Source organism: Ascidiella aspersa, chromosome 1 (assembly GCF_963924565.1).
Source record: "Ascidiella aspersa chromosome 1, kaAscAspe10.2, whole genome shotgun sequence".
Classification (NCBI taxonomy): Eukaryota; Metazoa; Chordata; class Ascidiacea; order Phlebobranchia; family Ascidiidae; genus Ascidiella; species Ascidiella aspersa.
Window position 1 is genome coordinate 21298792 of NC_139447.1, and position 72089 is coordinate 21370880.

Sequence of the window (72089 nt, forward strand, 5' to 3'; positions counted from 1 at the left end):
TGGGAGTGCAGCCTCATAAACTTTTACAAAGCACCTACATACCACTCTACGCCATGTCTGAAAATTTGAAGGTTCTACGATGTCTACTTTTTCTATAAAGCTTCGGACAAAACTCGGTCTGAAACATACCATAGGAAACCAAAAAAGACTAGACGGGGGTGCGGTTGTTGTATATTTTGTCAGGGGATATATTTTCAGGGCTTAGTGTTTATTTTCAATTTTTACTTTATTTTAATTTTTTTTTTTTTAATTTTTTTTTTAATATTTTGTATTGTGTACTTTATATTATATATTTTGTTTTTCATTTTCCTTAACTTGTTTCTGCAAGCAAAAACAGATATGGGCCGAAAACTTCCCCACTTAAAATATGCCTTTGATGCGAAAGGGGTTCAAATATGGCGTAGAATTTGGGGAATGATCGAAACATATATTTGATAAATAGAATTTACTTAGATAATGCATATGGCTACTTTATTAAATTTTGACCAGCTTACGTGTTTGAAAATCAAATATTATCATTCTCTTAAAGACTAAAAATGTTTTAACGCCTATGGTTTGCTATACTTTTGCAAACATTCACTAGGTAATTTTTTACCATAGCTTGGTCCGAGCAATCACTGTTAAAACAGGCTTTAAATCTGTCGTTTCAAACAATATGAAAAACACTATTACGTGCCTAATACGCAAACTATTAAATCGAAAGTTTTGCTAGATAAGTTTAGGCCTGATGTTGGTATGCTGGTTGGAGCAAGATGCACAACAGGTGCTAACAGAGAGGCGTAAACTGCCTTAAAATTTCGCATTTAAACTTGCGGCGGTAAATACACCCTATTGACACTTAATTATTAGGCGAAGCTTATCGCGAAGTAATTGGTCGCCCCAAAAAATGCTGACGCCGCATTTAAAGCAAGCATTATAAATGTGTCGCCGATATTCTGCCTTGAACATCCCTACTCGAAATGCTTCCCTCCGTTAATTGTACGGTGGGTGAAACTTTATTCACGGCCTTACCTCTTTGTGTATTACCGCGACAATACGATGAAATACGATTTGGAGAATATTGGAAACATCGTATTTGGAGAATATTTGCTATTTGCACCTGTTCTGTATGTTACTCCAATCCAACATATCTACACACAATTATAAGTTGTGTATAATAATATAATAACTTATGGCTTTGAAGCGAAGGGGGTTCAAATATGGCGTAGATTTTGGCAAATGATCGAAACATACATTTGATCAATAAAAATTTACGTAGATAATGCTTACGGCCATGTTATTACATTTTGGTCTCTCTAAATGATTTAACGTCTATGGTTTGCTATACTTTTTCCAACTTTTACTGTGTAAATTTTTACCATGCCTTGGTCTGAGCAATCACTGTTGAAACAGAGTTTAAATCTGTAGTTTTGAGCAATATGCAAACTAGTTTATGTGCCTAATAAGCCACGTTTTATATTGAAAGTTTTGCCAATTTAAATCCAATAAACGCAAGATTTATTTATTTATGACGCCATGTTATGACGTAGCTTTGTAACGTCGTCGTTAAGAATGCGTTAAACTTAAGCTTTTTGTTGTTGCGGCCCTTGTATAATTATATTTGCTTAGACCTGGTGTTGATATGTTTGAATGGTGCAACAATTACAACATGTGCTAACAGAGATGTGTACACTGCCTGTAGGATTCGCATTTAAATTTGCGGTGGTAAAATATTTTGTGTTGTAAGAGCAATAGGTTTTTTACTTAGAGAGGCCTCTTTATGAAAGGCAAGTCGCATGTGCATAGTTTTACTAGGCAAGCCACTTCCAACACAAATGTTGCACGCGCGGGACAATAGGGCGCAGCAGGGATGCCAGCAGCCGCCTCGTCGCGACGCGAGCTGGACAAAGCAAGCGAATATGAACGAATTCTGTATGAAAGTTTTTCTGCTGCTAGATGGCTGTCGTTAGCTACAAAGTGCTAAAACGCAATATTTCAGGTTTTTACCCCCCAAGCAAAGGCCCCTGGGAGTGCAGCCTCATAAACTTTTACAAAGCACCTACATACCACTCTACGCCATGTCTGAAAATTTGAAGGTTCTACGATGTCTACTTTTTCTATAAAGCTTCGGACAAAACTCGGTCTGAAACAAACCATAGGAAACCATAGGAAACCAAAAAAGAATAACGGCAAAAACAAGATATGTCCCGAAAATAAATTTTCGGCCCATATAACTAGACGGGGGTGTGGTTGTTGTATCGTTTGTCAGGGGGTATATTTTCAGGGCTTAGGGTTTATTTTCAATTTTTACTTTATATTAATTTTTTTTTTTTTAATTTTTTTTTTAATATTTTGTATTGTGTACTTTATATTATATATTTTGTTTTTCATTTTCCTTAACTTGTTTCTGCAAGCAAAAACAGATATGGGCCGAAAACTTCCCCACTTAAAATATGCCTTTGATGCGAAAGGGGTTCAAATATGGCGTAGAATTTGGGGAATGATCGAAACATATATTTGATAAATAGAATTTACTTAGATAATGCATATGGCTATTTTATTAAATTTTGACCAGCTTACGTGTTTGAAAATCAAATATTATCATTCTCTTAAAGACTAAAAATGGTTTAACGCCTATGGTTTGCTATACTTTTGCAAACTTTCACTAGGTAATTTTTTACCATAGCTTGGTCCGAGCAATCACTGTTAAAACAGGCTTTAAATCTGTCGTTTCAAACAATATGAAAAACACTATTACGTGCCTAATACGCAAACTATTAAATCGAAAGTTTTGCTAGATAAGTTTAGGCCTGATGTTGGTATGCTGGTTGGAGCAAGATGCACAACAGGTGCTAACAGAGAGGCGTAGACTGCCTTAAGATTTCGCATTTAAACTTGCGGCGGTAAATACACCCTATTGACACTTAATTATTAGGCGAAGCTTATCGCGAAGTAATTGGTCGCCCCAAAAAATGCTGACGCCGCATTTAAAGCAAGCATTATAAATGTGTCGCCGATATTCTGCCTTGAACATCCCTACTCGAAATGCTTCCCTCCGTTAATTGTACGGTGGGTGAAACTTTATTCACGGCCTTACCTCTTTGTGTATTACCGCGACAATACGATGAAATTCGATTTGGAGAATATTGGAAACATCGTATTTGGAGAATATTTGCTATTTGCACCTGTTCTGTATGTTACTCCAATCCAACATATCTACACACAATTATAAGTTGTGTATAATAATATAATAACTTATGGCTTTGAAGCGAAGGGGGTTCAAATATGGCGTAGATTTTGGCAAATGATCGAAACATACATTTGATCAATAAAAATTTACGTAGATAATGCTTACGGCCATGTTATTACATTTTGGTCAGCTAGCATGTTTAAAAAGTCAATATTTTCATTCTCTCTAAATGATTTCACGTCTATGGTTTGCTATACTTTTTCCAACTTTTACTGTGTAAATTTTTACCATGCCTTGGTCTGAGCAATCACTGTTGAAACAGAGTTTAAATCTGTAGTTTTGAGCAATATGCAAACACGTTTATGTGCCTAATAAGCCACGTTTTATTTTGAAAGTTTTGCCAATTTAAATCCAATAAACGCAAGATTTATTTATTTATGACGCCATGTTATGACGTAGCTTTGTAACGTCGTCGTTAAGAATGCGTTAAACTTAAGCTTTTTGTTGTTGCGGCCCTTGTATAATTATATTTACTTAGACCTGGTGTTGATATGTTTGAATGGTGCAACAATTACAACATGTGCTAACAGAGATGTGTACACTGCCTGTAGGATTCGCATTTAAATTTGCGGTGGTAAAATATTTTGTGTTGTAAGAGCAATAGGTTTTTTTACTTAGAGAGGCCTCTTTATGAAAGGCAAGTCGCATGTGCATAGTTTTACTAGGCAAGCCACTTCCAACACAAATGTTGCACGCGCGGGACAATAGGGCGCAGCAGGGATGCCAGCAGCCGCCTCGTCGCGACGCGAGCTGGACAAAGCAAGCGAATGTGAACGAATTCTGTATGAAAGATTTTCTGTTGCTAGATGGCAGTCGTTAGCTAGAAAGAGCTAAAACGCAATATTTCAGGTATTTGCCCCCCAAGCAAAGGCCCCTGGGGGTGAAGCCTCATAAACTTCTACAAAGCACCTACATACCACTCTACGCCATGTCTGAAAATTTGAAGGTTCTACGATGTCTACTTTTTCTATAAAGCTTCGGACAAAAATCGGTCTGAAACATACCATAGGAAACCAAAAAAGAATAGCGGCAAAAACAAGATATGTCCCGAAAATAAATTTTCGGCCCATATAATAACGGCAAAAACAAGATATGTCCCGAAAATAAATTTTCGGCCCATATAATAACGGCAAAAACAAGATATGTCCCGAAAATAAATTTTCGGCCCATATAATTACAGAGAGACTTGTCAGTGCGAAACCGCATGTGACACTCCTTTAGTACACTGTTTTGCCGCTCAACGCCATTGTTGGTACAGATTAAAACTTGTAGGCTTCCTGCTCTGTACAACCACACCCATCTCTACGAACAATAAAATAAAAAAGTTAAATTTGCGCTATAGATAGATAGATATGTTTATTGTTAGGGAAGTAGATTCCCAGGGAGCAGCGAAAGACCGTTAGGTCCTCAAAGTCAGCCGCTCCCTGACCGCAATATAATCAGAATACATGTACAGGTATACGGCAAATTAAATCATTAAAAAACAAATTTAAATACAATGAAACAACATAATTTTGGCCACATTAGTGGCTGCTATAACAGTGAACATCCTTTGTAGAAAAACAAAACAAAAAGAGGTACAAACAAACAGCAAAATCAAAAGGGCAACGATGCAAAATAAGCGACAGAAGGGGCACAATTTGTGAATGGCACCTTTGCCATACAATACAATAATTACAATGATAACTAAATACAATACAATGATAACAATACAATAAAACACGAACAAGGGTATAACAAACAGAAACAAAAATATAACAATGCAACGGAATGGAGCGGGGACGATACAACAGCCAAAAAACTAAATAAACAACTAATACAGGCACGATAGAGAAGGTTCCGTAAGCGACTAAGCGTGACGGTTGCTAGACTGCGTTTACCATGTTTTTTGGACCACGTGGTTTTGGTTTGTTGCGATCACACGAGGTAGGATTCAAAGTAAGCTTGTTTTATCAATCGTACGAAAGATTTAAAGGGCAGTGATTTAACATTAAAACAAAAACCTATTCTATTCCTTTACTTACTTTTTTCTCTGTCAGCCAAACATTAGTAAAGTACTTTTGAAATTTAATATTATTTTTCCAAATTTCGCTGTTTTGTAGATTATTTAAGGCTGCAGTAAAGGATTATTCACTGGCAGCCTTTGCGACTTCCCTCATGAGAGCAAGGGCTTCGGAACGATGGTCAGCAATACCATTGTCCGATTTCTTAGACCAACGTTCCCATGCTTGTTCGCGATGAAAGTCGCAAATCAAAACATGACAATCTGTGATTAAAATTCAAGTAAAACAATTTTATATTTTTTGATAGTTTTGTGTTTTTTATAACTTTACTATTTGACAATTCACATTGATAATTAATCCAACAAACTCTTAACTTACTTGGAAAAACCTGCTCAATTGCATTAATTTCCGCATCGCTTTTGTCGGTCATGAAAAGTGTGGGGTTCTAACTCTTTGACCATTTTTTGAGGATGGTAAGAGCCTCTTCGATGTCGGATGCCGTTTCATTTTGTAAAATGAAACTGCCAACAACACTTTAGCCAACATTTGTCTTGACGCAAAGGAAAAACAAAGGCAGAGCGTACTTTGTTGTCTTATATGTTGCGGCAAGCAAACATATATTTTCGCCATAGCGCTGGAGAAGCCTCCTCTGCCAAGCAAACTGATGAACAAACAAAAGAGTTTGCTCACAGTTGATGACAGGGGCATTGTTGTCGTCCACTTCATCTTCACCTCCATGAACAAACTGACCAACGCCTGTTGTTGTAAGTTTTCTATTTATTTTTGTCATGCCATTAACTTTTTTTAATTATAAAGTTAGGAAACTATATTTTAAGTTTTCTCCATTTTAGTGTCTTGTTTTATACTAAAGATATATTGTTTTTTATTAGGATTGTTAACATTTTTTTGATTTCCATTCGTTCACATTGAGGACATTTTTGTCTATAAAATAATCACTGTTGTTTATTAACACACAGATTCAGTTAATTTATAATATAAGTTTTTATTAGTGGAAACTTTTTTACCTGCAACATACGGTCGAAAAAATATTTCGTCACCAGGAGCAGAAGTTGATTTCCAACTTACAATTATTTCATTTAGGTTGGATTGATCAATGCGGGCAAGTTTGCGCTTGGCATAAGCCTGGTAATGGTGGTTGCGAATGTCCCACTTTGTAGGAAAGAAACGCCTGTTTTCATGAGTTGGGGCAAAGAGATTATAACCATGAGGACAAACTGTGACGTAGCCCATTGTTCTACTTTCGACAGCGTTCCGCTCTAGTGCATAATAGTAAAACGTAAACAACTGGGCTTGACTTGTATGTTGGTGAGCTAAAATTTTGGAGCAATTTCTGACAGGTTAAAAGTTATGTTTGAATTAGGTGTCAAACTTTCTTTGCCGAGTTTCGTGTAAACACACTTAAAAATGCCTGTAGGGCATACAATATCAGTTGACCATAAGCACCATATAATATGGTTAACACACTCGTTGGCGCGCCAACGTCGTCCAGTTCACCCCATCCGTCAGAAATCAGTGCAGTTCTAAGCAAAAAGGTCTACGACAATCAGTGCACTCAAAGGATCAAAAACTCCGACTTTTAGACTTTGAGGTCTTGGACAATGCACTAATTTGCATTAACAAATGTGCATAAGAAGATTAAATTTAACAATACTTGACCCAACCAAACCCAAACGCTAACCAGCGCCCTAACCCAAATAATGTGCGATAATTTAATAATTATAACGCTTCAGGCCCCAATACCTCAATTTGTGACGTATTAATCTTAAATACAATGGACGAGAAACCATCTTATGCCCATCCGAGTTTTGGCTTTTTTCCCCAGCATTTAAAGAATTATTAAAATAACGCACGTTATTTGGGTTAGGATTCGGGTTAGCGTTAGGGTTTAGGTGGGTCAAGTGTTATTAATCCTATCTCATACTTTTTGTTATCTTTTCTGAACTTTTAATGAATATTTTTAATTTTTCTACGCCGGGAGTTTACCTAAAGGTCCAAATCAGTGCATTGCCAGGACCTCAAGGTCTAAAAGTCTAGACTTTTCTGCCATTGGATGCCCTGATTGTCGTAGACCTTTTTGCTTAGAAATGCACTGATTTCTAACGGATCGGGTGTTCAGTTAATGACTGCGGAAGCGTACAACGCGTTGCTGTAGAGTAGACCAGTGGTTCCAAACCGGGGTACCGGAGAGGAATTTACATTTTTTATTATTACTAGTAAGCCTTTTGGTACAACTTTTTGTGCTTGCTTATATAGCACAATAAACAAAATATTACAATATTGTTTAAAGTTATTTTTATTGCCCCAGTTTCGTTTATTTTAGCATTACAGTAAAAAACTTAAAGAAAATTAGAGTAGGGATCTTGTAATATATTCAATTATTTTTATTTTTGGTGTTAAGGAATATTACCATTACACATTTTGGTACTGGATAGGGTTCGGTGAACACAAACTTAGTGTGTAATATTGTTCATTGAAAAAGGAAAGCACCAGATTATGCAGCTTTGTAATCTGTTGAAATTAAATGTAACAATAACCTTTATTCCTTTACTACCAGTTATCCAATCAAGTTTAAACTGAATAAAGATATATATATATTTAATTTACAAGATGTCACCTACTTCTATACATGGGCTTTGATATTCATTCAACTACATCCTCCAGCAGTTAAGCTCCAAACTTTTGTTGTCAGCTATTAGGGAGAAAAGAGATGAGAAGCACTCAAGGTAAAAAATACTTTTCGCAAACTTACATTGAAAATGACAAAAAATATCTATTTCAAACAGGGCTGCGGAGTCCGTTAAAAATAACCCGAGTCCGACTCCGGTTAATTGTGGCATTTCATTGAGTCCCGAGTCTGGCCCTGACTAAACAGCCTGTTTAACAATGGATATTCAGCTATACACTTATAGGGGTGTCATATAATTCATTCACTCATAATACATGGTTGGAAATATTCCACCACATGCTATATTCCACCTTTACAATTTTCAGTTGGCGATCATATCAGTTTACTGCGCATGTCAGACTTGGGAGTCGGGTAGTTTTACATGGTCTTACTCGAGTCCCGAGCCTGACTCCAGCAAAACAAACCGACTCCTCGAGGCAGACTCCGCAGTCCTGATTTCAAACCTGTACAATATGCTACCTAGTTCTGTGTGGATTTTTTTATTTACTCTAAATTAAGCCACTATACTTTTACAGTCTATAATTTATTTTATGAAATTTATTCAGAATAAGTAATAACTTAAACTCTTCTGACGACAAAGTAAAAATTTATAAATATTTTATTCATATAAAACAAAACGTTTACTATGTAATACACACTTGGAAATATAAATATAATAAATCAGTGCAAAGAGAGATAATTTAATAAAATTATAAAAAAACATTTGTAATATATTGGTTGATAAATTGTGTTCTTACAGACGCTGTTGACCAGGTACTACACAAAAGAGTACAATACTGAAATGGCCTCTGGAATCTGGTGTCAATAAAGAACTTTATTCATTCCTTAAATTGATTGATTCCTGCCATGTTTAACCAAATAAATTTTAAATAAACATTATTTTGTTTTGCTTGCCTGAGTTTGCATATTAGGTATACCAAGAAGTAGGAAAATAATGACACTTTTAACAAGAATTGATTATTTAAGACAGGGTGGTCCAAAACCCAGGCCCGACATCATTGTTTGTGGCCCGCGAAGCACTGTTGAATTATTGTAATGCGTACAGGGTTTATTTTAAAGAAATATAAGTGACCAACAATCAGTGAGCATACTGCAATGGTTTGGTTAGGGTTACATTTTTCCGATTACACTATTAAATAAACCAGTTTACTATAACTTGGCAAAAAAAGCCTAATTTTTTGTATGTGTCAGACAGGTTTGAAAGTCGCAGTGCGTCCTATATGGAACTTTCTAAAATGGCTGTTTTGCAATGCAAGTTATATTTGTGTTCACTTATAAATGCAGTCTTTTTCGAAATTAAGTGTTGTCAAATATGCAATTTTGCGTGTTTGGAGCGCACCATTCTGCCAGTCTGATTATTATCGCTCGATTTTATTTGTGCACAATTTGGTGATAGCAGAAAGTTTGTGCAGTTTATATATCTTTCAACAGTTGCTTTTTGACAATGCTTTGTGCCGTCATCTGTAAACCCCTTCATGCTCCGACCTAACGAAAATCGTTTATCCGCTCCTGGCATGCATGTAGCCTGCTTTGTGGCCCGTAAAGAATATGTAAGGAAAATTGTGCAACCTTGGACCACCCTGACTTAAGAAATCAAAATCAAAAGCCCAAAACAATTGCCAGTAGGAATTTGTGTAAAGCAGTGTCATATGTTATCCACAAGAGAATAAAGTTTCACATTAATTAATAGGCTTCTTGCAGCACAACAAATGGTAAAAGGGGGGGAAATTTGAAGGAATTTATTGTGTTTTACTCTTTAAATAATCTGCTCATTCTGTGACCAGAACTTTTTAAGTGGAGGTTCCCAATCAGTTTTCCAACCTGTATAATAAGAAAAATAGTGTAACATACTAAAATAAAAAAAGATTTTAAATAAATAAATACTTAAAATAGGCCAGTAAGTCACAAACAAAAGTCAAAACATTGGTAAAAGTACTCGGAAGTTTTGTATAACTAGACCAGGGCTTTCCAAACTGGGGGTTGCTCATGGAGTTAAATTTTAGACAAAGTGCAAAATTTATAAAATTGTTATTTTTTTGTTTGGTATGTTAATGGCAAATTATGTAATGTACATTACTTCAATAAATACATGCCAAAGCAGACATCAAGAAATGTTATGTTTGAAAATGTTAAACCTAGTGGGTCAAAAAGTTTAATACAATAAAAGCAGTCACAGACTGAAAAGTTTGGGTAGCCCTAAACTAGATAGGCCTAAACTTTACCCATGGACAGATGGCAGTTTAAAGTTTTGTTTATAAGTAAAATAAATACTCTATAATGGTTTGCATTACACTATGATCTCATTGTCACAATAATCTTACCAGAGGTTTGTTGTATCTTTGAGGAATAGACTGACTATTTTTTTATTTTCCCAGTGTACTGCTGATATGTCTTTAAGCAATGTCCAACATAATCCTAGAATGGCTGAATCACAGTTATAGACGAATATGTGTTCTTATTATAGTTTAACTAGTAAATACGAGCAAGTTCTATAAAAATAAACCAAGTGGAGAAGTTTAACATTATAATAACATACTCCAATACTGAGCAATCAAATATAATATAATTTGCAAAATTATTAACTGAATTCAGTGACATTTGGTAACTACTGATTTCAAATGTAACTACCTTTTTTAAATGTAACTACAAATGCTAATTGCTTGCTTCACTCGCACAAACAGCACACCACCAATAATATTTGCTAGTTAAATATTACACACAGCAAACTGAGGTGCAAAAACTTTTTGTTTGAACGATGTTTTCAAAGACATTGGTATTAATTTTCAGTTTATGGTATCAATTTCAATGTGTCTTAATTTGTAACACTGGAACAAGTATACTATTTAGAGCAGCAGTACAGCATAACTTTATTTTGCGCACTGAACACTGGCATAGTAAAGAAAAATTACTGTATGGAAAGTATTCTTTAGGATAAGGATATATTTGCGTAAAGAACATTTCCTAAATGAGCAATGGCTGTTACCATTTACCAAGCACAGCAAATTTTGTTATTTAAATTAAATTGGTATACAACCAAATATTACTCCAACTTACTTTATGTAAGAAAAGCTGGAATTACCACCAAGGGGCAGACAAAATTTGCACTTCAAAAAATTGTTCGCAAGCTGCATAGCACTACTGCGTCCCACCGCTAAATTTGGGATCCTAAACAGTAGTATAGAAATAGATACATTTGTATTTCAATAGTAATGTAAGGCAGTGGTTCGCAAACTTTTTTTGTGACGCCCTCAAAAAAGAATTTTGATTTGCGGCACACTTATCAAATTTGGAATTCTACAATTTTTACTAAAATTTGTACACCAAAGCCAATTCATTTATGGGTTTGGTTTACCAAAAGTTTCTTTTTCTGTAATACGCTCTGTAGTGTACAGTGTACAATGCAAAATACCTATATCATTTACATTAAGAAGCTAACAATTAACACCGCCATACAGTTAAGTTTAATAAGTTCGGCACCTTGAGATTAACAACAAACTAAGTGATATTAATTTAATTTATACGCCAATTCCTCACATAAATCTTAACGTAGAAGAGCATTATTATTAATAATAAAATAATGATGTGCGTTGCGTTATGCGGCATTTGTAGACCGTTTTTTGCGTTACTTTCTACGTACCAAATGGAAAGAGCCCCGAAATCAACGAGAGGGGTTGGTAGCCGAGGTCGCATATACGGGCGTTTATGTCGCATATACGGGCGGTTGTTGGTCGCATATACGGGCGGAGATGTCGCATATACGGGCGTTCGCATAATGTCGCATATACGGGCGAATTTCTCTACCGAACATACTGTGTGGTGTAAGGCGTCGGAATGGCGTTCTATCAGATTTTAGTAGGCCATTATGAAGTGTTTGTGTTGCCTGACAGTTATGACGTCATATCATGTCTTCATCGTAACGTCACTCTCATGAAGTTCTGTAGTAAATAGCTCATATTTGGCTAGGTCGCATATACGGGCGTTCGCATAATGTCGCATATACGGGCGAATTTCTCTACCGAACATACTGTGTGGTTTAAGGCGTCAAAACGGCGTTCGAATAATTTTTTTAACTTAAAATTAAATAAATTCATTTTTTATGTTCCTAATCCTTCTTGTCACTTCAGTCGCGGTCCTCAGTAGAAACACTGTGTTTAATGAAAAAATCTAGTTTGATATATACTACGCCTGTTATTTATTTTTCATTTACTTATCTGTTGTTTTAAACATACAAATAGCCTCCCGCAAGTGAGTATATACTATTATTATTGCAATATCGTTGCGTTCTTTTTTGGATTTCGCGGTATTTTATTTTACGTTTTACAGTATTTGTTTGGTAATTGTTTTCTTTAAATAAAAGATTATACGATTTTGCTGCCAAATTTTGGATTGGCTCGCTGTATATCGAAATTTACCATGGAGACAAAGCCATATTTTATGACGGTCAGCTAACCGACAAGAAATCAAGCAAAATGTGAAATACATTACCAGAACAAAAATCGAATGTATGATGTAACAAAATAACCTTATATAAACCGTTTGCTAATTTATAGTCTTGTTTTATAGTTTTGTTTATATTTTTTATTTATCCAATACAAATGTATTTTGAGTGTGTTAATTGGCAGCTGCTGTATTTTGTTAGCAAGAATCGTTAGGACCGTCAGTATTACAGTATGGTAATTTACTACACCACTAGATTAGTGTGGCGTAATTATGAAGACATAATATGACGTTATAACTGTCAGGCAACACAAACATTTTATAATGGTCAACTAAAATTCATTCGAACGCCGTTTTGACGCCTTAAATCACACAGTATGTTCAGTAGAGAAATTCGCCCGTATATGCGACATTATGCGAACGCCCGTATATGCGACCTAGCCAAATATGAGCTATTTACTACAGCACTTGATGAGTGTGACGTCACGATGAAGACATGATATGACGTCATAACTGTCAGGCAACACAAACACTTCATAATGGCCTACTAAAATCTGATAGAACGCCATTCCGACGCCTTACACCACACAGTATGTTCGGTAGAGAAATTCGCCCGTATATGCGACATTATGCGAACGCCCGTATATGCGACATCTCCGCCCGTATATGCGACCTACAAGCGCCCGTATATGCGACATAAACGCCCGTATATGCGACCTCGGCTACCAACCCTGATGAAATCAACGACATAGCTCAATCGCGTACATTTTAACAGTAACACGCCTTTCACAAAAGTACAGTAGGGTCCTAAGAAAGTGTCACGCAACTTGTGATAACCTTGCCTGTCCTACCAAGTCAATTTTGTAAACAGAAAACGGTTTAAATTAGGACTAGGGGTCATTAAACAACAAATTACGCCAAAAGCGTACATTTTTATAACAGGCTTAAATGGGAAAGATGATGTTTTTCTTATTGTGAATCAGACCGTAACGGCTGTCGAAAGTAGAATGTATTGCTTAAAGGCAAAAGAAAAAAGGCAAAAGTGAGAGTTTGTCCTCATGGTTATAATCTCTTTGGTTGGGGGGATCTGATTTTAAACAACTCGTGTATAACAAATGATGCCAATCCGCGCTTTATTTCCGGAATTCGGCAAATCCCATCCCCAACCATTTCGTTAATTTTCTAACTAAACGACTGTCAATTGGCTGAAGCAATCCAGCAGACTGCAGAAAAAGTTCGAAAATGTATCTTACTTGTTAAACCTATTGTAGCAATAAATTGTAAAAATGTGTGTAGTTTAATTTTTACCTCTCCAATGACACGTCCTGAATGATATTTTTCGCTTGGAAATGCCACACCACATGCAAATAATTTATTAAAATCTGGATCTTCACTGTTTAAATGTTTTTGAATTTGTGCACTTACTAAAGCTTTGATTTTGACATTAACAGTTGTTATCTGCACAAGTAAAAACAACAACATTTTTTCACTTTAAAACCTCAAATGCTTAAGTCAAGACTACTTTGTACTCACTTTGTGTTCTGGAAATTTACGTACTTCACATAATTTAATGGTTGCCGGGCAGCCCACTTTTTTGGACCCTTAAACCATCAGTTTTTTCAGGCTAACATCGTGTTCTAACATCTTAAGGTGAATAGGACATAAATGTGTTTGAAACAGTGAAGTATAAAGGCCCTACACAAACGAATCTATGCAAAAGTACTCACATGTTTAGGGGTTTTCTGTTGTGCCCGTTTCATGTTGTAATGCTTATTTCGATATTTTCCTTGGTGACATTCCAATTTTGTTGTTTTACAAATTATGTAAGGCGTATTCGTTTCATCCCATCGAATCCTGTTTTTTTTTAAATCTGAGAAACAATAATTTACTATAACTTTTGTGTTTTCTCTGTCATTTAAACTTAAAACTATTTAAAGGACTGAACTATTCTTAATCTAGAAACTGAATTCTTTGATTTGTTCTTCTGCAGAACAATAACTCAAGCTTGATTTATGTTTTCAATCAAAAACCAAGATTGGTACTGCTGTGTGTATTATGTGTGCTTTTGAAATTAAATCTTTCACAGTTAAAATTGACTCTAGTAATCTCTGGTTAACCTGTTAAATCTGCTTTGAAATCAAACTTTATATTTTCTATTATTTTTCTTCGATTAAAACTTGTTCTATGCTATAAATCCTACCAAAGCTGTTGCTGTATTGCTGAATGAACTTTGTCAGCGTTGTAGTTTCAAACACCTGTATTACTACTTTAGCATGGTGAACAGATGAAAACCACTGAAATTACATTAAACACATCTAACTGTTGAACAACCATGTAAACAATAACCTGTAGCGAACCTACCGATGTGCATCCACGTTCATCGAAGCGTGCAGATCGCCTTTTTCGTATTTCGCAATTGTACATTTATAAACGCGTGTTTGTGCATTTGCTACCTCTTTACCTTAACTTAACCATGTCGCAGCTACGCAGTAAAGCACCAACCGCTTTACTGGTGACCCCGTGTCTTCAAAACGTTTTTTTGAAGGTCAAAAGAAGAAATTGAACAACTGGAGTCTAAGCAAAGTTAGTTGAATGACTATCGCCTGTTCTACAAAGCTTCCCACGTTCTGGGAAACACAGCTAGGATTTTGGCTACTTGGCTCGACACAATGCAATCGAAGAGCGCTTGCTTTCGGCATCTGCGCTTTCCTGATAGGAACGCGCAACGCAGCAGCTAATCAGCATGCCTTCACTTTGGGACAACCAAGACGCAATGCTTTTCGCTTTAGTTGTTTATTCTTTCCCGGCAGGAGCGGCAGCGCAATTATTCAACTTCACTAACTGGACAATCAAGAGGCAGCGTTCATTTCTTCCATTTTCCACCCGTTCCCGGTAGGAACTTAAAGCGCGACTTTTTTGTTTATAAACACGTTTTCTCGGGCGAACAGAAACACCTGTTTCACGAGAGTAGATGCCCGCTCTACTCGAGACGTTTTCTCGTTGGCACACTCGTCCCTGGTGGCTACAACACATGCCAGAGGATATTCGGTTGGCAAGGCCGTTGAAGAAAGCTGCTGCTTTCACGCTCGTCTTGAACGTCGCACCAATCCACAGGGTTCCGTTCTTAAGACCGCTTATGGAAGCTAGCCTACCTGCGTTTGGTACTAGCTCTTCCTCGCTCGTCTCGAACGACGCACAAACCCTTCAAAGGATCCGTTCCCAAAACCGCTTATGCAAGCTCGCCAACTATTTTCGCCGTCGATGCAACCCGCAATATTCACTACGTCACCGACGTGGCGTACTTGAGAGCGAATTGAACTCGCCCACATGCATGTAGTCGCTTGACCATGGCCACTGTTCTCAAAAGTGACTAACGAAGCAACCCGACGAACTTCCCTGCAACCTACGCAACTTCACACATGCCCGCTTCTGGAGAGGGGTTCTGTAGCGAACCTACCGATGTGCATCCACGTTCATCGAAGCGTGCAGATCGCCTTTTTCCTATTTCGCAATTGTACATTTAGAAACGCGTGTTTGTGCTTTTGCTATCTCTTTACCTTAACTTAACTATGTCGCAGCTACGCAATAAAGCACCAACCGCTTTAAACCACCATTTAAACATTAACTAACTATTTCTTACTTTTACTGCAGAGAAACTGTTTGATAGAGAATCAGTTTCAGGGGTCAAATTTATTGAACTCATCTAAAGTGTAATGAATATTTAATAGTTGTTATTTTTAAGTGCAAATTGATGTTCAAATCTACTACCTCATTCCGATTTTCAAGTTCTACGGTCACAGAGCACTTCTACAAATGGTTATTATATATATATTAATATGTTGTAGAATATAGACCTAAAAAATAGCATTTGTAATTTTGCCTTGTTGACTTTAGGAAATTGTACAAAGCACCCTGTAACCTTTTGAAAGATTTTATCCTCCACTTTAAAAATACCATGAATTTTTTTTTTTTTTTTTTTTTTAATTTTTTTTTTGCTCGTGCATGGATGCATTAGCAGACCCCTATTAACAAGATTTACAATACTAAAAGTTCCTTGAAGTTATGTAATTTATTTGTCACTGAAATGTTGGCAAAACATGAATATTTTGTGGGCCTGTCAAAAATAATACTTTAAGAGTATAATCTGTGTTAATGCTTAAAGCTTACCTTCAACTTTGGTAACAAAACAACTTTATGGAGAGTCAGCCTGGCCAATTCACCAATATTTTTCTGTTGATTTTTAACCATCTTTAAAGATTAATAAAGATAACTTTAATCTAATATTAAGACAACAAATACATATCATAAAATAATTAGGAACCTTTTGCAACATTTGTTTTGTATGTAGAATTTTGAATGGTGTTCCAGTGGTATTCCAATAAATGTTACTCTTAGTGAGATCTAAAAAAGGTATGAAATTTAACAATATTATTATTATTAAACATAAAACTAAAAAAGGGTTTTAAAAAACACTCTTGTTAAAAATGTATTTTTTAAGTTATAAAGTTTTTGAAGACATGTTGACATATTTGGCTGCACAAAAAGTTATTTGTATGGTAATTAACTGTTACCACTAGGTATGCGTAAGATCAAAAACGTAAAAATTACCAAACGTCTTGCTATAACTGATTTTCTAAGGCTTTTACTGCCACCAAGCCTTCTTCAACAGAAGAAAACCACTGAATATAAAAGGAATATTAGTTTTACTACCTGAAGAAACACATTTGTTGCACAAAATTCAAATAACTTACCTTGGGAGGCACAGTCTCGGTATTATTCTCAACCAGATTTTTCCTCTGGGTTAAGCAGGAAGATTCGTGAATGTAACAAGAAATTTTGCAAGCAAGGTTTTCAAGAGGAACTCAAGAATAGTTACCTGTGTTTCTGTAGTAAAAATTGCTTCATGTACTTCACTAATTAAATGTTTTAAATCAATTTTTTATTGCGAACAGATCTTTTTTATGTTAAGTCACCAGTTATTTGTTATAAAACCATGCAATAATAATGTGTTCAGGTCTTCAATATCAATTTATTAATATGATATCTCAATTCTAATGTAGTATTTATCGTGCAAATAAGTTTAATTAATTTCAATCTTTAAGAATACCGTACCGTAAAAATGTTTTCTTTTTGTGTTTGACATTCGTTATTCACCAAATATAATGTTTTGCTTTTGTATATTGTTATAAAATAGACAGTCGTTTTTTAACATTTTTGTGACAGTAGGCAAATTAATGTAAATATGTTCATCATATATGTTTATCAATAATGGTAATATTTTGGCGAGTAGATAAGTTGTTTGAAAATGGTGAAGTGAATCTGATTTACGTAGTTCTAACAGGTTTCTAAACCGGGTTCTCTTTCAATTTGGTACGCACAAAGTAAGGCAAACAAAAAACAAACCGTCTAGAAATACCGCAATATATTTATTATTAATAATATTGCTTGACCCACCCTAACCAAAATAATGTGCTTTGCGGTAACCAGTGACCAACGAACCTGCACGTTAGGCAAGATAGTGTGTCCTATTTAAAAATAATGTTATGAATAAAAAACTGTTCGAATGCCAATTGCCAACCGTCTGACATAGTTGCCATTTTTTTCTCACAGTAATCATCTAGATTTACCAAAAAAAGAATCTAAAAACATCTAGATTTTTGAAAATATTCAATACTTTTGGACAAAATATCAACATTAAAAGCTTAATGCCGTATAAAGTTGCATAAAGGGACTTGCTTGATGTTTTAGATTCAAGATTTCTATTCGGTTCAGTTCCGGTTCGGCTCCTTAAAATCTTATAAAAACCGGTTCAGGTTCGGGAAAAATTGACTCAAAACCGGTTCATAAAGTTCCGGTTCGGTTACGGTTCGACCATAGAATACTATTTCATTCTGTTCCTACAGCTTCGTTCTTTTCATTCCGACAGTTAATTCCGTTCCGACCATTCATCAAATTAGTTTCGGCCCTATTCATTCCATTCCGACAATTCCGTAAATTAGTGAGCGTTCCGACCATTCATCATTCCGTAAATTAGTATTACCCCACTTACAGGGATTGCAGTTACATTTTTGCCAAGGTGCATACTTTGCCTGTCGCATCCCAGTTGAGTATTATAGACCTTAAGTTTCAATGGGACAAGGCTATTGCTCAATGTGCTACATACACTTCCATAAAAGAACTTGAAATACCTGCTTCAGTAGTCCTTTCAAGGTCATGCATGGCTGCATTACCTAAAACCAGCTGATTTTTTGCGCGCGTAATGAAATAAGGTTGGAAGATCGAAGCAAACGACCAATTTTTTTATTGATAGGTGTCTTTTTGAAAACCAAAAGCAATTCAACGATGTCTGACGTCGAATTATGGATTAATGATGATCTGGACGAAGCCATGGAACAGATTTTGGTTGAAATTGAAACTGGTACGTCCTCTCTGGCCTTTCAGCATGTGTGTAACATTTGCTTGAAAAGCTACGCCACTTACAGGGGATTGCAGTTACATTTTACCAAGGTGCACACTTTGCCTGTCGCATCCCAGTTGAGTATAATAGACCTTAAGTTTCAATGGGACAAGGCTATTGCTCAATGTGCTACATACACTTCCATAAAATAACTTGAAATACCTGCTTCTTTGGCTGACATTTTGTTGCACGCTTTCAACCATAATGTGTGTAACGTTAATTTTACGCGTGAATATTTAAAAATCATGCATACAGTTAACGCAGGTATTGAAATGAAAACTGCACTGGTCGAATTGTTGCCACATTTACAACATTTTAAGGTTTTCTTATCTTCCAAGTTATCCACTTCCCCTGCAATTGCTCTTACACACGATGAAAGAGATATATGTTTTTACATTGGAGGAAGAGTTCTTCGCAGTATTTATTACAAAACTGGAGATTCAGTGCTTCTAACATTAAAAGAAGATGTTAGTCCAGTTGAGTATAAGAATTGCTTGGGTATAAATGAAATAGCTAAACCTATTTTCCTTCCTTGTGAACAAGAGGTTAAGGCAGATTTACATGCTTGTGAGGAACTGGACCCAAGTTACATTGCTGAAAAGGTGTTACAAAATGTCCATTTATTGCTTAATTCATGGTCCACTGCTGTTGGTGAAACATCTGAAGACGCTTCAAAACTTGTATCGATACTTTTAAAAAAATATGTTCGCACACGTGGTCATTCTTATGCCAAACGACTGACCAACCTGTATCAAACAAAAAAAAGATTGATACAAACAAAACACAACGGGGCAACTTTAGGTAAACAGGCTTCATTTCGCCAAGATTTGCTATCAAGTTCATCCTCCGTTTAGTAGGATCCACTTTTTACAAAATGCCCAAGGCCAACAGTTCTTTTCCTTGTACAATGATCAATGCCTACCTGTACAAGAGTTTCTACTGTTTAAAAGAAATTCCTCTGCAAGTCATTGGTGCACAGGCTTTAAAACAAACATCAGCCGGCATTTTTTTAATTGAAAAAATTTAAGCAGTGATACATGGGAAATAAAGAAACCTAACTAATTTTTATACAAAACATTTTGCTTTAAAATAACCTGCTACAAAAACATTGCAGATGTATTGTCCATTGGAACAGAAAAGAACAAACAACAAAAATAAGTTATGGGTCAGACCTGTATTGCAGTGCTTACTTTGCTACTGTCTCTAGAATATTAACAATTGTGCCAATGTTCTACATTAATGTTGAACATATGAACTTTTTTACAGGTCTTGTCTGTATTGTCTGGCCTAAATAGATCTTTTCAGGTTCTGCAACTCAGCTGAAATAATCAGTTTCTCCTTTAGCTGTTCTAGCTTATTAAGTGAGCAGATACAGTCTCTAAAAATACTCTTAATATAATAACAAAATTACAAATTTTCATGTAAGTAATTAAGTAATTAGGCTACTTAATTTAACCCACAAAGTATACATTGCTTAAAATGCTGGGATTGATAATAATAACATAAAGATTTTAATATTATATAGTAGCTGTTTTTCTTTGCACAATATTTATTTACTACTGAGTAAGCATGTATTTAACTGTTACCTGATTGTTCCTGATCACCTGACCAGATAAGTGATTGCCTGTTAAATTAATCTGGATAAAGACAAATCGCTGTACATATTTTATGTCATAAAACCTGAAACGGATTACAGTTTTATTCAATCATGACAAAGATGGCAAGTTTTTCAGCCAGTCAGCCTCCATTAAAGTAAAGGTTGCAGTGCAAGAGACCATTTAACAAACGAGGTACCATTGTTGTCTTTATAATGTTGTTTTTTTGTAATGATTTTTGACGCGTTAAAAATGCCCGACATCTCACAATCCTTTTTAGGAAACTCCACATTATAAGGCACGGATCTAAGGATTTTTCAGGGGGCAATATAAATTTTAAGTTAAGACATGATTTACAAGTAAACCAAACGCAACTTCTTAACATAAGATTGTTAAACAACCCTGCTTTGTCTAGCTTAGCTATGTGTGCCAAGCGCAACCAGATTTGATTTTAATTTGAAAAACTTTTCATAAATATATTTCCGCAAGGCTACAGGTTTCATTTCCATCACGCCTGTGGTCTACAGCTGTATAGAAACGCATTAACCAAATAAAAATTCACGCCAATCATCTTATAATAGCTTGTTTATATTGCTAAAGTTTTAAAAAAACTGTATAACCTGGTTAAGCAGTTTATGTTAGCAAAAATTATAAAATGTTTATTACATATCGCTAAAGCCAAAAAGAATATTTCTCACTTTTAAGTTTAAATATTTTAATTTTTGTGTATTTAGCTCTAGAATCATTATTTTTAAAAAATGTTCTAAATTTTTTTCTATATTACTCAACTCTAGCGATGGCTAGTTCACATAGATTTACAACAGTTTCCCAAGTTATAAATATTTGTCTGCACAATGCTGATTACATTTAAGTCTACACGGCATCATCTATGATCACCAGAAAAATCTAATAAAAAAGCTTTTCAGAAACGTTAAAATGTAAGATGCCCAAATTCTCTTTGTTGATAGTTGCAGAGTAAGCATGACACCTTCAGTCTAAAGAGTTTCCCTTAAACTCTTATTAGATGTTAAAAACAGTTAGCTCCCAACTCTATTTTTTTTGCCAACGATAAAGTTCATCTTCCTCTGTTTAGTAGGATCCACTTTTTACAAAAGGCCCTTTCAGGGCCAACAGTTCTTTTCCTTGTACAGTGATTAATGCCTACCTGTACAAGGGTTTCTACTGTTTAAAAGAAAATCCTCTGCAAAGGCTGAGACCTTGTCATTGGTGCATTGGCTTTAAAACAAAAATCAGCCGGCATTTTTTTTGATTAAAAAAATTTTAAACTTGACCTTCAAGACCTGCCTAAAAAGCGCTCACTTTATAATAACATTAGTATAGTTGTATTGAAAAAGTTTATAATTATATATTGCTTACTTTGGGATTTATCCACTAACTTGAGAAAACACAACAAATATTATATGCAATATATAAATTATATATGTTGGAAATCAAGTTTTGCATTGAAATTATGCAGATTCATAATATAAATCGTTGTATAGTGCGAGGATGGCAGACAAATAAACACAAATCAACAATATTTAAATATTACCATTCTCATCTTTTTAAAAAAGGGAAGTTTCACAAAGTGAAACTTTTCAATAAATAGATTTTTGTATGACTCCTGACAATAAATTGAGTAGCTTTTATATCAGGGGTCTCAAACCTGTGGCACGCAAACAGATTTTATTTGTGTCCATTCAACTAATTGAACCAATGGCGAAAAAGATACATCATCAATTGTTTGATTTTATCAATTATATAGCAAAAGTCACTGGTCATAATGCACAATGTATGATTCTTTGTTTACTGATTTTTAGTCACGAGATCGTATATCATTTGAGTTAAAACTTTTAGCAACAACTTAATTTATTTGTATTTAAATAAAAACAATAAAAAAAGTAAATAATTGCAATATTGGTTTATTCGTTCTGTTGACTGGCATTGGTTTAAAGCCATTGCACCACGCCACGGTTCCAGTCATAGGAATGGTGTTTTTTTTAGCAAGAAGATAAACCCTTGGTTTGGACACAGAACTTACCCAAACTAGGTGAAAAAACTGCTGTCCAATTGAGGCAAAATACAGAAAAACTATTCTGTAAGATGGGAGATATTTCATGTAGGTGTAGCCTTGCGCTTCAAAGATCGCATGACATTTACAGTGTGCATGCGCTGGCTAAATTCTGGCATATTGGAGTTTCTACAGCAACTTCCTTGATCACGAATATGTCCGAAAAAGGCCTCCAAGACGTCTTGTGAAAGTCGCTTTAGAATGACATATTCTGCACCAGAATTCAACATAATTTTAGTTACACTAACTAAAGAAAGAGCTGTGAAAATCAACCCATTGTGAGTGGCATGAGACAACTTGATTTTTTCCTTCTCAATGGATGTAAACATTTCACCATTTTTCTTGTGCCTGTTGTTGACCGTTGCACTCTAGCTATTAAGATGACCAACAAAATCTTCTTTAAGCCAACTTAACCTTGAATCATCGGTGGTGTGGAAGGGAGCCTTAGTAGGATTACTCTAACCAAGTGAAGAATTGCAAATATCAAAAAATGTATTCATCATGGCCAAGAACTCTCCTAAAACTTTGTTACCACTTTGCTTCACTTCGTTCAACAGAATTGGACAAAACTGGAGCTGCAGTCGTATGAATTTGGATAGATATGTCGAATTGAGAGCTTTGGCATTTAACAAGACATTGGGGTGTATCACAACGTGATTCATGAAAGATATTGGCAATCGCAGTTAAAACAGCTGTCTATTCATTGCACACCCATCACCTGGAAATAAATTTGTTTCTGTGCGTTAGTATCAGTTGATTAAAGGTTTTGAATAAACATCATTGCTTAAATTACCAATTAAAACAAGGCACCACAAGTTTGCAAGATGGTACAACATACTAATCGCTTTAACAACTAGTGCAACTAGTTCTGGTCCATTTGCTCCTGTGGTTGCAAAGTGGCCAATCATGGCGGAAATCTTTGAATTGGTGATACCTGTAAAGCATAAGTAATAAATATTTTTTAAATGAAAATGGTTGCAAGATGATAAACATGAACGATAGCCCAACCGCTGATAATGGGCTATTTGTATTTTCAATAACAGAGAAAAACAAAAAACATACAGCAAAACTATTGTGCGGTAAAAAACATATCTTGTCTCACTGACCAATTTGGCCACACCTGATATAAAAAAAAAAACAACACTTTTCATTTGGTGTCAAACTATTGTACCTTTAACATAAATTCCAAGAGCATTTGTAGCAAGGACTTTTTTGCTACTGGTGTCTCCATGATCCACATATCCCATAAATTTATTGGTTGACGATTGAAACACCAATTCCTCTAAATGTTTTATATGATATAAAATTAACGAGATTAATCAACAAAATCCAGTATACAAAAATCACCTCAAATTTTCATTTCATCAACAATAATCATAACTTGATTTTTATGATGAGTAATGTCGCCATCCTGCCGCATTTCCTTCAACAGATTCACATCAAAACCAACATCTGGCATGTTTGCATTTATTTAAAGTACAAGCACAAATGACAACAACAAAAATATACCCTGGACTCTTCAGGATTTTCTACATTTAGTCATGTGCAAACAAATTTGATATGTGCCACAATGCAAAGTTAATTCCCCAAAGGTCAAATACATACAAAGGCAAAGTTACAAATAAATATCTACAATATAGTAATAAATAAGATATATATATATATTCAAACCTGTAACGTCGTAAAGTGCGGAGTGAAGGCAAAACAACCTCATTCGATTGTTGTAGCATTCGATATGCTTGTGGACCCCTTGAGTACAACAGCAAACAGTACCTAAAAACTAGAGATTGATCGATATCATTTTTGTTGGACCGTAAAAAAGATTCCCGGTTTTTTACAATGTTGTCAACCGATACCTGATTTTTTATATATACCTGGGAAATGTTCAAAACTTGAACTAATTGAAAATAAAATGTAAATAACGTTTTGGTTTATATACCTTTATTAATTATTAAACTACTATTTTACATATTAACTTGGCGTGATGCTAAAACCCAAAATGGGTAAGTTGTTAGTTGTACAGGAAAAATTAGATCACATTTTTTAAAATATCGGCCAAAGTACCAGCCTACATTAACCAATACCAATATATGGGTAGAAGCCAAAATTGGCCGATATTATCCGTAAACCGATATATCGGTCTATCTCTACTAAAAATATTGTTTTGATTGTGGTAGAGGATTTATGGCATGTCAGTAGTGTATTTACTTGATCAAATCTGGATGATATCGATTATGTATCTGATCTTTCTTGTTTTATTTCAACTGCTCATTCCAAAAGGTTTTGTGGAAGTCATCCATCTGACCTGCTTTTTCAACTGTGTTATAAACAATGTTTAAATTATTTTACTCTAACATTTCGCTTGCCATGCATCTAAAATAACCTTCTTTTAAGCAGTTAACAAGGTTGTTTGCCTCGCTTGGTTCTAAACAAACAAGCTTAGTTTTTTCTGCTAGCAGAGTTTTAACTGAGCATTGCAGTTCATTCATCCTGCAATTAATTGAATTAGCTAATTTATTTTTCCATTTCACATATTGAACTGTACAAAAACTAATTTAAACCTAGCACAACCTTTCATTTTTTTTAACAATTGACTGCTTTATTCTTGCAGGCAAAACAGATTGGCCAAAGCGCTGCAGGGGCTAGTCCTTAACTTTGGAACGATATCTTTCTCGTTCAACCTGCCTTCTGTTAACCTGTTTATCTAAGGCTGTACATCAGTGGTTCTCAACCTGTGGTACGCGAATTAATTTTGGGTGGTACGCTGTATGCAGTATGTTTTTAAGTAAAATTACAGTTTTACCAAAAGGATCAGCATTTTTTTCATTGTAATAAACTATACATTCATCGTAATGATTGTATAGTTTAATATTTTATGCTTCTTAAACTTTTCGGAACATTTATGCAAATTTATTTTATGACATCATAGCAAAACAACAAAGAATCACAAAACTTGACTACCAGTGACTTGCAAGTTAACATTTGTTTTGAAAATTTACGCCGCATTTGTTTTGAAATTTACGGGCTAACTAATTAGCTAATCCACCCATGTTAATAATTCTATATACATTTGAGTAAAGTTGAGTTTTTCGATAATTTGTTGGTACGCAACAAGATCATAGAAGCTCGAGGTGGTACGCAGTGAAAAAAAGGTTGAGAACCACTGCTGTACATGCATCACATTTTAGCTCTCCCGAAACAAAAATGCTGCACTTTTCAGACCTTTACAAAAATATAGTTAACTATTAACTTATTGTAATGTTATTAAAATTTAATATATATTATTATTACCGTAGAGCCAATCGGTTGACTTTTGGTGTTGAACCTTTTTGAAATGGAACAGATAAGGTGGTCACAATAGGCGGTTTCACATTTGTCCCATTTTCTGTGGTAGTACCAATACAAGTTTCTAATGAACTTTCAAAGTTTAGCAGTTGAAAAAGGTGTTGTTTGCAACACTAAACTCAGAAACCACGACAGATGATGAGGACCAACCAAAATATTGCATACTTATCCTGATCGAACAGGTCTGACTGATAAGCCAAATGTACATAATCATCAGATTGACGTTTTATGTACCATGGCTGACAAAGTCGACCTTTGATTGAACTAGTAAACTGTGAGAGAGTGGCATGTTTCGCTTGTTGAGTGAAAATACGAGGAGTTGGAGCCTTTCGCGGAACTTTTGGTGTAGTTAACTTTGGCATGTTGAGACTGGGCAGTGCACCAACTCTCAAACAAAGCTGATTAGCAGCTGTTCAAACATATGGTAAACATTATTTGAGTACTGTTATTGTGTCACAAGATGGAGGTAGTAAAACCACTCTCTTTAAAGTGTATACCACAAATTTTCACTAAATCACGTTTAAATAAGTCATGAATAAAGGGATCAGCACGCAAGCCCAAAATAATCGATTTCAGATTATCAGCCCACTGCAATTTTTCCCCGAAACAAAATTTCTTCGCAGGAACCTTGTATAGTGGGGTTGGGCGTTTGTTTGGGCAACCTGGAATGCAGCAAATTTTTGACATTTTTTTAGGAAACTATTCGTCAACAAACTGACAAATTTACAACGTTCTGCAATATAATGACATGACATAATATGGAAATCCATGGTATGACCTTCAGTTATAAAATTGGGCGCTAGTCTAGAAACCCGCCACAATTATTAAATCAACCTACAATATTTGAATTAGGGTGCGAGTTAGCGTTTGGGTGTGGCTGGGTCAAGTATTATTATATTTATTATTTAATAATAATAATAATACTTGACCCACCCTAACCCAAAACGCTAACCCGCGCCCTAACCCAAATAATGTGCGTTGTGGTACGATTCTAGACCAGCGCCTAAAATTGTCAACAGCAAAATTTATCACCAAAACATTTTAAAATTCCGCCTAGTATCAGACTGTCAGTGACTAAAAAACATACCCTGTTACAATACAAATGATTAGTTTTATCATTACTAATACGCAGTTCTGAAGATGCGAAAACAACTCATTTACATTTTGCCACCTAAGTCTTGGTCTTAGCGACTAAAATTTAACAAACACCCAAATTTTGCCCTCTAAAACGTACTTACTTATCCCTTTTCCCGCCGTTCGCCGACGATTCTAGGTAATGCGACCAAGCGTGAAGCTGCAAGGGCTATTTGTCACGTGACATATCTAAACGTATGGGAGACAATCGCCGTGTCCAAGCGTGTTATAGATAGGCGTTGATTCTAGCTTTGTGAGCAGCACAAAAATACTTTCATATGTGATTCTAAGCATTCGCAGTGTAGTGTAAATGCATGGTAAGCAGTCAAGTTGCATCACATCATCCTAAAATTTTGTACTGATTAACTAATTGGTTTTGTATGAGGTTTGTGATTATTTTTGTTTTATGTATAACAATTATAATCTTTATAGGTGTTGACGATTAAAGAAGAGGATGTGTGGGGCACGAAGTTTAATTGTTGAAGCTTCTGACTCTCGCTTTAAGGTTGCGTGCGTATGACTCGTTAGCCAACCACAATACTTCTGGAGATTATTAATTGTATTATCTGATAAGCGAACACCCAGTTGAAACTATAGTAGGCGGACAATCAACACTGTTAACAACACAGCGCTGTAACAGCACAGCGCTGTCAACCGCACAACACGTTAACTGAGAAGAGGCCTTCTTTACAAGCGGAAAGCGGTCTTAAATAGCTACCGACAATCAAACTGCTGACCGCCGAGATAATCGCGGAACCGGACGTTTAGCATTTACACTTCGGTGCGAGTAGACAATAAATCTGGGGCATAAGCCGTTACAGCGTAAATTGCACAATAAACACAAAATCTCTTAGTCGGTAAATAGTCGTGCGCTACGTATACACTTGCAGCTTACTTGATGGGCCGTTAAAAATATTTCATGCTCTATTTCAGGGGTGCCCAACCTTTTAGCTCTTTACTGCCGCATTGACAGTCTTTATTTATCTCACGGCCACCAGTACAATTTTTTTAGAGATGATGTCAGAAAGAATCATAACGTGACATCATAGATCAATTATTCTTCAACATGCTTGTTGCTGTCTAACAATCTCTTTTCAAAAATATAGAACTAAAGCATAATCTAATCGCGCGAAGCGCGAAAAAAAATCATTTATTGGGTTTTCAAATGTGACACGTGACGCAGCTGGGCGGCTGAGCGTCGAAATGGCGCGCATGCACTTCCAGGATGGTACCATGTTCGTTGACCTGGGACCTCGGGCCTACTGTCTGTAGTTTATGATTTAATCTTTTTTGGTTTTTGTAAATACCGAAATTTTTTTTGGTGGCCTTTTAATCCTTTTCTCTTTCAATTTGCTCAATGACAGTTTAAGAATCACTTACACAATCTTATTCGGTTATATAAGGCTTTCTATAATAACCGCTCAACCTGTCCAATAGTTTTGCCTTAATTCCTTTCGCAACTCGCATAACACACGTCTGCTCAGCCGTTAATTATGTATCATCAATGCCTATTTTGTCTTTATGTGACATCACAATTCAGATTGTTACGCATCTTCTCAACTGCTTTTTGCATCAATCAATCAATGACATCAACTTGTTTCAGCGCAGATTGATCTAATTAACTGCACTCCTTAAAGTCGTAAACATTTCTAATCTGTATTTAGCATATCAACCATTAACGCTTGCCAGCACGGATACGGCCACCAACACATGCTTATTAAAATACGTGTTAACGGACGCATAATTATTCATCTACGGCCGCGTACGGCCGCAGGTTGGACACCGTTGCTCTATTTGGATGAGACCCATTCCAAGTCTGGCGCTCGTGGAGTGCGGAGCGAAAAATGGCAAGTTACGCTCAGGCAGTGAATAAAAATGCGGCCAGCTTTAAGAGGCCGAATTGCTTAAGTATGAGGACAGTTAATTTATTGAAAAGAGACGAAATTCTGAATCTTATAAAAAGTATGGATTATCCGCTGAAGAAATTAGTTGGGATTGCAGAAATGCGAGGCCAAAACGTCGACATAACTTGCACCAATAGACAAAATGTTTTGGAACTTTACACAAAGCTATGCGCAGCAGAATCAGTGAAATTTGTTAAACTATACGAAAATGACAAGATTAACATCGCAGTTGGCTGGGTGCCTATCCCTTTCCCCAGTGAACTCATAGCAGAGGAAATATCGGGAAAATATGGAAAAGGTGACGCACAGGAAGGACAAGGTTGGGTTGCTAACCGGAATGAGAATCTTGACAATGAATTCAACGGACGTGGAAGAAAACCCTTTACCAAGTTATATTAGGATGGCGGACTGTGAATTTTACGTAACATATCCTGTGCAAGTGTTCACTTACAAGTATTGTGACGAGAAAGGTCACAAACAAGCAAACTGTCCCAAACGTCAAAAAGATTTTCCTCGGCTAGTAAAAAACAAGAAGAGCACAAGCAAGCCAAAGCACACGGAGAGACAAACGATAACGCAGTTGCCCCCCACTCTAGCGCTGGCGTCAACAACGCTGATAACAATCCACACTCTACAACAGCCGTAAGCAGCATTCTAAACGATGCTGATAAGAACTCCCCGGACTTCAACTCTGAAAACAACGCCAACATCAAGTCAAGCACACCGAAGCTTACCAACAACTGGTCAAGGAAAAGGCTGTAACGAAGCCCAGACGAGCTTCCTAACAGCAAATCTATTAGCCTATGTGCGACCAGAATTTCGCTGAAATGCCCTTGCTGCCAAGCTGAAGCTGTGGTTTCGGCTCAGTCGAAAACTTTCGTTTGCTGGAGTTGTTCCAACAAGTATTCCGTAGCAATGAAGTGCTGCACGGACGAGTTATTTCTAGTCGAAAAGGGTAAAGAAACATGTCAATGTCCTTCATGCGAAGGGACATTGAGACGTATGCCGTGCTGCGATGAGGTCCAGCCAGAATACAAGACGAAAGAAGATGTGCTTGAGTGCATACAGTGCGAAAGGTACTCTGTTGTCTGTAATTGTTTTACTGTTAACTCGCTACCTAAGGTTACCATGTGTAAAGCGTGTAGTAATATCCATTGCAAGTATAAGATAGTCAACTGTAGTTGCGGGAAAAAGCATTTCTGTCTTATGGGTCCCAATAAAGCGTTTAGATGTGAATGTGGCATGGAGTACGAATGGGACATAGATATTGGGTCGAACGCGTTTAAATACTATTTTTATGTCTTTAAATATTATTTCACACAACGTTCGAGGTTTAAACATCGCTATGAAAAGAGAATCGATTTTTAATTTTTTACGTCGTAAAAAGTGTCACGTTGCCCTTTTGCAGGAAACCCATGGTAGTGCTAAGCACGAAAAGTTATGGGGTATGGAATGGGGAGGGGAAGCGTTTTGGGCGCACGGCACCTCAAGCAGTAGAGGGGTGGCAATACTAATCGACAAAAACTTATCCTATTCAGTCTCAGGCACACGGGTAGACCAAGAAGGTCGATACTTAATGGTTGAAATTACAATAAATGCAACCCCAATAGTAATTGTTAATGTTTACGCGCCGAATAAGGACGATCCAGAATTTTTCATTAATTTATTCGCCGTACTTGACAGCTTTTCCGATGCCCCAATAATCATGGGTGGGGACTTTAATCTAGTTCTGGACAATGTCCTAGATCAAAATGGAAGAAAAAACATCGTAACCGAAAAGCAAGAGGAAGTCTTTTGCAATATATGACACATTACAAACTAACAGATATTTTTCGCCACAAATTTCCAACCGTTAAAAAGTTCTCAAGGCTTCAGAAACTACCAGCGGCATCATCGCGTTTAGATTTCTTTTTAATTGACGGATCTCTCGTCGAAAACGTTAAAAATGTAGACATAGTACCCGGTATAATGTCCGACCATAATATGGCAACTCAAGGGGCTGACATTAACCCAGCACCACGCGGTAGAGGCTAAAGCAAAAAACCATATAGGCGAAACCGACCCACATGTAAGATGGGACGCCTTGAAAGCAGTTGTTCGGGGAGAAACTATTAGATATGCGGCCGAACTAAAACGAAGGCTAAATATTAAGCAAATCGATTTGGAAAAACTGATTGGCGAGACGCAAGACGCTATTTTAAAGAACTCTAAAACAGAATTAGGACCCTTGCACGAAAAATTGTTCAAACTTAAATCGGAACTCGACCAACTAATGCTGCGCCAAACTGAAAGCGCCATAACGCGAAGTAGGGCTCGCTGGGCAGAGGAGGGCGAGAAAAATACAAAATACTTTAGAAATTTGGAGAAAAGACATTGCGAAAAAAAGGGTATTAACAGACTTTTTGTAGATGATAAAATAATAACTGACCAAAACAACATTTTGGACGCGGCCTAGTTGACTTTTACAAGCAACTCTACAAACAAAACGGAGATCTATTGAACAAAACCTTAATCGCCTCAAAATTAAAAACACTAAATCTCCCAAAAATTAAGGCAGAACAATCAAAACTATTAGATGCGGAAACAACAGAAGCGGAATTCTTTACTGCTCTCTGCAACATGGGTAAAATAAACCCCCTGGGCTAGACGGTTTTCCAGCAGAGTTTTATATCACCTTTTGGGACAACATCAAATGCGTCTATATGGCAGCTTGGCGACATACAATGAATACAGGTAGGCTATCAGCTTCTCAGTCAGAAGCAGTGGTAACTCTACTTCCAAAAGCTTATAAAGATCATCTTCAACCGGGAAATTTTAGACCGATAACGCTTTTGAATGTAGATTACAAAATTGCTTCAAAAGTAGTTAACACCAGGATCCGAGGGGTACTAAACGACATTATTTCGCCTGCGCAAAATGGTTTTATTCTAAAACGGTACATAGGCACTAATATTCGTCTTTTGTTCGATATCATTGACTGCGCCGACTATTACGATATACCTGGCGCGATACTGTCTTTAGACATGTTCAAGGCCTTTGACACGGTAAACTGGGACTTCATATATACAGCCTTAGCTGCTTTCGGGTACGTCGACAAGATTATTAAATTGATCGATCAAAATCCTTCGTGCGTAATTGTTAACAACAACTTTTTATCAAAATCGTTTAACGTTGAACGTGGCGTACGCCAGTGGAGACCCTCTCTCTCCAACTTTATTTGTCCTGTGCATTGAATGCCTTGCCGCTGCGTTAAAACAGGGCCGCCAAAACGGCATCACAATAAATGGCAAAGAATTTAAAGTGTCCCTATTTGCTGACGACACTACAATATTTCTATCGGGTAGTGATCAGGATTTTACAGAAGTCTTTCGGATTATCGACGACTTCGGCGAAATGTCAGGCTGCAAGGTCAACATGTCCAAATCAAACGCCTTTTTTATCGGAACAAATCGTGAAAACTGTCACAAACCCATGGAACAAAGTGGTCTTCTATGGCCATCAGGTACTATTAAATACTTAGGCGTTGAAATTCCCACTAGCTCGAGTAACGACGCCGATCTAATTGAAAAAAACTTCACACCACTTCTGAAAAAAATTAAAATAATATCAAATATTTGGTCCGCGAGGGGTCTCTCTCTTCTCGGAAAAATAACAGTTATCAAAACCCTCATGATTCCAATCTTAACCTTTAAAATGAGTGTTGTCCCGGTTAATATACCCAAATGCTTTATCTCAAAAGTTAAACGAATCCTCTTTACATTTTTATGGGGAGGGCGAAAAGAGAGACTTTGAGTGCGAGTATTGCAAATGGGGGGGGGCAGGAATGATCAATAATATAGATAATTACTTGTTAGCCTTACATACGAAATGGATCTCTAAACTACTTGACGAAAACGCGGAAGCTGATTGGAAACAAATCGAAGGCCCCTTTATCCAAGGTAACAGATTAGAAGCGCTTCTTAATGGGAACATAGGAACAAACAATGCAATCACAAGGCGTATACTTCCTATGCGAACGTTACGTTGCGCAATAACGGCGTGCAAACAACTCTTGGAAATTATAGATCCAAAGTCTAACAGACGTCCGCTTTGGCTAAACAAAAAAGTAAAATTCCGCTCAAATGTTTTTTTTATGCCATCACTTATAGATTCCAATATAATTTTTCACCAGGATTTATTGAATAGAAACGGCGAGTATCTACAATATGACACATTATTAAATAAATTTAACTTTACACCTAACAACACAGATTTTGTCCAATTCATAAAGTTAATATCGATTCTCCCAGAAGACTGGGATTCGGGTAGCGCAACAACGTTCCGATCGTATAGAACCCAAACATTAAAATTATTTATCCAGCAGTATAACTCCACCAAATCGGTTTACGAAAAAATACAAACAACAATTCTCTTTCCTCCAAAAGCTCAATTAAAATGGCACTGGACCTTAAATTGCGGGAGTGCACGTCTGCCATGGGAGAAAATTTACCGCAACCTCTACAATTCAACAATCGAAAACAAACTAAGAAGCTTTCAGATAAAGTTTAACTTGGGCGCAATTGTTACAAATGACTCCCTTTATTCGTTTGGTAAAACCAAATCTAACCAATGTACTTTTTGCAAAAAGGCCACGGAAACCCTGTACCACTTGTTTTATTTGTGTCCTGTTACGTGTCTATACTGGGAAAACGTGAGTGCGTGGTTAAGTACTAAACTACGGATATCGTGTATTTTTTCCCGCGATCAATTACTTTTTGGAGTGCATAAAAACGAACCGTGCAAAACATTTGTTAATTGTGTCCTTTTATGAGCGCGATATGTTATTTATCAATGTAAATATGCCGACACTGTCCCGACTATGTTACGCTTTTTGCTGTTGCTATTATCTGTGCGAACTTCCGAGCGATATTCGGCTTTAAAAAGAGGAAGTATGACGATACACAAAATTAAATGGTCGTTAGCTGCTTGAGAGCTTTACTGTTTTGATTTGTTTTTCTTGTCCGTTTTTTTTCGCTATTTATTTTATTAATAAAAAAAAATATATATAGGCTATTTGGATGAGACCGGTATACAACTGTACAAAAACCCAGAAGACTAAAATGGGGCTACAATAGGTGGGACAGGTAACATCCGCACAACAGGTTGTGCTAGTAACAATGCTGCGTAAATGGAGTCGGTGCCAAGCTTTGCCGCCAACATGCATTTTTACATGTGTGCACTACATGGTACCCATGCTGAATGGCGCACCAACGGAGCTGTTCATTAAAACATACAAATTTTTTTCAAATTTATGTCCGAGTCCAGCGACCGAAAAGCTCACTGAAAGTGAGATAGGCCCACAGATTGTTGATGAGCCTTCGTCCACAAATGATGGTGCTGGACCAAGAAGAAAAAGTCTGCCAAATTTGATTATTGGAAATTATTATTTTTTTATTTAAAATTTGTTGAAATCTTTTATTTTTAAGATCACTTAAGCTTCCATTTTCAACTTATTACATCCCATTAAATTGTAAATGTGTTGTTGTGTATGAATGTATTCATGTAAATACGTTTATTCTTGTATTTGTACTGTGGGCTTCTAGGCCTCCAGTTGGCTTATAGGACCCCACGCGTTGGATCCTATGACCACTTCAACAAATTTACATTTTTTGTTCCACAATAAATATCTGACAAGATACGAATTTGCTCTTTGGTGATTGAATAGGTTATATCACAAGTTATGCTAGCGAGAAACATGAGGTGAAAATATAAAAAAAGTTATTAGGTTAAATCAAAAAGGTGGATCATAGGTCCCGACCTTCCCCTACGCTACAGTGAGGAAATACAACCGGAGTTTCGAATTGACGGCAATATGTTCGATGGCATCCAATACAAAAGGTACGCAATAACGTGTGTGTGTAACACTGTAAATGCCCTTCCAAACGTGAGCATGCCTAAGGAATGTTCAAATCACCTATGCAATATAAGCTGATACACTGCAGTTGCGGGAAAAAGTCCGCCGAGGTTATTGAACCGAGCCGGCCATATAACTGCAGTTGAGGGTTCGAATATGAATGCTATATCGGATTAGGAGCACAGAAGAACAATTAGATGTGTTATGGTAAACATTTTGGTGTATATTTTTTTGGTTGTATAATGGGCTTCAATATTGCATCATTTAATGGGGGGTACTCGAAATCCCCGCAAACGAAAGCCAATATTTAACTTTCTTAGAGAGAAAACTTCAATGTTGTCTTTTTGTAGGAAACGCACTCCTCAGTAAGGGAAGAAAAATTATGGGAAATGGAATGGGGATTTAAAATATTATGGGCACATGGCTCTACTCGCAGTAAAGGAGTTACCATTCTATTGACAAAAAATACCTCGATTTCGATTAATAGGAGCTATAGAAATAGACCCCGAAGGGAGGTATCTAGTTGCCTCGTTAACGGTTGGAGGCAAATAATTTAAATTGTGCAACGTGTACGCCCCAAACAACAACGATCTTATGTTGTTGATCGACTGTTTGCGAAACTAGCATCTATTGACAACTTTTCGATGACAGTCTCGAGTTCTCCTCGTGGCAAAGGATACTGGAAGCTAAACACAAATCTCTTGCTAAACAACAAATACATAAAAAACACCAGGCGCACAATACGTGATTATGTGGCCAACAATCCTTAGCATGAGGTGAATCCACACATACGGTGGGATGCTCTTAAAGCAGTAATCCGTGGGGAGGCCATTAAACACAGTGCCAAAGTAAAACGAGCCAACCACAGCGAACAGCAATATTTAGAAGAGGTGATAGAAGGCACTGATTGGGAATTAACGCTGACAAATCAAGCCAACAGCACCGTTCAAAGCAATAAGATAACTTAATTGAAAGGCGTTCACAAGGCAATTATTAGAAGCAGAGAGCGCTGGGCAGAAAAGGGTGAAAAAACTCACAGTACCGGTACTTTTCAAACATAGAGAAACGCCACGTCCAAAAATAAATAAATCAACCGCCTAAAAGTGGGCGATCGAATCCAAACATTTTGAAAGGATATTCTGAATGAACGGGCCAATTTTTTTGAAAGTCTATACAAACAATGCGACTCTAAATATAAGACACAAATTAACGTACACTTATCCACACTAAATCTGCCGAGGCTAGACGCAATACAGAAAGAATCGACCGAACGCCCAATCTCGCTTGAGGAACTTCTAGCGGCAATTAACACTATACCGAGGAATAATTAAGTTTTCCGTCGTGTAGGGCCTGTCAAAAATAGGATCTGAAATACATTATTAAATGTTATACCAAGTGTAACTTCTTTTGAAAGAATGCTATTGGTAATAATAGTATACAAGTGCAATTTAATGGCATACAAGTGTAATTTAAGAAAAATGTAAAGGCCTAAATGTTTTATTGAAATGAGCTGCGGGCTGGGTCAAATTTAATTGCTTGGCGGGCAGGATGCCGCCCACTGGTTTCAGTAAATTCAATAATTCCTATATGGGAGCATCTCTTTGCGGCAAAACAAGCATAAATTTCGCATTAAAAAAATTGTTATATATTTCCTTTACTGAACATTTGTTGTTGTTTTCAAGGCCGGTCCGCGACAAAATGTCAAAAGTTATAAACAACAGAATTAAAGCCAATATCAAGTTCTTAATCATTCTAAACCAAAATGGCTTTATGAAGGGTAGATATATTGGGGATAATCTCCTTCTGCTCTTTGATATCATCGATTCTTCCGATTTTTATAAAATTCCGGGTTCCATACCTTCTTTGGTAATTTACAAAGCGTTTGACACTGTTGGTTGGGACTTTATTTACGCAGCATTATAAAATTTTGGCTTTGGAAATAACCTAATATACTGAATAAAATGTTGTTAAGCGGCACCTACCTGTAAAATAACCAACAACAACTTTATGTCGCGCGAGTTTAAAATCGAAAGAGGAGTCAGGCAATGGCGACCCATTATCTCCGACCCTTTTTTTGCTATGTATCGAATGTCTAGCAACGGCGTTGCGAAAAGACGAATTTGGCTCCAACTAAATGACGTCGAATTTAAAGTATCTCCACTCGCCGATGATACGTTAGTCTTTTTAAGAGGCGAACAAACTGATTTCGAACAAATATTTGTTGTGCTAGATAAATTTGGAGACAAGTCCGGATGCAAAATTAATATGCATTCCATGTTCCTCTAAAACAACCCCAAGGAACTGCTTACGCTTAACTTTGGTGAAGCTATAAATAAAATTAGTGCAGTTTTAAACATTTGGTCCTCCCGGGGGCTAACTCTTCTGGGACGAATTTGTATCCTAAAAAGCTTAGTGATTCCCACACTAATTTACAAAATTAATGTTCTTCCAGTCAACTTGCCCGAATCATGGTTGTGTAAAGTTAGAACGAAATTATTTCAGTTTATATGGGGATCTAGATGGGAGAGAGTTAAGCAAACAAATGGAAAAACGCTTGAAAAAATGGAAAACGCTTGAAAAAGGCGTTCTAACAGACAAATAATTCGAATGCTGGCTGCGGGGAGACACCGAGGCAATATTCTAAAATCTAAACTAATACCTTTACGCACTACTAGAAAGGCAATATTAGACTATAGGAAGTGTATGACCATAACACATTTGCAAACACTCAACGTCCGTCCCCTATGGGTAAACAAAAACGTCCAAGACAGAAACGTTTTATTTAAAGCCACTTATCAATGCGGGACTTATTGACCACAATGATCTACTAAACGACTCGGAACACTATATGACCTATGACCAACTGGCAGTTAAGTACAAATTCCACCCAAACAATAAAGATTTTAAAACCTTTATTAAAATGATCGCTGCTCTCCCACCCGAGTGGAACCACTCCACGGCAGGCTCGTCACCCGATACTGAACTAGTCACCACTTTAAGGCAGATATTTCAGGTACATAACTCTTCAAAAGCTTCATACAATGATATAAAAACATACACTACTGATCGTCCGCATAAAGAACAACGCAAGTGGGAACGGGACTTAAATCTTGTACCGAATACAACTCCTTGGGACAGGTTATGTAAAAACACTTATAAAGCCACAATTGAAACTAAACTGCGATCCTTTTAAATTAAACTTAATCTTCGTGCGATTGTGACCAATGATGCGCTATTCGCTTTTGATATAAGTGAAACCAACCGGCGTGTTTTTTGCAATTTAAATGTTGAAACAATTTCTCATGTGTTTTTCTACTGTGAACATGTTGCAAAGTTTTGGGAAGAAGTCATTGCTTGGATTTCATCAAAATTTTTTATATCCCTACAAACCACTTACAGTAACTGTTCTGTTTGGTACTGTAAATGAGAATGGTTTGCTAACTGTTTACTGATTTGTGCTCGCTTTGTGATTTATGGTTGTAAATACGCCAAAACTTTTCCTTCTTTAATAATGTTCAAGAACACGGTAAAAACAGTAAAAAAGTCAGAATACCTTATTGCGCTAGGAAATAAGAATCTTGCTGCTTTTCGAGTTAAATGGGCCAGTCTATAAACGTATACCTGTCGCTTCTTATTAAGTACGGTCCATCTTTTATCTCTTGTACGTCTTTTTCTTCCGCCGAGTAACTTATTATCGCGTAATAAAAAAAAATCATAAAAATAAAAACTTAACACAGGGGTTGACAACCTTTTTGATGTCGCTAGCCTAAATGAAACTCAGCAAGGTCTCCGTGTACAGCTCATAAAATACTACTAGCAATTTTGTTCCTATATACCCTTTAATCAGAGACATATTTAGCGTATTCAATTGAAAAAAGTTTAATTACATTCAAGAAACCGGTGACAGGGTACGTACAAAACACTAATTTGTGAGATGATTTAGTGCTGCACAACAATCCCGTAAAAAGTTATTGCAAAGCCCAAAACAGTACGCTTATCTTTAAAATTCTTGGTGGGACTGGGAGAGGTGTACGTTACAATAGTTAAATTGTAAATACGTTAAAGTGCTTACATGGATCCATGGTCACAAAGATAAGGCTGCAACATAAATACTTAAGGAAAGCAACATAAATTTAATTCTTTCTGTTTTTTGGTGTACTTTGGTAAGGGCCAAAATACACTTAATGCTATATGTGACGCCCTTGGGGTGCAAAGGTTCCCGCAAACAACCCAGAAAGTCAAATAAGACTCGCGAAGCGACAAAATAAATGTTTTTGGTAAAACAACCAAAATGTTGTATTGTGATAGGTTCTGAAAAGACGCAGTTGTTCAATGTTCTTTACGTTGACAATCTGGATCCGGCCAGCGGGGACCGTAGGTGGCCATCCCTAACTTAACCTACACAAATGCATTTTGCTGCATCGCATGAATAATTTTATGTACGTCTTTTGAATATAATAAAATTAGTATAACGGTTATATTCAAATCATTTATTGTCGGGTAACTTATAGTCTATCTTTTCTGTCAAATTATATATTTAACGAAAAAACAAAATAATTTTTAAAAATAACTTTGTGACGTTATCTTTAAAAAATGCCCCACAAAAACATTGCTAGTCAAGCACACATTTCCAAATGCACCGAGAAAAGTTTATGAACAACTGTCCTATATTGGTAATATATGGCATTTCTATGCAGTAGATGCAGTTCAAAACTGTTTTTAGTATTTTACGGAACAGAATTGAAGGCAAACAAAATAATTTTTTTAAACCTGGGCGGCTATCGCGCGCCACACACACACACACACCAAAGAAGAATCAAGTTTTCACTAAAGCTTTGCATTTAATTTAATAGCTTCACTAAAAAATAAAAATATCTTTTTGACTTGCACAACTAGGTCCTGCGCACATTGCAACCTTCAAAGCATGTGTCCTTCGCTTGTTCCATATTTTCAGGAACGCTTCACACTGCAATTAGAATTCGCAGACACAGAGAAGTTAAAGATTAATTTCATTTTTAAGATGTTTTGGTAAAGAAGCGTGGAAAGCTTTGTGCTTTCGCTGTTTAACTTGGACGGTTGTTAATTGTTGTACTGCTTGCTTCACGAGGGGAATGTCTTTTTGGGGATCATAAACTTCAATTTTTCCGCCATTCTCAGAAAGCAATTCATGTAATTTGGCTTCTTTGTCTTCTTTCAAACTGTCGACACGTTCCTGAAACTCATATTACTCTAACGTTAGATTTTTTTATTAACATACATTTAAGACGTTGGCATGAAACACAAATATATTTCGCACTTAATTATATTTTTATGTTTCTAGGAAAACAATATAATTTTTCAAGGTCATTTAAATTAAACGTATATTGAAAAAATCGTGATTTGGAAATTTATCCAATAGTTATCTGACTTTGGCAATCGGTTTTGTTGTGACGTTTTGTAAGTCTGCAGTTACTAAAATTTACTTTTGTATGTCAATAATTTGGAATAACTTGGTATTTCCATATTTAAAAATTGTGAGCATAAATCACAGGACGTGAACTAGACCTGAACGACTTTATTTCATATTTTAACTAAACTTTATAAAATAAAGTGTATGAAACATATCTACTGGAGGACTGTAGGTCCCAATAATGTCTGTGTAATTATTTGAACATCTGCCTTAATCGTTGCGGAAAACTACACGATAGTTGCAAATAACAGCAAGGCTAAGCAGGGATTAATTATTTACTATAACGTCAATAAGAATTTGCCAAACATATTTATAGTCTATATTGATTTAGCGCATTGCGGCCCGCCTGATGTTTACGTGCGGCCCAATAACTATTCTCACTTTCAGTAGCCTTTTTTACGGAAATGTGTAAGCCCAAAGGTGTCGTACCATGGTATGATACGGCGTGTAAATTCAATTTTTGGCGCTTTGCGCGATAAGGCCGGGATATACTTGCAATCTTACATATTTGCGCAAGAGTTCACTCTCGAAGAGCGGGTGTTTAAAACTTAGGTTGTTTATGACGTCACGAAATGACGTAAATTATGACGTCATCCCTTTAAATTAATAAGTTTTGCGGCCCATCGAAATTTTTAATGTGGCAATGCGGCCCATTCTGCTAAAAGGTTGGTCATCCCTGATTTAGGGTATCATCAGGGTTTAGAGTAGGCTCTTAGTCTCCGGCCCTATTTAAATTATTTTAACGCCAGGATACACATTTGTTTCAACCTAATTTGCTAAACAGTTTTTTCGTGATTTAAGCGAATTTATACGTATTTGAACGATGGCCTTTGTGTTGCAAGTAACGCATCTTAACTCAAAATGTATTCTTGTTTTCTGTGCACCCTAACAGCTGTTTAGTCTAGGGGTCGGCAATCTACGGCCCGCGGGCGGATCCGGCCCGCCGCCTCTTTGACAAACTAGACACGAGTCTATATCACTTACTTTTTGACTATTTTAACTACGTAATTGCAAAAAATTTTTGCGCTTCGCGCTAATGATCTTCTATGTACAGGTTATTTACGTTTTGATGCCGTCATTTCAACTAGATTAGCGATTCTTTACCGTTGCGCCGTGGAAGGCTGCTGTTAAATGCAAAATGGAAAAATGTCTTAAACAATATTGGATATATATTTTTTAACATTTTTATATTTTCGGAAATGTAATAAAAACTTGCCAAGAAATACCTGTATACCAAAAAATATCGAGCTCGCTTCGCTCGCCAGGTGCGCCTTGATTCCAACTGTTAACAATCACTTAGCTAGATTAACTTTAAATGATATCGCGCTCCTTCAAAGTAATTTTACGTTTCATTCGTTTTGACTCAACACTTTACTGTCTCCTTAAATGTAATTAAGCACGTTCTTAAGTGAAAAAAAATATCCGAGACCTGCCTGATTCATGGTTGTTCTAACATTTTAACAACACACTTCTTATTTATCATTTTGTGCGGCCCGCAGAGGCCTTTTTAAGTTTGGTTTTGGCCCGCGATTAGAAAAAGATTGCCGACCCCTGGTTTAGTCAGTGGCCCACACTACTTAATGACATATATCATATCGAACAACGTTTTTTGTGCTCCCCATCTTCCTCTCTAGTCTAAATTGAAACTAAAAGTTTTTCTTAAAGATTTTGAACCAAATAGCCCCAATGTTTTCCGTTAATCTCGAGTTCCGTTGTTCATAAGCGCCAAACGAAATAGCAGGATCTTTAAGTTACCATTACCGTAGCATACTTTACGGCGTCACATTATAAAGTGGCTTGTAAGTCATTAAAAAAATCGTGTTTTTCAAACAAAAAATCGTGAACCCGCTTTTGACTCTTACCATCTTCGCAAAACAACACTATTTACATTCTTTAAATAAAAATCACAATACTCATTTTGTGTAGTTAAGACCCTCTTTATGGCCCGGCGCCCCATAACGTTTTCTGTATCTAATACACCCCAGGTAAAAAATAATAAATTGCCCCAGCGCTGGACTTGAGTCTTTCAAAAATCACGTGATATAGGTTAGTTTATATCAGGGCTTTTCAACCGGGTGTATTGTACACTCTAGGCTAGCACACTGTAGGCTAACCACATTGATGGGGTGTACTGGGGTGTACAAGAAACCGGATTACAATAAGCCTATTATCAGTTATCATAATATATAAACAGGATTGAGTCATCATCACCAAATATTTCTCTTGATAATCGTTATTGTGAGGTATCAACTATATAGTTCATTTTAACGGTTAATAGTTCTTTTTGCAGCACAACAGGATGTATGCTTCTATAAGTTTAGTGGATTGCGTGCACTGGGGTGTACAAGTTCTTCAGTAAACGTAAAAGTGTGTACTGTTCCAAAAAGATTGACAAACACTGGTTTGTATTTTATATAAAAGTATCGGCTGTGATATATGTGTTTATGTAGTTAGCCTAGTGTTTACCTTAATTCCCTGTACGTTAACTTCATTTTGTTCTTCTTTATTTAACACTACTCCATTATTTCTTAGGTGGTTCTCTTGTATCTTCAACTCTTTATTCTACACACAACAATGATTTAATTATAAACTTTAAAAAGATAAATGTTTTTTTACACAATAATAAAAACCCCAGATAAACACAGTATCTGTTAAATCTTTCGATAGACAGAAAATTAGAAAAAAAACATATCCAAAGTAAAAACCATACGCATTTCGAGTTATCTTCAATATTGTATCTATAAATATATATGGCTTCGTTCGTACGTAGGATGGTTTCTGTTCGTATACTATAGAAATATAGACAATCAAGAAAAATAAAAAGGTTTATCGCGAGCTATTTCAAAAAGTGTCAAAATCATATTTTAAAATCATTGCCAGGAACAACACTTATTAGTGCAAAATAGTCAAGAGTTTGATGGCTTTTGTTTAAATTAGACCGTGCTTAACAACATTGGTTTTCAGGTTATATATTAATTTTGCATTGTTCACCTATTTTAGACCCAATCAACGACAAACAGTCAAAGGAAGACCGACGCCTTTGCTATTTTGCAAAGTAAGCTACAGTACATATTTTCCGATCTTCACGAACTTAATTACACGGAGGTGACGCAACATAATATTTAAGCTTTACAAAACAGCGTCGAAGGGCTAGTCAAACCATTTTCTCGGAAACTATAGCTATACTGCCACGCAGATAATTGCGATAATCTTGTTTGAACCCCAAGATATTTATAACCAATTTTTGTTTAATAAGAATTTTGCAAGCTACATTTCTTTAACAAACCTGTGAGCTTTAAGTCGCGTTTTATATGTAGCAAAATTTTAACGAACTTTACAATATAGAGTCAATCCATGCCATAGCCGCGTTTTATTTCAACAAGAACACATTCTAAAACTGCTTCAGCCTTTTCACCTACAAAAAGTCTTAAATTTAAATCCATTTAGGACGCACACAAAATATTGCTTTTTCGTTGTATGATAATTTTGCAATCGACATTGTTTTTGGAAAACGGTGAGTGTCGAATCAATTAACTTCGCGAAGTTTAAACGTTTTAAGCATGACAAACGCAGTGCAAACGGCGAAGCAAGCCTTTGTTTACAAAAGTAGCAAACCGAGCAATACATGTTAACCAAGGGTTGCCATGCCCATACGTCAGCATTTTCCCTGACATGTCAGGAAATTTACTGTTGAAATCTGCTTCAGGAAAAAATGTCAAATTCTGCTTATATGTCCGGGATTTAACCGTAGCCCTACTGTATAAAATATATCGCCAATACATTCACTATATCAAAACGATATTTGTTAATACCAAAATTTGTTTAAGATTTGTATACTGTTTAATGAATAGCTCAAATATTAACAGAGTAACTCGCGAGTGCAAATGTTTGCAAATATTGTTTATTTTTACGTCACCCACTATCAAGTTTATGTTTTTTTAATCGTTGCAGGTAAAAATCATTTGCCTAACACAGGGGTTCTTAAACTGGGGTCCATGGACCCCTTGGGGGTCCGTGAACTAGTTTTAGGGGGTCCATGAAGGCCTAATTAAAGAACTATAGTGTATACTTAAAGTTATTAATTTTTAAAAGAAAACACTTTAACTAAAATGTGCCAAGTAAAAAGCGCGAATCTAAAAAACTAGAAAAGACATTTTTTACGCAGCACGCCATTGTTTTCCATCTATCAATATAAAAAAATACGTCACGTTTTGACATAAGTTTTGACGTCATTTCTGAGTGTTTTTTAAGGTTCCTGATCTGGAGTTGGCCAAAGCAACCGTGGTAAATTTGTCAGGGATTTCGCGTTTAACATATGGCAACCCTATGCTAACCGTCCATAGCCGTATCGACTGACCCACAAAATGACTGCTGATGCCATGCACCCTACCCAGGGGATGGCAACCTTTCTTAGTCGCGGGCCAAACCAAACTCACAAAAGTGTCGACGGGTCATAACTCATAAAACATTATAACTGACAATTTTTATGTTTTTGGTAATTTTATAACAATATTTTTTTATCCGAGGCGGATCTAGGATTTTAATGCAATTGAAAATTGGTCTGATTAGTAATAACATAGTAGAATGTCGATAAGCGTCGCGAGAAGCCCGAAAAAATACGTTTTTTTATTTTAAATTTTGAGTCTACAGGACGTCATCAATGATCACAATAAAAACATGTAATCGAGAAAAACGGTAATTAACTTTAATCGGGAATATATGGTGCAACTTGAGTAGCTGGGACGTTAAAAACTCTCGATTTTATGTTCATATTTAAAAGACGAATGAATTCGTGCGAAGCGCAATGAAATGCATCCAGATATATTAAGTTGGCGAAACCTTTCATTGTTGATAGTTCCATGGTATGCACGGCGCCTTTAAGCAGTCAATATTTCCTCAAAACGCATGCATATACTAGACGACGTAAAGCCAACCTAAAGATTCGCGCGAAGCGATAAAACTTTCCAGTTGCTAAACGATAAACTTTCCAGTTACTAAGTAAAAATACCCAAAAAGATATGGGTAATAACGTGACCAAAATATGAAAGAGGTGGCGGAGCAGAGTATTCATATTGGCGGGCAGTAGGTTGCCGACTCCTGTCCTAGTCGGTTAACCGTTACAGCGGTTTAATAGAGATATATTGTTGCCGAAGAACGATTGTTACTTCGGCGGAAATCTACCATTATAATGAAAATGTTAATTATTCGTAACATTACGTTTTCTACGTTAAAGTGCCACAATCATTGTTTTAAATCACTTTAGGCTATAACACGCATATCTTTAGCAAACTTAAACGAACATATGCAAAACATAGCATTATAGCAGCCCTTCTTAACCTGAGATAAATTTACCCCGGAGGGTAAATTTACTCGTTTTAGGGGGTAAATCCAAGGATAGGTATTCAAGCTCTGAATATTCTGGCTCCGTTTCTTCAACTAACCTATGTGAAGCGGCTTCTCTACATTGCTTATTACTATCATATCTAAAGCACGAAACCGACTTGAATCGGATTTTCGTTGTGCATTACCTACTACTTTACCAGACATTGAAAAACTCGTTGCCAAAAAGCAAGGGCAGCCGTCGTACTGAATATAACTGATGTTATTTGCTACGTACGTTTTTTTTTTAATTGAGCACCACTTTATATAGTGGGGGGAATCTGATATTCATCTTTGATAAAAGGGTAAAACATACAAAAAAGGTTGAGAATCCCTGCATTATAGTGATTATGTAGCCAAGTACATCATCATGGCTTCTTATAATTTGTTTAACCACTCCAAATACCTCGTTATTTCTACTGTAGCCTAATTACTTTACATCGCCGGGAGAACGCTAGTAGTCCAAGCATTTTTTAAGATTTAAAGTAGTGTTAAACTGGTAAATATTTTATTAAACCTGGGCAACGCCGGGTAGTTCGTCTAGTCTAGTGCAAACTAAAACTCACGTGCAACTCAGACATCTTTCTCTGAAATTCTCTTTCGCGTTTGATTTGAGCTGCTTCCCGTAGCCGAGTTTCAGTTCTATGTTGTTCTGCTTTTTTCATTGCTGCAGTGTCCTCCATCAACTTCCTGATTAATATTGACACTCACAAGTTGCAATTATTTACTAAGACCTGTTATCATTTTTAGGCCTACATCTAAACAGGCATTACATCTAAACGCCTTTGACTGTAATATGATATTTAGCCGTATAAGTCAGTACACCACCACAGCAAATATGTTCAAAATGAATTAAAGTACGTTATCCGTTCAGGAAACATAATTGAATTTATAATCATTTAAAACCACAAATATACAAAAATATATTTGTCACCTCCAATACGCCTCTCTTGTGCGCGCATCAACTTCGCGATCTCCGGTGGTTATTTCAAACCACCAGTTCCATTGAAAATACGGTTGACTTAAGGTATCTTGAATTTTGCTTTCAACAGCATAGCAACCTGGAAAAATGAATATTTCCTCTAAATTTGTAAGCGAAAGGGCTGGGAATAGTGGGGAAAGATCGTTTTACATATGAAGGTCACATATTATCAAGGCCGGGATCGAAAGAGCCCAATTGGCAGGGTTACTATGTGACAAGGCCAGAAAAAAAGCACGCCGCTCTGCAATGACCAGGGCTGGATCAACGATTTTTGTTGGGTAAATAAGAATTTTCAGGAATGGAAACAAATTTACTTCATACTATGACGTCATAAAACAAATATTCTTAAAAATACGTATTGTTCTTAAACGAACTTGAGCGCAAAAAGCAGCTGAAATGCGGTTGCAGTTGTTTCGTTAGATTGGTAAAACTTTCAATTTCAAAGTAGACGTGGCGCCTTAGGTCGCATACTGTTCAAAATAATAGCTTTTATATTATAATTTACCAGAATTTGCCTTTTGGGGGGGCTGTGTGAAGTGCTACAACCACTACGTGCGCGTCCCACCAATATAAGAGATACGTTTGAGTTCGTGAACCGTGTTAACCATGCACAACCGCATGATAAGGTCATGGTATCTTACGATGTAAAAAGTCTGTCCACTAACATTCCAGTTGAATTTACCACCAACCTGATTCTCAACAACATATAGCCTATAAGGAAGGTGTTAAGCTATTTCATGGACTCAAGAAATCTGATTTCAAGAAAATGTTAAACTGGACCTGCAATGACATCACGTTATTTAGGCCAAAATTTTACACGCAAATCGACGGCGTCGCAATGGGTTCTCCAATCGCCCCTCTGCTTGCTAATGTTTTTATGAACTGGTTAATTGATCAAACCGCGGAAAACCCAAACCCAGCACAATCCCATCTTTTATGCCGCTATGTAAATGACATTTTTGCCGTATTCTACAACAGTGATGGAATTGAGGCTTTTCTCTGCACTCTAAATGGCAACCATCTCAATATCCAGTTTACCCGAGAGTTGGAAAAGGAAAATAATATGCCTTTTTTGGATGTAATGGTTAAGAAAATGCCTACCGGACACAGCACTCACGTGTACCGCAAGTCTACCCAATACCCATACAAGCCTACTTACAAGATGGTCAAGTTTTGTGCCATTTAGGTACAAGCGCAACCTGATAAATAGCCTATTACATCGGGCATACAGAATTTGTAGCACTTACATGGGAATTCAACTTGAATTCCGCAATATTTTAAAAATGTTGATGATCAATGGCTACCCCAAGCAGTTTATTGACATTGCCATTTTCCTCAAAGATGCGCGAAACAAAATGGTGGCCTTATCTGCAACCGGCGACCTACCTTTTAATTGCCGCACACCCCGGTTTAGATAGTGTATCTCTCCTTGCTTCCTTCTTTCTGACTATAAAGAGTTATTCGAAACGTTCAAAATGATACCTACTTCTGTGTGGGCTTTAATATTCTTATTATGGTAAACTATAATATTATAAAAAAAATTGTATATGCATATTTACGTTGGCAAAAAAATATATTTTGGGGGCATTGTCTAGTTAACTTGTACAACTGTTTATTTATTAGAAAATTTACCCAAATAAAAACATTAAAACGCTATCCATTAAATTGGGCAACAGTGGTGCTCAGACATGCGGTCGCGTACCATCTAGTGCAGAGGTGGCGAACATTTTTATATCGTTGTTTACCGAACAGACCTTAGTTCATTAAAAAGACACAAACGGGTCATACATTAAATTCTAGTTACGAAAAAAAGGAAAACAATAAATATTTCCGTGTTATTAAACGAATTTGGCAGAATTAGCCTCATGCTGAAATGATTGTATTTTCCGCATGGTTTTACCACTTGTGCTTATTACGAATATTTGGTAAAATATTTGTTATTTTTTAAAAGATTTCGCTATATTTCGTTAGTTTAAAAAATGCAAGTGGTCACTGAAAATCTGTAATGGTTTACTTTGCTACCCGCGTGTCATTGGTTTGCCATCCTTGACCTCAAGGCTTTTTACTGTTGCTGTAAAAAAAAGTTTATGTCGATACGATATGTCAAAGAGATTCACAATTATATCACACTATATGAACCAGTAATTTTAAACTATGTTCTGCGGCCCATCACTGTCCCTTGATATTTTAGTAAATGTGCTGCGAAACTTTTATATTTTTGTAAAAAACTTTTTTGTATTATCAGGCATACATGCAAGCATGTTGGGCGGAATGCACAACATTTTTTAAACTGTTGATATTGTGTTATTTAGTTATTTACTTACCGTTTATTAGGGGCCATTGACAAGTTTTAATATTATTGTTTTATGTGCCGCGAATATTTATGATTTTCTTAGCGTGCTATCAGCCAAAAAGGTTTGAGAACCACTGCACTAGACGAAATACCAGGCGTTGCCCCTGTTAGGTAGGGTAAGAACCCATCAAAATATGGCCTCTAGTTACTATTACATATTAGGTTGTACTATCCCCGCGTAATTTTCTAAAGCCTTCCGTATGATTTAAAAAAACTATTGTAGTAATTTAACATGTTCCAAAAGCAATGTCGCGGATAGCAAGAGCAAAGAATTTAATTTAATTTTTTACGGTCATGCGAAAAATTGCGATAATTTATGCGTCAGTCGATTAAATGTTTCTTCCACACTGGCCGTATTCCATAAGAGGCCATTAGCAAACCCATGTCAGACACAACCAGTATAGAGACGATCAGCGCCTTTTATGTTAGTTGTTTGCGATTTATCGCGCTTATTGCAGCCCTCTGCTTTACATCCCCGGGATAATCTACTTTATATCCCCGGGATAACTACAATAGTATAGTCCATGCAATTGTTTTATGATACGAAGTTTATGGCGAAATATTAATAAACAGGTAAATACCCTAATCGACCTAGCAATTAACGCCGGGTATTCGTCTACTTCTAACTAAAGTTTTTTCTTGTCTTCGTCGTAGTGATTTCTTTCTATGATTCACTCAGCTTGCAGTAAAGTATTTGTTTAATTTTTCCTGTTTAGTGGCGATGGCAAAACGTGCGCTTTGCGCCATTTGTCTGGCGAATATCTTTCTCTTTAAATATAAGATAGGGATAAAATAGTTTTAAGACCTCTACACTGTTTATCGCAATATCGATAACAACCTAGTTTGTCATTTTATTCTAAGCCTTTACCTGGAATATTTGGGATAGAAAAATCTCCGGTTCGAAAAGTGTATTCGCGAGGAGTATCAGGATCCAAAAAGTTTGGAGAATGTCCGTTCGGCCAATGAAAGGTGTAAAAGTCTAAATTTAATAAATTATTATCAAGTAATTGCCAATAAGGATGTTCTGTAAATATAGGAGCAGAATTGTTGAAATATCAAGCCGCCACGAAACTTATGGCTTGTTCTAAATTGTGTTTGTTAATGTAAAACGTATACTAATTCTACTGAATTAAATATCGCTACGGTTCTTACTTTGTCCTTTGCTTAGTTGAGCCTCAAAATGCTTGTTATCTTTATAGTACAAGTGCTTTGATGGCTTTAAGAGTACCTAAAATAAATTATAAGGGTTGATAAACATCTAGCCAGTGGCAGTGGGTGATGTAGAAAACTATAATGACCATAAAGAAGACATACTTTTTAAAGAGAGACCATATCTCTTCATATCGACCATATATCAAATAAATTTTTAAATAATGCATTGTTTTAAATACTCCATTCTAATTTTAAGGAATTAATAAAGGTAATACAGTTCACTCCAAAAATGAAATGCAATATTTTTGACACTTTTTATGTTTTTATGGTAAAAAAACTTTTGAAGGCGACCTAAGTATCTTGAAATACCGAACATTTTCTCGATGCTTTCCATGTTTTCGTGACGTTAAATTTAGTTTTTAAACAAAATTTACTAAAGGCATTTAAAAAAATTATGTCATTATGCGACGTTCTAAAATAAGCAACGTTTTAATTTGCATAAGTCGAATTAAAAGAATAAATAAACAGCTGTACCTAATTGAGCTCATGCATAGGTTTGCAGTTAAAAGAGTGTGAAAAAAAGAGTTTTAATTCTAGGTCAAGTATAGGTATTTTAGAGAATACCATGTTCCCCCATCCACTAATAGCACATATAAAAGGTGAGGTGGTCCTGCAAAGGTGGACAAACTCTAACTTGTTTGTAAGACCGAAAATTAGTGGGACTACGATACACACGACGCTGCGTTGGAAAACTCTTTAAGAGTTATTGGTTGACTCGCCTATGGAGCTTTATCAGTTTACTATTTAAAAAATGTAACAATAATAAAAACATATAAGATCGTTCAAACCAGGGCTGCGGACTCGGGACTCCAGACTTGAGTAAGACCACGTAAAACTACCAGAGTCCCGAGTCCGACGTGCGCATGCGCAGTACCAAATTTTTAAAGCTGATATTGCCGCCAACTGGAAATTGTAAAGGTTGAATAGCATATTGTGGAATATTTTTTAACATGTAATTATACGACACTCCTAAAGGTGGATTGCTGAATATCCACCTTATTTAAGTTAAGTAAATTGGCGGAATACAGGCTGTAGAGTCTGGGCCGGACTCGGGACTGGTCGAAATCGCACATTTGACCGGAGTCGGACTCTGGTTTATTTTTTTGGCCGTAGTCGGATATGGGTTATTTTTAACCGACTCCGCTGCCCTGGTTCAAACTTAAATGGTATTTATATTTAAACGCATTTACAATGCGCTTTTTCAAGTTTTAATTAACACAGAATTAAATAGTTATTGTATGAAAAGAACCACACATTTAAATTGGCTATAACCTTATTTATTCGTATTAAAAAGAATCAAATTAAGCACCAATTTTTATTTTTCTACCAGTCCAGGTTTTACTTACCTTTAAAAAATGCCTAAACGTTTCAATTAGGACGCAACATGTCAGCATAACGGGGATGTTTATATAGGTAATTACCTCAAATTGAAATTCAAATGAAAAAAAGTGACGGTATCTGTCAGCATAATAGTCTTCCACCCATTTACTTATGTTGTATGCGATTGAAACTTGTAGCGGTTTAGGGACTGCTTTGTATGCCCCAGGAATACCCTTGCAATGTTTTACAAAAGCTGTTGGTCTTCCTGTGTAGTTGTGGTAGGGTAATAGATATTCTGTAAACTCTTTTTTTGACAGACCTTTGGACGGGTCGTTTTCATGGTCAAAACGATCTTCTTTCAGTTGCATCTCTTTTGCACTAACTAACTGTTTTACGTGCAACTGTGCTTTTCTTAAATCATTTCCCAGTGCACCTCCCGGTAATTTTCCGCCGTTTTTTTGTATCAACTTTTCCAAAGAATCTTCGCGATGGTGAGGCAAAGAATTTTGATAAATTTTGTAATTCTCGCCTTCGTCGTCTTTGACGACCCCACTACACATTACTGCCATCTCTTCGCAAATTTGTTTTGCTTTCGAAAGAGAGTGATAAACAGTTTTTGAATTATAATGATATATATCCTCAATTGTCAGATCGTCGTATTTTAACCACTTGCATTTTTCCCCGTCTTGATGGAAACATGCATTAAAAAACCAAAAACACATAGTCGTCGAAACAATAAGCAGGAATTTTTTAAAGCAGATTGATCAAAAGGTTAACATGTGTGTTAGTTCGCGTGCTTGTATGGTTTATTTATTGAATTCCTGCATTATTAATTTAAAAATGTGTTTAGCGAACAAAAATCGCAATTAAAATGATACAAAACCAATCACGCTATGTGTGTTTTTTTATCTTTAAACGCTAAACACATTATAAAAAGGAGTATAACTTACAGAAAAATGAACTGCAAAGCTGTACGTGTGGTTGTGTTGGGAGCTCGAAACATCAGATTTGTCAATTAGCAGAGCGGATTTCACTGTTTGGAAATGTCCACCAGAACCTCCAGGACAATACTTAACAAAAGGCGTTTTATGCGGAAAGTAGAATTTTCTCTTTGGCATATCAGTTTGCGGTTGTGTTACCACATTTTTCAATTTAACATACGGCTGTGCAGGTCCTGTTATTACGATGTTGCGCGCCATACCACTTCGCCTCAAGGAATATTTTTCTTCGCTGTTTTCCTTTTGCACACCTTGACATTCGGGATAAAGCTTTTCACACAAATCTATCGCTTCAGTGAAATTATTTACAAGAGAAAAACTAGTTTTAGTGTTTGGCGGGGGAATGCTTATTTTAAGATTGGCAGGTGTTGGGGCATTGGTGGGTTGTTCGTGTAACGCTTTCAAGTGGCTCGCCTCCTTTACTTTTGCTAAATCTATGTTGAAATCCAAATATTTTCCGTCGTATCGCTCCCATCGACATGGCCCTACAATAACAAATTAACCCAGTTAAGAATTTGATATAATGTTACAGGTCATATTCGCGTTAGGCTTACAAATCGCGTTGCAATGTACAACAGAGTTTCCCGACATCAACGATTAAGGTTTTACTATGCGTGTTTTGCATTTCAGAGCTCTGTATTACATACTGTGCAATGAAGTTCATTTTTCCAAAGTAAAACAAATAACTGAAGTAACAACTGGGCTACAATATTATAGGCCTACAAGGAAAAAGAAAAAACTTGTTTTTTAGGTAATATATATTGACTGTGTATAAATAAAATCATAAAATCATTAGATAAAGCAGCAGATATAGGTTTTAATCAAAATGAAAACAGAAATGTTTTAATGCAATGTTATTATATAATTTTTGCCGTAAATATAAAAAAATGTGACAAAATGGCAAGCTGAAGTAATTGCTTTAGCAACATCAACACAAGCGTAAGCAGAGATATCGTTAAAGTTCGTTGCCTTTCTAGAATCGTTTAATACTGTTGTAGTGACCAAAGTCAACACTCTGTTTTGACTTGATTTAACTTAAGTTTGTTGGGCAAATGACTTGACTTTTCTTCGGTCAAAAAGACATGGACTTAAACCAGTTGCTAACGACTTACATATATTAACCATTAGGATTTAAATTAAACATTTTTTTCTTTTTTAAATGAGTTATTTAACTCAAGTTTTAGACGTTTATAAATGCTTGCCATTTGTTTTATTGTTTTGCTGTGCAAAATATGGCTTTAAAATGACTTTTTTACAATACTCTCGGTTATATTTCAAACTTTTATTATAAAATCATACCTGGTTCAATGTCGATGTCCATAGTTGCTTTGTCATTTATAAAAAGAGTAATCCGCTTTACCTCAATTTTTCGAATATCAATTATAAACTTTGTGTATTCGGCATGTTTTTCGGTGTTAACCAGCCGATATTTTAAATCCGACAAGCCATCAACATGCGCCCGTGCCTCACGCGTTTTATTTAATTTAAACCTGAAAAACAAAACTATATATTTTTCCAATAAATGACAGTTACGGACATTTCATTGTCATTAATTTAAATGATAAATCCCTTCTGGTTATGTATACTTTAGGTGTAACAGCACAGCTACCATTTTCATCAGACCACTTGGACCTCGTTGACGGATACCGATTTGATCAGATCTAGGATTTGTGTTTGAGGGTGGGGGAGGAAAGCATGACATTTTTAAATGTATGCCATATTTTTAAATGTACGCCGGGACAGCATGAAACTTGATATCCATTTAAACTTAGCTGATATCAGCAAAGGGAGAGAAGTTGACTAAACACCGGCCTTTCAACGCGGAATCATAAATTAAAAACTCGGTACCGTGAAAAAGGCTGCGCAAAACTTTACCTGAGGTATTAGTGAAAGGTAATGTATATCACAGGCAGGTGGGTAATACGCATATACCAGGGGTCGGCAACCTTTTGTACTCAGTGTGCCAGTTTATGAATACTGTCAAAATATCAACAACTCGCGTGCCAAGCATTTTTCTATATTTAGTTTTGCACTGGCAACCAAGGCTACAGTTTCTGCCTTATCAGTTTCGAAATTTTGTCGTGCGCATGCGCACACGCCGGATTCAAGTCCAAAGTCCGACTCTGCAGCTTTGTGATCTGACATCTAATTTACTTATCTTTTTTGGAATATATTTCAATATTTTTTAGCCGATACCTACAAATGTTAGCTATAAGTTTCGCTTTTTGTTGGTTTCTCAGTCGCCCAAAAACACACGTGCTTGCTTTTAATGTAAAACAGTGGTTCTCAACCTTTTTAGCATACGGACCGGTAAAACTTCAAAACAAATTTTGCGGACCGGTGGACCTTCAAAAATGAAAATCAACCCAAAATGTAGTAACGACAGAAGTATGCCACTTAAAAGCAAATAACTGAAACCAATGTAATGAGCAATTTGCTGCAGTATTTTTGATATCATACGTGTTTTACGTGGTTCGGTTGAAGTTTTTCACGTACAAGTGGTCTTAAACTTTAAGACATAAACGACCTGTAGCCTAATTTTAAACAGTTTGGCACCACACTTGCAGCATTGTGACGTACAATAAAGTCCAAAGTAGACCATTAACTCTATGTTACGTCACAATGCTGTAAATTACGGAACTGGCGAAGTTCTAAATTTAATGAACAAGCAGGAAGCAGCCTTCAACGTCTTGCATTTTGCAAGTAAGATATAAAATTGTAATATATTTGACGGACAGGGAAAGTTGACGCGGACCGGCGGTTGAGAACCACTGATGTAGAATGCCCTGCATTAACCCAGTGGATATCACGCCACTTTTGGGGCATTGTGACGTTTACGAGCGGTTAGTGGTAAACAACAAGTTTAACGCACACAAAAAATAATGTTAAATACTGCAGTTAAGACACATATTCGTGACACGAACTGGAAATGTGATCAACCATTTGGTTAACGCTAGTGTTAGTGATGTAATAATAATGTTAATAATCTGGAAGTGATGTAATGGTTGTACTTTCGTAAGGTGATATAACATGAGCGCTGAATCAATTGGCGTGCCATGAAAAATCATCTCGTTGCCGACCCCTGGCATATACCCTCAAAACCGAAATATGACTATAACATACTGATAATAACTGAAAAAAGAGTTACAAAGCCGATTTGCTCGCGGACCCACTAAATTCTTAGGCGGACTCAGCGCCAAATCATGTCTATTAATTGAAGTACCTTATGGTGGCGTTTTAGAATACTAATTCTTTGGAAGTATGTCGGCGTGTTTACGAATTTTTAATCTATTGAAATTCGGAAGTTTTTTTTATCTTGTTCGATATAATATAGAGGCAGTTGGCTGATGGTTTGCAACAGAGTGTATAGAGTATGCTATAGTCAATGTTTTTTTTCTTTCCTAAATTTAAAATATACGGTGCGACACCAGGGTCCCATGGCGAGGGGGTACACGAATTGTCAGATTTGTTGTGGATTTTTAATTTTAGTACGTCACGTATAATTATTTTGTGCATCATTTTCTCGTTTGGTACGCAAGTCAGAAGCCCAGTTTAAACATGTTTGTTCTTTTTATTAAACATATATTGATACTAAATCCATAATTATTTTCAGGCTTCACTTTTTTTACTTTATGACGAGGTAGTTACAATCACAAAAGAGAATTAATGCAACATGCACGCTTTAAACGACCTCAGCCTAGCTGTAATAATTCACAAAAGTAGATATATATTTGTGTTGTGGAAACATACTCCATGTGTAGCCTATGTGCTTTTACTAGAAGGCCACCTAAATGTTATATTGTTTGCCTCTTTCAACGACGTAAACGCAAAAGTCGTTCGTGTTTCGCATAGATTCTAATTTTCTTGGACATGTGTTTTAGACCGTTTGAGGGATTTTAGCCCAAAGGCATCATACATACTTTGGCACCCTTATATGGAAGTTATGAAAACTTAACATAGTCATATTTTGGCACTGGTGAAGCGTTTTTCTCTCTTATTCCATATAAAATGCACTCACGGAAATTGATTTGGGGTAAACTTCCATGGATGTTTATGTACAATCATTTTGTATCTCCCATATTTCAGCTTGGATGGTACAATTTTCATGTCACTGTTAAAAACAAACAAATTTGGTAATATATCTTTATATCATGCTCCCAACGTAATAATATAAAGTATAATCGTACTTATAAAATATTCTAAATTCCATGTCGTTATCTTCACCTCCCCATCCCCAAAATTGGTTTGAGTGTCCATTGGCCTTACGGTATTGTTGTGGACTTATACCGGTGACTCCACCAAAATCTGTTCCATAGTGTGGCTTATACTCAAACTTATCAATCGCTATAAAATGTAAAATTGATTATTGTTCTACATCAGTGTTTCAAACTATAAACAAATAATTATATTTCTAACACAAAAATTTCAGAAAAAAATGAATTGGATGTGTATCAAAGATATAATTAAACACAAAAATAAAAATAAATTGTGACCCAAAAATTCATTTGGCTCACAAAACTGACACACTTTACCTGGTGACAAATGACGAGGTTGATTTCCACACATGTACAAGTTTCGATCATCTTCTGGAATCATATCAACGTCATGAAATATTATGCAATCATAGTTGTCAGCCTTCATGGCTTCTTCAAATGCGGCGTTCATGATCATAGCTTTGTTAAATTGACCGTTATCAAACTGCAAAACGTATTAAGTATGTTCGATCCAAGAAAATAATTGCGCGACCATAAATACCGATTAGAATGTTAAAAATTGGTTTAAAGGTTGTTAATACAAAATTATACAAAATAAAAATAAAATAAACAATTTAGCTAGTGACTCTCTAACAAAAAGTTACCTGCGCGATTTAGGGTAGGTCTATTTTTTTTATAAACAAAGATACTCCGTATTACCCGAGTGTTCTTGGTTGGTGTACCGAAAGACAATTAAAAAAGTATAAAAATACAAAAAATACACTTTTAAGCCTTAAATATTCCTAATGTGATTTAAACCTCGATCCCTAACGCATTATCGTAAGGGGTAACTGAGGTACAAAGACTTTAAGTGGCTTGAGACTTTTCAGGAGAACCATTAAATATAAAAAATGTTTATACCGACCAACACTCTAAAGGCGGTTATCGTCCGAATATTAATTTATTCGTTTTAGACATTTTTAAGCATTTTGGTTTGGAACTGATTCCCTTAGGAATGTTTTGGGATTCGACTTAACTTAATTTGTTAATAAAAGTTACTCACCTGTTCTGCTACATATACGCAGTATTGCATCTTTTGTCGTTTTAAAAATGGGTGAAGATAATAAAGTAAAGTTTTTAGATGAGCATCGCGGTCTTTGAATGGTATTATAATTGCAACCTTTTGACTAAACATATACAATTTACACTACAGAAACAACTCTTTTAACTAAAATAAATAAGGAGTTTTAAGTTGACTCACATCGGTTTACAAGTCAATGGAGTGTAGCAACCTCCAATCTGAAGATCGTTTCCTGTTACATGCCGCACGTCATCAAATGATGGAGTTATATTTGGATTAATCAATAAGGGCCCATCTAAACATAATTCAAACTAATATAAATAAAAAGGACAGATTTTTTTACAATTTTTCTTCTTACGCAATTCGGAAGGTAGTTTTGAGCAATTTTGTAGTCCCATCAAGTGACGCGATGCAGGGTCCTCCTTTACGTCATACTGCTGTATATTACCACTTTCTCGTAAACTCTCAATAGGAAAATGTTGCCGTGCTTCCATTATGGTGATCAAAAAATGTCTGTAATTATACATTGTTGTTTCACGGCGTAGGCAAATCAATAGGTAAAATAAAACTATCACTAACACTATGATTATGCTTTTCGGGTTGTAAAGAAATTCTAGAAGACCATGATTTGTGTTGAGAAGTGCTTCATTTTAGCTGTATTTTTGTTTTCTTATCAGCGTGATAAACAAACAACTTTGGGAGCAAACCCAATAAAAATGTAAGGAATTTTACACAACGTAACTAAGGTGCGGTATACTTATAATCAAATAAATTTTAAAAACAATTTAAATTTATACCGCACATACCTATATACAGTCGCTAAAAGTTATATTTATTTTTAGTTCTCGTTGTACAGGGCTTGGTTTTATATAATAATTTTAAATTTAACCTAAATTACCTGTCAGGATTTATCATGAATAATCCGACAAAGGAAGTGATAAAAATAAAAAGCACAAGTTTTGCTGTTTTTCGTTTTCCCGTTCGTCTATACCACCTAGTAGGCAGATAGCCACAAGAAAACATGCTTCTACTGATTCTTTGGAAAATAGTCATAGTGTGGTTGTCCTTGACTCTAACACTTATCAAAACTCGATCGTTAATACCTATCTGCTAAAAAGATAGTACGTCTGTTTAGCAAAATTATTGTGCTACTATTGATTAAATTGAAATGATAAAATAATTTCATAGTCTTGCTCAAATACAAACTTGAAAAGTTTTTAAAGTACAACCATCCTACATTTTTCACCTTATACCACTTTGCGTTATACACTGTGCGTCAAGACAAACGACAAATATTTAGATTGCATGCTGTTGAGAAAACTGAACTAACTGAACTTTAATCCAGTAGTTGGAGATGGTTTGACCAGTTTTACAGCTCGGCCAAACGCCTCGGGTGTTTACATCACTTTTCATTGACATGAATGCATTCTAAAACGTTATTTTGCGAACGTGCTACCAAGATTTCCAAGTCATAAATCCTTATAAAACGCCATAGCGTGAAAGATTATTTAAATAAAACAAATCATTTCAAAATACGTTTAGAAAAGTTGTCACTAGAGCAGAGTTGGTTGAATTACATACCTTCAGAATTAGAATTACTCTACCGTATGAATTACAATTATACATATCCTTAGAAATGTTATTAATTACTAAATACATTTACTTTTACAAAATTGTTTCCTCACCAAATGATTTTCGAAGCAGATTCAGCCTTCTTGTTTGGAGGGCCATAAAAATTGAAGAAACGATGTCACAAAATTATATCATTAGCTACGTGGTTTTGTAAAACAAATCACCTTTAGAAACCTCCTTTGCCCTGTGGAAACAAAAATCAGAGTTTGAAGAGCAGAAGCATCTCGGTTATTATTTTAGTCTATAGCAGGGGTGAGCCATTATTTTTAACCGCGGGCCGCATGAGAAACTTAAAATGTTGTGGCGGGCCGGGTCAAAAATATATTCTCAATTACAGGCAATATGACGTTAAACTCCGACGCTTTATAACAAATAAACTAACGAACTTGTTATTACGTTAGGAGTTGTGCGCAAGTGTGCAATTCAAGTCGAATTTATATTTGTTTTAAAATACAAACATTAATTTATATTTAGAGGGGGAGTGGCGCATTGAGCACAGATAGAAAAATTTACATTTCTTGATATATTGGCGTTTATTAAGTTGTGGGGAGCGTTGACCCAAAAGTTAAGGTTAAAATACGTAAAAATGTCGAACAAAAAACTTGCACTGTTTTTTGTGTGCTTTTGAGGCTTTAAGTTGCTGATGTGTTACTTGCGATACAATGGACATATAACAAAGATCGTAAAAAATCGCACAAACATAATGTTAACCAAAGTTAGTTGACAAAACTTGGATTGGTATGTTTTTTTAAATTTAGAAAACGGCCGTTATTTCGTTCATATTTAAAGACGAAATTTCGTTCATATTTAGGCTAAGTTTGGTAAACTTTTGTTGGAGAGAGTGCCACAGTGCAGAGGAAGCTTATTCTGCAACAAAAGAGATTCGCGCAAAACGCGAAAACAATTTCCATTTTAGTCTATAAAACAGGCTAAAAAAGAGTTTGACGGAGTCGTGACTAGATCCGACCCTGGAAAGAGTGTGTAAGATGCAACGAAACATGTAAAAGCTCGCCCTTGTGTTCGCTTAGCCTATGTATTTTAAGAAAAATAAGCCGCGGGCCGGATTAAATTGCTTGGTTTAGATTGCTTTGCCGGGTCCGGCCCGCGGGCCGTATGTTGCCCAGGTGTGGTCTACAGTGTAGTTGTGTTATTCAAAGAAAGTGAAGTAACAAGTCCTTTATTCTACAGCTAGAGTATAGTGTACATCAGTGGTTCCCAACGCATGGGTCGCGACCCAAAGTTGGTTCGCCTGATTATTTTGGGGGGTCGCATGTTTTTCAGGCATATTGTATCTTTTCACAAAACTGGAAATCATAATCACAAAATATGAAAACCAAACAGCGAAACCGGCTGGAAGTTAAATCTGACATGCGTGACTCTATATGCTCAAGCAAAATAACGCCTCGATTTCTAAAACTCACTGACAGCAAGCGAGCACAACTATTTCATTCGTAAATTAATAAACATATTATTTTCGAAAAAAGTATCTGCTTTTGTACTGCAGTTTGTTTGCAACTGAATCTTGTATTTGCTTGGGTCGCAAGATTATACAAAATTATTTTTATTTGATTATACAAAAAAATATTTTTTATTTTTTTAAATGGGTCGCCTTAAAAACGTGTTGGGAACCACTGGTGTACATTATGGTCCCTGGGAGGTCGTCACCTTTTTCGTTGACGTAGTTAAGCCATAGATCAGTGATTCTCAAAATTGTTCAGCTTTTGTCTAAGATAAAGTGTTTGATATTGCTTTCTTTCAAGTCTCACATGTTAAACGCAGGGTGTCAAATTGTCGGGCCGCATGCGACCCCCTCACATAGGCGTAGCCAGGGGTTTTTTTTCCCCCCCTCAAAATTTTCGGCTGGCTACGCCACTGCCCCCTCAGGACTATTTAGTGCGGCCCGCGCATTTCTAAGTTCTTGTGCCTGCCGCGCATATCACGTTTGGATATTAAAAAAAGTTTGAAATTTTTTTGTTAAGCTTTTGCCATTGTATGAACTGCCGTATCGAACACAAATAAATATGCTAGCAAACCGTTTCGAGCAGCAACTGACTGAGTTTTAGCGCAATACTCATAAACTATTCAGAGAGCAAAAACAAAATGACTAAAAAGTTGTAAAACTACACTAATAAGTATAGCAAACGTAATATTAACTACATCGTTTATGACGTAACAATGCATGACAATTGAAGGTGTGGCATGCCTATGATCGACTTTTGTGGTAGGCCTACTGCTTATAAATGCCGCAAAACAAATTAATATTAGGAGTACGATATTTATAAATTTTGGGGGATCATGGCCACTGTGCCCCCCTGGCTACGTCTATGACAGTGTAGCGGTTTGGGGATGTCTTTTATGTTTATTGGGACTATTGTTAGTTCCCTATGACTCCTAATATCAGATTTCTATCAGAAGGTTACATCTACCCAAAGACTACTGGTTTATCAGTCCGATGTATTAGCATTAGCAAAGGGCGCCCAGGTCAGACTGCCAGGGCGGTGACGGAAAGGCACATGCGAGAGAGTGAGAGTAAGAAGAGAGAGAAAGAGGAGCGAGTGAGAAACGGTTACTGCAAAACGATAATGGTAAAAGGCACACAAGTCAGGTAACGTCACGGCGAATGTTTAATTAGATGGACACGTCACTACAACAGCCACACATGCACATCCACTCCTTTTTTTACAAATCTCTTTGAAATTGGCTTGTAATATTTTTGTCCAGTCGTCTAATACACACCTTTTAAATCTGGAACAGGTCTGCCTTTATTTATGATTTAAACTTTAGATTAGGGCTACCATATTTTCAGCAACCAAAAAGAGGATATATTTTTGCCTGCAGGTAAAACGAAAGTAGAAATTTTACGTTTGAGAAATAAAAGTATAAGCAACTAACTCGAAATGCGAAAAAAAGAGGACATTTGGACATTTTTGAGCGTCCTCGCTCGGAGGACAATTCAGTTTTCTTGAGAAAAGAGGACAAATCCTCCTAAAAGAGGACATATGGTAGGCCTAAGCTAAATCGTTCGTTATGTTTTCCGAGAGAACTTGCGAAAGAAAAAGGCACGCATAATGCAGTGTATGGAAGTTTTGTGATCTGAAGAGAGGCACAGCTTGGCGCTGCCTCTGCGTATTTCAACGATTTTGACCACGTGATCGCTTGATATGAATAACGCAACAGAAATAGAAAAATAAATAAAGCACACTTTAGGTATAAAAACGTAAAATTTGCGGTAGAGGGAGTACGACTACAGCAATTCATACAAATTAAAGCACCTAAAAACGTGCAATGTTTACTATACTTTAGCAAGTCATATATATATACTGTGATAACCATCTTTTTAATATAACTTTTGCTTTGCCAGATGTTGGCAGGTGAGGCACTGATTATTTTATGCTACTCTCAAGAAGACTTGAGTTTGACACCATACTTACGCAGTGGTCGGCAAACTTTTATTTTCGCGGCCCAAAGTAATCTTTTCAGAGCTATTGAAGGCTCACTACGTAAAACTACTACGAAAACAGTGGCGGATACAGGATATTTGATTTAAAGTTAAAATATTACACGGCGACTTGATGGGCAAAACTATCATGTTATAAAAGCGTGAAAAATTTTGCGTTTACATATAGTTAAAGTTAACAAAAACATAGTTCGACAGGCTCTCATGACCACATTTGTCACGTGGGCCTTTTCAAGCTGATCCAATATAAAATTTCTATGTCACAGCAAATTTTAAAATAAAGTGCAATGAATGTACGGCTCAACCGCGGCCACAATTACATGATAATCCTAAGCTATTAAAAGGTAACTCGTGGACCACAAAAAATATCTCTGCGGTCCACATTTGGACCGCGGCCCACAGTTTGTCGACCACTGCTTTAACGCATTCCTTCATGCAATAAAGATAGATAATTGGAAAAAAATTACGAAAAAGTTTCTCGGCACACAAGGTTTTCTGAAGCTGACCTGCTGGGTCCAGCCCGTCAAGCAGTTTTAAATTTCATGCTCACCTGGGAAAAGTCGCCATTTTAAATTTTCAAAGTGTCCGCAAGGGTCATTAGATGTCCTTTTACCAGGTCGATGTCATGTCTTGATGTCATGTCAGTTTCTTGCATTATCTGTCCTTCAGAAGACAGAGCAACGACAACGTAACACATATCAGAAACAACCATAACACCATTACCTGCTGCAAAAAGTGCCCTTTTCATTTATGTTATTAAAAAAGTTTTAGAAAATGGAGGCAATGTAATTATATAATAAATGACTTTTCTAAACATTATCATTTTATGTACACTATGCACGGATCTGTAATGTATTATAATTTTAGGTCGTTACTTTTTAGCGAATACAGTGACAAACTATTATGCTTTATTTTGTGGAACCTTGTTACCTAGTAGACACTTCGCTTGCTTTGAATTGTTTCGTGTTTAAATACGGGAGGTTTATAGTTTTGCCAAACGTGATTTGACTGCAGGCCATATAATTAGTGTTGTTTGTCGTGTAAAGCTGTTCACAATAAAAAACTGTTAGCTCTTTCATTATGTGACTTTGAACAGTGCATGTTGTGTCCACTACATTTAGGAGATTTACTTCCCTTTCTAAGGTGTGTCTCTTCTCAGAGTTATAAAAATATTTCGCACTTTTTTCTCCCATCTCGGTCCAACGTGCTCTACTTCGTACAATTTCGGTAAAAAGCGTTCGCCCACTTCTCCTCTGCAACAATGATTCGTGTGATCGCATGGACGTGACCCAGTATTGTACAAGCTCTCCTTGGGGGCTTGAAGATGTCGGGGTTCATTCGGAGGACTATAAGGAAAGGTGTCGACGGTCGGGTGAAATGTGGTCGAACGTTGGGTCACGTTGCGGAAATCCGGTGCATGGCTTGTAGTAGTGAAAACAGGAACTGTCGATTGCCCCGACGTCGTAATTGCAACGGAAGCGGAAACAGTTGTACGGGGAACATTGGCAAGACTCGCCGGACCGCTTCATTTGGGAGTAGAAGAAGAAATGTGTGGAAACTCGATTCCAGGAAGAAGCGGAGTTCTAGAACCCGAAAAGTTGCGTTGCGCAAGGCCTCTTCGGTGAGTTGAACCGCAGTTTGACGCAGCAGCTTCTTCCTTTCGACATTAAAGGATTAATAGGATTTATGGAGTCAGAATAGTTACATGAAGAGAGCCCTCTTCCACAGCGAGGGCCGCAGTTCGATTCTTCTTCGTCGCAGGCAGCTTCTAGCTCGGATAGCTCGTGTCGATGACGAGTCTGGCGTAAACTTTCTTGACACTCAAGCTCCAATGCCTCTCGTTCACGTTGGGTCACCTTGCTGCTGCAGGAAATTTAGCAGAGCCCTGCAGGCACGTTGCGTTGTGACACGAAACGACGGACGTTGTGCTTCAGTACAACGGAAATGAAGAGCGTAAGGGACACAACGCGGTGAAGTTGTGTCGAAGGCACTTATTGCCGCGCGACGGTATTTCGTACACTGCACTTCGGTGCAACGGGACAACAGGAGTCGCAGGCACTTATTGCCGAGCGACGGTATTTCATACGCTGCACTAGTAGTACAACGGGACAACAGGAGTCGCAGGCACTTATTGCCGAGCGACGGTATTTCATACGCTGCACTGCGGTGCAACGGGACAACAGGAGTCGCAGGCACTTATTGCCGAGCGACGGTATTTCATACGCTGCACTGCGGTGCAACGGGACAACAGGAGTCGCAGGCACTTATTGTCGAGCGACGGTAAGTCGTACGCTGCACTTCAGTGCAACGGGACAACAGGAGTCGCAGGCACTTATTGCCGAGCGACGGTAATTCGTACGATGCACTTCAGTGCAACGGGACAACCTCACCAGCTGTAAGACGTATTTCCATTATTGCACTTATTTCTATTTTATTTTCTATTATTGCACTTATTTCTATTTATTGCTTATTTTTCTATTATTTGCTTATTTTACTCAGCACTTATTTCTATTATTGCTTGCGTCTACAAGGACAACAGCGAACGTACAATTTTCGCACGATACAAAGCAAAACAGTAGAGAAATCGGTGCAGGTTTTCTGTAAGGCGAACAGCGAAATGTTTAGCGCACAATACTTCATATACAAACAAAAAGGGTTACGATATAAAACATACCAAAGTTTGATGTCTGGCGTGTATAGTGTCTTCAGTAATGATGCTGGTGATGACTGTACCATGCACCGCAAAACAAAAGCTTATAGGAACTAAAGTGTGGCCCCAAAGGGTAGAAGCGAATTGCATTCTTTGCGTGAGAGGCGCGCACTACCGCGCCTAATTAAGTGAGTGTGCGTATGCGATGCGTCGCGCCATTATGCACGCGCAAAAACGAGAAATGGAGCAATAGCGAAAGGCAAAAAACTAACACTGGTTTAGATCAATGCTTCGACCTTTTTTCGTGGCGACCCAAATACTATAAGCGTAAGTAGGCTATAACAGCGAAGATTTAGCAACCCAATTCTGTTCTCTGAAATTTCTGTAAGCGAACAAAACATAAGACAATGGCATATATAGCTGGAATTTCATAATTATGAGCCATGTCTTCGTATGCTTTTATTTAGGAGAAATCTTACTAAAACCAATCTCGATAAATCTTAAGCTACCATATAAAACTGTTGCAGTCGGGCACCCGACCCGACTTGTGTCGGTGGTTCAACCAAATCAAACGAAAACCCAATTTTGGGTCGCTCTTACCCATATGGTGTGAAACATTGATAAAAAAAACAATTTTGTCAATTTCGTACAATTTGTCAATTTCACATTTAAGCGCCTCTTTTGTTATGTTATGTTTTTGTTAATCTAAAAACACGGCCTGTATAACGCCAATTACCGGTATCTAAATATATAAATTTAAATTTATCGGCCGGTCGGTTCGTCGACCAAACACACATTTTTCGCTGACATGAAAAAAAGAGACAGACGGAGCAATGTCGCTCAAACTGCTCCCTCTTAAGCGAGACGCCGGACGGTCGAGTGCTCCCAGAAAAAACAATGTCTCTTTCTATGAGAGAAAGTCGCGCACCCCAAGAGGGCGACTTTGGGCGAGTGAACGTCGCAAACCGGTCACGGGTAAGAAATTATTATTTTCAAAGGTTTGTTTCACGTTTGACGCAGTTTGGTGCCGGGATTATTTGCTTGAATATTACGCAAGTCTAAACAATAGCTGTTACAACTTAACGATTTACGTTTGTTAGTAATTCTAGATAGATAGATGTCGCGGATTTTTATCTTTACAGAAACAACACACAACATTGCACTTTGATTGCATGTCTACTTTAATTGTGGAAAGTATTTACTCGACCCAATTTATTCACAATACGAGACATTACTTTCGGTTACAATTTAAATTACACATTCATTTACACTTACACGGAAATGATACACCTTAATATGCGATGTTAATAATCAACAATCAACAGCTTGATGTCTTCATATATTTTTAACCACGCAAAATCACCTTTTTTTACACCGTGGCCCCCTTTGAAAATTTTGAGAAATCAAAGGCCCCCATATTTTTTCAACTTTTTGAACATGCAGTGACCGACAGTTAGAATGATAAATTGATATGAATACAACACGCAATAAACATGATAGTACATTAATTAGTTATATATTACATATTCAGTTAATGTAATGGTTAAGCTTGTTTTTGCTCTGACTTTGTCATAATTGCTGGATTAGTGGTGGAAAGAGCCAGCCGCATCTCATATTGAATATCCAAGACACTGCGCTGCTTTGTCTTCAGAAGTAACATTGTTGAAACCTCACATTCACAACGATATGTTAATGGGAAAGGCAACAGCAATGGCATGACCATTTCAATAGGCTTAGGGTATGAATTGCTTAGTTTTGCCCAAAATGTAGTTAAACTTTTTCTCAATGCCCCCTAGGGGCCATGGCCCACAGGTTGGGAACCCCTGGTCTAGTTCTACCTTAAAGGATTAGTAAACGCATGTTATGAGCTTTCTGGTTACCAAACATATTATTTGCAAAGGGGCACGTGTTTTAAAAAAAATGTTTCAATCGGGGCGCGGCCAAAATGTTTAAGAACCGCTGGTTTAAGAGCTCTTTTTTGTCGTTTCGGTCAATTTACTTGTGTGTGGTCAGCTTCACCACAGTATTTACGGGTAAATTTCTACCCAAGGTATGTTAAATAAAATTTAAACTGAACCACCTGAATATAGCTCGGGATGGAATTTCGTGTATAACCGCCTTGTTGATACTTGTGATCGCAAATAAGCTTGGCACCCATCCGATTCCCACATTAATGACATCGCTCTCGAAAAGACACAATTTCGCATGCAAGATACTACGGTAAGCTTGCTCTGGAGCTCCATCATACTTTCTCGGATATACGGTATTTTCATTTTAATGGAAAAATTATATTCTTCAAATATTTCCACAAATCTTGTTTTTAATAGCGTATCAGCTATAAACGAGAGACAATTTAGACACTTCTTCTTCTTCTTTTATACGGACGATCTTATTATTGCAGATCAAATATCCGGGCAGCAGGCGAGTAGCCAGCGGATAGTCTCATCATCCAAGAGTGTCAGACCAGCTGTCCTACTTGGTGGGCGATATATGGGGCACCGTGAGACTATGTGGTCTGCAATCTGTTCCTCCAAGCCACAATCGCAGATCGCAAGGAGCCAGGCCCTATTTGCTCATGGAATGCCTGAAACGCCATACCCTTGTTCTCAGCCTGTTAAGGCGAGTCCATGCCCGCCGAGGCAGGTCAAAACCCGAATGTTTGTTTGATGCAATTGGGTAATAGTGGAGGAGAGGGGTGATCTTGCTCCCGCACTCCTTATTCCATTTAGTGGCCATCCATTCAGATATACCAGAACTATAACTTTCCTGCAGGGATGACAGTGCAGCCGCTACAAAGAGGTGTCTCGATTGTAGCCTTTGGTTGGTTAGCCGGCCTTGTGATCTTGTGATGGAAAAGATGTTACTCCATGAGGGCGCGGCGACCTAAACGCAATGTGGCTCCTCTGCAGTTATCTCAGCGGATTGGATGCCTTCCAGGAGGAGATGTCGTCGACTGGCGTGGGGCGCAGGCAGCCGAGACAATGCGCACGGCGTCATTGAGGCACTTGTCAATAAGATGGGTGTAAGCGCTCATGCCCCACACAGGAACACAGTATTCGACTGGGGGGTAGACGAGAGCTAGGGAAGATATGCGGAGGGATGCGCGCTTGCTCCCCACCCCGTACCAGCCAGCCTTCTAAAAAGTGTAACACGTGATGTTAGCTTTTTGCCCATTGTTTCCAGACGTCGGCGGAACGTGAGTTTCCTGTCCAGATGCACACCGGGGTAAGTAGGCTAGACGTGGAAATCCAAAGTTCTTCCATTGGTATTGAGGACAGTACGCGTTTAGCTTCCTTGTTTTTAAGGTGGAAGGCAGGCCAACACCATTTTGCGTTTACTAGGCTTAAGTCTCCACTTTGGGAAGTAATCGGACAGGACATTATCCTGACTCAGGGTGCTCTCAACACTCCGTCAATTCACGTCAGCATACAAGATCGCCAGGTCGTCGGTGTATGCATATTTCTTGGAGACTGTGGCGGGCAGACCGCTTATATAGATATTAAAAAGCAGTAGAGACAGAACTGATCCCTGAGGCACGCCGTTCCTAAGGCGTCGTAACCTGTTTAGGTGGGAAGCGTTGTTTGTTCCATGATCATGTTGACCATGTGTTTGTCCGGCAGCATTTGCAGGTGACGCCGCGGTGCCATACTGTTTCGTACGCAGCCGTGAGGTCGAGGAACACGGCACGGGTCTTGTTTTTTGCTTCAAAGCTATCCTCGATGTCATGAGTGAGTAAAGTTACTTGGTCCACGGTAGATCTCCCGCGTCCAAAGCAAGCCTGCCTGAGGAAGTTGGTCTATTTCTAGTTCGATGCGGGCGTGGATCAGACGCTCGAGGATCTTGAACGGGATACAAAGCAGAGAGATCGGACGATAGCTGCTTGCTTCGTTCAAGGGTTTGTTTGGCTTTGGTGTCGCAATCACTGTAGCTTTCCTCCAGAATTTTGGGTTCGTCAGGTGGTTTAAGCAGAAGATAAGAAACACGCGAAGCCAGGAGTTTAGTGCGGTTCAGGCATGGATGAGAAACTCCGGGCAAAGGAGGTCTGAGCCAGGGACTTTACCTGGCTTTAGATGTTTAAGGGTTGCGGACAGCTCTTCGGAGGAGAAGTCTCTCGAGAGGTTGGTATCCGGACCGCTAGCCCTCCTTTAGGCCGACACTTGACCACGAGTCGTGATAACTCACGGCTTAATGGTATGAAGGACCCGTTCCTTGCCAACTGCGAGCCAATGAAATTGGCGGAAAAGGGACACCTCGATAAAGTTGCTGACCAGCGGGTTACTCTACTAATGATAATCCATGCCTTACGGCTAGAGTGCGAAAAATAGATCGTTTCGACTGTATCTGACCAGCGGTAACGACGTTGTTCGTTCAAGTGGGCGAACAGCACAGTAGCTGCTGCGTCTGACTCAGTACCTGGGTCGGCGCCAAGAAATGCGCTGTAAAGACAGTCGCATTCCGCATTCCAACATGGCGTGTATTTCTCGCGGTAGCAGCGTGTAATTCACATTTTAGCCGCTGCTATTAGGAGGTTGCAGAAGGACTGGTATGCCTGGTTCACATCGGTGCTGTTGGGAGGTGGAAGCTTACGATCGCCGTCGTTGGTGATCAGGCTGAAGCCCTTCCATTCGGCCTTGCGGACGTTCCATCACTTCACTGGCTTGTTCGTGACCGAAGCCACAAGGTTGCCTGCAGTAAACAGCGATATAGGCGATGCTAAGAGCGGCAAATTTCGCCAACGCTCGTCGCTTCGGTAGTGGCATGCCATTGGTAGTCGCCGCAAATGCCAAGTCCTGGTTTGTGTCGGTGTTCCAGCGGGCAGAATGAAAGCTGTCCTCATCCTTTGGATTGTAGAGGAGAGTGAGACCGGTGTTAGCGGCCCAATTGACGAGTGTTTCTCCATCACTGCTGCTTGACTTGTATCCCCACGTCGTGTGTTGGCAGTTGAAGTCACCAGCGTGAATACATGGGGATGAAAACAGCGGGAAACATGTAGCTGACAGGTGAGAGGGCGAAGACTTGAACTGGACATTGAACTGGGTGTTTAGACGCTTCATCGCACTCTTTGCGCTTTTTACCGACGCTTGCGCGTAGTTCGCTTTCTTCATTATAGGTGTACATTCCCAAGTGTATCGTTTCAATGCACCCGATCCGTTAGAAATTAGTGCATTGCTAAGCAAAAAGGTCTACGACAATAAGGGCATCCAATGCAAAAAAGTCTGACTTTTAGACCTTGAGGTCGTGGCAATGCACTAATTCTACCTTTGGCTAAACTGCCGGCAAAGATAAATTAAAAATATTTGCTGAAAATTTACAAAAGATAAGAAAAAGTGTGAGATAGAATTAATAACACTTGACCCACCCTAACCCAAACGCTAAACCGAATCCTAAGCCGAATAATGTGCGTTAATCTAATAATTATTTGAACGCTGAGGTAAAAGCCCAAACTATTGTTATGTCACGAATTGGTGAACTGGGACCTAAAGCGTTTATGTAATTAGTAAATCAACGCACATTATTTGGGTTAGGGTGCTGGTTAGCGTTTGGTTATGGGTTGGTCAAGTATTATTAAACTTAATATTTTTATGCAGATGTGTTAAGTCAAATTAGTGCATTTTCTAAGACCTCAAAGTCTAAAAGTCAGACATTTCGATCCATTAGATTGGAGGTTTCCAACCTGGGCGATAACGCTCCCTTGTGGGCGTTGGCGAGTTATAAGGAGGCGTTTGGGATCTCTTTCTCATTTAGGGGGCGCTGAACGCACATAAGGGGGCATTACATGAAAGTACTTTTCTGCATTTTTTATTGCATAAAAATACTACGAACACCAGTGTAATATGTATCATTTAAGGTTAAATGGCAACTTTAGTAATGCGAACTTGTAGTAGTTTCTGGCATAATAATTGGCTTTCTTATGTATGATTGTTGGTTGTTGTTGCATTTCACCGTTTTATGTTTTTTTAACATTTTTTCATTCGTCATTTTCGGCAATGTAGTAAAAACTTGCAAGAAATTTAAAACAAATGCCGGTATAGGCCTACCAAAAAATCGGGCCCGCTTCACGCGCCAGGTGCGCCCGCCCTTACATAAAAACACTTAAACTACCGGTATATTAACTACTAGACGAAATACCCGGCGTTGCCCAGGTTAAATAGGGTATTTACTTATAACGATAATATGCAGCATTTTGCAATAAGCGCGATGTATCATGTGCATTCGGGCAATGCCCGGATTTTGCGCGGTTAAAAAGTGCTGGGCCAAGTAAATACTTCCTCACAATTCAAAGTAGGATGCGGCCCTTATGAAAGTAGCAACAGTATTAGGTCTCACTTTTCTCGCAACTTTAGCAAAACAGCAGCAATTACCAAACAAACGGTATTTAGTTTAAAAGTACCTAACCAAATAACGATTCTGTCGCAGTGTTTAAATTGTACGGCAAAGCCCGTAGTTCAGCTGCGCTTTTATATAAACTGATAAGCATTTAACAAACATAACTGTCTTTAGTTTTACAGTTGTTACCGAACAGCGATCAACCTTACTTTAGAACTTAAAAAAAAAATCAAAGTATAATTAACAAACTGTTTTAAAAATTTGCAAAGAATCGCACAGCG

At 37.2% G+C, this 72089-nt stretch overlaps 1 protein-coding gene across 3 annotated transcripts; it reads right to left on the bottom strand.

Moving 5' to 3' along the window:
- Positions 1–38635: 38635 nt before the first annotated feature.
- LOC146168253 (uncharacterized) lies at positions 38636–58846 on the bottom strand. Of its 3 annotated transcripts, none has more exons than XM_083388781.1 (15): positions 58641–58846; positions 58101–58255; positions 57923–58037; positions 57725–57848; positions 57001–57166; positions 56656–56812; positions 56487–56579; positions 53768–53958; positions 51572–52155; positions 50091–50166; positions 49807–49917; positions 46538–46664; positions 46170–46293; positions 42691–42786; positions 38636–39987 (listed from the first exon to the last, which is right to left on the bottom strand). In XM_083388781.1, the coding sequence occupies exons 1-15, from the start codon at positions 58793–58795 to the stop codon at positions 39772–39774; spliced, it is 2490 nt and encodes an 829-aa protein (XP_083244907.1). In that variant the 5' UTR covers positions 58796–58846; the 3' UTR covers positions 38636–39771. The 3 variants fall into 3 exon arrangements, with proteins under 3 accessions (XP_083244907.1, XP_083244906.1, XP_083244908.1); XM_083388780.1 differs by having other exon boundaries at positions 38636–39993; XM_083388782.1 differs by lacking the exon at positions 51572–52155 and adding an exon at positions 52421–52953 and having other exon boundaries at positions 38636–39993.
- Between the last annotated feature and the right edge of the window lie 13243 nt (positions 58847–72089).

Excerpts from the sequence above, each read along its gene's own strand:
- LOC146168253 (XM_083388780.1), bottom strand. The coding sequence starts at position 58,795 with ATGACTATTTTCCAAAGAATCAGTAGAAGCATGTTTTCTTGTGGCTAT. Across the intron at positions 57,849-57,922 it reads CCATTGACTTGTAAACCGAT|TCAAAAGGTTGCAATTATAA; the intron begins GTGAGTCAACTT and ends GTATATGTTTAG. Across the intron at positions 42,787-46,169 it reads GAAAGATGTCTGAGTTGCAC|AATAAAGAGTTGAAGATACA; the intron begins GTGAGTTTTAGT and ends TGTTGTGTGTAG.